General features: G+C 40.4%; 4 protein-coding genes and 1 pseudogene across 9 annotated transcripts in view; 1 reads left to right on the top strand and 4 right to left on the bottom strand.

Moving 5' to 3' along the window:
• Positions 1–14338: 14338 nt before the first annotated feature.
• On the top strand, positions 14339–28557 carry LOC115687276 (MAG2-interacting protein 2). Of its 4 annotated transcripts, none has more exons than XM_030612786.2 (12): positions 14339–14534; positions 14629–14671; positions 14857–15030; positions 15701–15902; positions 15974–16194; positions 16638–17592; positions 18793–19736; positions 22231–22307; positions 22972–23331; positions 23965–25201; positions 25312–25577; positions 25679–28557. In XM_030612786.2, the coding sequence occupies exons 1-12, from the start codon at positions 14451–14453 to the stop codon at positions 28286–28288; spliced, it is 7173 nt and encodes a 2390-aa protein (XP_030468646.2). In that variant the 5' UTR covers positions 14339–14450; the 3' UTR covers positions 28289–28557. The 4 variants fall into 4 exon arrangements, with proteins under 4 accessions (XP_030468646.2, XP_056175694.1, XP_056175696.1 ...); XM_056319719.1 differs by having other exon boundaries at positions 15962–16194; XM_056319721.1 differs by lacking the exons at positions 14339–14534; positions 14629–14671; positions 15701–15902 and having other exon boundaries at positions 14915–15030; positions 15962–16194.
• A 2346-nt stretch (positions 28558–30903) lies between these two features.
• On the bottom strand, positions 30904–32630 carry LOC115687277 (phospholipase A1-Igamma1, chloroplastic). The gene has a single exon (XM_030612790.2). It carries the CDS (start codon positions 32492–32494, stop codon positions 30944–30946), a length of 1551 nt encoding a protein of 516 aa, XP_030468650.2. The 5' UTR covers positions 32495–32630; the 3' UTR covers positions 30904–30943.
• Positions 32631–35811: 3181 nt separating this feature from the next.
• LOC115687228 (peroxiredoxin-2E-2, chloroplastic-like) lies at positions 35812–37361 on the bottom strand (annotated as a pseudogene).
• Positions 37362–40180: 2819 nt separating this feature from the next.
• LOC115687238 (CSC1-like protein ERD4) lies at positions 40181–45216 on the bottom strand. Of its 3 annotated transcripts, none has more exons than XM_030612728.2 (6): positions 44867–45216; positions 44273–44421; positions 43748–44023; positions 41476–42320; positions 40895–41150; positions 40181–40775 (listed from the first exon to the last, which is right to left on the bottom strand). In XM_030612728.2, the coding sequence occupies exons 1-6, from the start codon at positions 45138–45140 to the stop codon at positions 40398–40400; spliced, it is 2178 nt and encodes a 725-aa protein (XP_030468588.2). In that variant the 5' UTR covers positions 45141–45216; the 3' UTR covers positions 40181–40397. The 3 variants fall into 3 exon arrangements, with proteins under 3 accessions (XP_030468588.2, XP_056175772.1, XP_056175773.1); XM_056319797.1 differs by having other exon boundaries at positions 43748–43945; XM_056319798.1 differs by lacking the exon at positions 43748–44023 and having other exon boundaries at positions 44867–45215.
• Positions 45217–64806: 19590 nt separating this feature from the next.
• LOC115664714 (CSC1-like protein ERD4) overlaps positions 64807–69202 on the bottom strand; it is a 5672-nt gene continuing 1276 nt past the window's right edge. Inside the window, exons 2-6 of the mRNA XM_056319796.1 lie at positions 68461–68609; positions 68101–68376; positions 66084–66931; positions 65513–65768; positions 64807–65391 (exon numbers count right to left, since the gene is read on the bottom strand). Coding sequence (XP_056175771.1) covers positions 65014–65391; positions 65513–65768; positions 66084–66931; positions 68101–68376; positions 68461–68609 — 1907 coding nt within the window. The 3' untranslated portion in view covers positions 64807–65013. The remainder of the gene's footprint in view (positions 65392–65512; positions 65769–66083; positions 66932–68100; positions 68377–68460; positions 68610–69202) is intronic.

Below are 69202 nucleotides of genomic sequence, written 5' to 3'. Positions count from 1 at the left end.
TCTCACTCCTTTGGCTGGATCTTGTACCGCTTGTAAAAGTGTCGCGACCAAAAGCTGAACTCCATTTGTGTCTTATGTCATATAATCTCCGAAGCCAAGTGTTATTCGCAATACCCCACTCCTTTTCCATTTCCCTTCAAGTAAATTCAAATTCTTCCTCCGATGTACATCTATACATAAGTGCTAAAAAATATGTATCCTTAAAACCCGGCTTATGGTAAAGATGTAGTATGTTTTGGTTGGCATTTTTCTCGATGTGCCAAGTGCATAAACAGTGTTATGTATTTGAAAACACCGTTCTAATGGCTTTTGCCATGGCTTGGTCTTGATCAGTGAAGATGGTTTTTGGAGCTTTATTTCCCATAGATTTCAAAAAAGCCTCAAACAACCAAATAAATGATTATGCAGTCTCGTCCATCCAACAAAAATGCACAACCGAATAGAACATTCTTCCAATGGTGATTAATCCCGACAAATGGTGCACATATCATATTATATTTGTTGGTATGATATGTGGTATCAAACACTAGCACATCACCAAAACAGTCGTAATCAAATTTTGACATGCTATCTCTCCAAAATAAAATTGTCATTCAACCATCTTGATCTACCTAAACAGCGTATGAAAACATTGGATTTTGCATTTGTATGAAATGAAAATAATTTAGAACACTTTGACAATCTCCCCCACTTATACCATCGGCTCTTTTCGTCTATAAATAATTTTGACAATCACGTAGGTTGAAACCCAAGTTTTTGCTTCCTCCTACTTCATTTGCTAGAAACTTACATGCTATAGTCCCCCCAATGCAAGCTTTAATCATATCAACTAATACACCCTTACAAGTTTCAGAAATGATTCTTCTACATCTAATCAAATGCTTTTGATCATCCGAAATAAATGCATGTTTATGCTAAAAAATATACTCAATGATTTCATAGATACTATTGTCAACCTTAAATTTGATACGAGCAAGATAGCCACATCTAATTTCATACCTTTCATATTTCTTTTCTTGATCAGAAGAGCGAAGAGAATGCCCCTCACAATTACACACAAAAGTTCGTCGGGTTAATTCTCCTTTGCTATTTTTAAACATAGTACCCTTCCTCACCCCCAAACCCTTTGCCGATTGCATAGGCCACATACTTGTGGTATGCTTTGAGTTTATTTGAAAAAACCATTCCTACAGCAAACTCATAATCTTTTTTTATATCACGCATTACATGTGCAAGATGGGAAATTTCATGCTGCAACCGAACGAACAAAAAGTTATCAACGTAGTGCTTTTACATGCAAAATAACATTTCATCCGTTACTTAAGAAAGCAAAGGATATTTCACATAGTGCGCATGACAAAATTACCTCTGATTCAGCCATCCGATAAATTTGCACCCAAATTGAGACCAAATTGGGATTAAAATAACACCAAATCAGTCCCCACCAGCAAGCTTCAAAGATAATTCTAGCAGATTTAAGTTTAGTAATAACACTACTTAACGAGAAATAGATCTATATCAATTGTTACGGATGTCCATACTCATATTATCCTCACAAAACTTTAATGTGGAGTTCATTATCAGAAAAGATAGCCAAAACAGAGAAAATTCGATACCTTTCGAGGCGGACTATGTCAGCTTTGATGGAGTTCAGCCAGTCTTCGTGTCAATCTCACTCTATAAACTGGAGAATAAGCATACACTAAATAATAGACATTAGCCAGGCATCGAGCATCAGCAATGTAGGCACTAAAAATTTAAATCACAATGTAGTTCACATGAAACTCGATTTCAATCTCAACTTAGTTTTAGCACCTCATGGGAGCATCACAGCATCGAAATACTGATATGATGAACTATACAGAGGAGCTTAAATGGAGATTGGAGTGCTGTTCTTCCTGATTTTTTTTCGCTTTGAAAGTTTTGTCTCAAGGTACTTTAGCTTTCATTAATGGTTGACTTTCAACATATCTGTGTCCATTGTGGGCTAATCTCGCCTTCTTTTTTTATGCTCTTCATAACTTTAGATCTAGATTAGATTACCAAAATCATTTGTTAAGAAGAAAAAGATACGCACGAAAGTGCATGAACCATTCAAAAGTAATAGGACTTCCATCGAATTATATGAAGGTAGACATAGAGTTACATATGAGTACAGCAAGTCCGTTGCAAATGATAAGACATAGAGTTACGTTTGAGTACAACAAATTTAGTGACTCATATCCGCATGATATTCAACCCATCTGAATTATTCTCCAAGGTCTTGAATGATAAGACATTTTGTAGTTTTTGAACTTCAAGGATTGAAATCCTGAAACATTAATAGGATGAACTCTCATACTGGTATACGAATGTTGGCACTTTATCTCAAAATGCCAGAGCAAATGAAAAGAAACGTTAGGACAGAAGTAGTTTAACCCAAAATCAGAGGAGCATGACATGATCGATCAAAATTGACGGAGTTATTTGATGCATTGAACAAATGGAAGTTGCACTCTAGGATACGAGAGGCAACTCCTATCTCAGCAGTGAACTTGTCCTAATTGCTGAACTACTCTGTGGATAAAGCAAACTCATATTGGATCTGTAATGGAGTTCATTCCAACATACATAATCAACAGCTGAGTCCATGTTGGGATAATGCTTGGATTGTTATTGTTACTGTTGTATGAGTGTTCCGTGCACCACGAGCAGAGAGCGCGCGCCCTAGAGAGAGAGAGAGAGAGAGAGAGAGAGAGAGAGAGAGAGAGAGAGAGAGAGAGAGAGAGAGAGAGAGTCCCTTAATGGGACGTAAAGAAAGAGGATATGGCCCGAAAAATTACGTGTGTGAAACATCATCGTCTAACCTTGTATATATTGCCTTGAGAGAGCATGACAGCATGCCAGAAAGACATAGCAAGAGGATTGTATGGTAAAAAATAACCTGATGACAATCTACAAATGACGTGATGACATCCCTGAAGGATGCAATTGGAGGCTTAGACCTCTCTTCAGTAATTTGCACTTGCAAAATCAGAAAAGTTTTGAGATAACCAACAGCAAGCTGGGGAGCAAAAATTGAACTCATTCAAATATGTACCTCTCGAAGCTAGGGCGGAGCGGGGGCGTGGTACAACTTCGTCGGATGGCGGTGACAATTGTAAGGCGTCGAGGCGGACGCAGAGGCGTCGACTTGGGCTAGGCCAACAGTGTCGACATTGGCGTCGGCGTCGGCGTTGGCGTCCAGAAGTGCAAAGCAAGTCGAGGCGGAGGCGGAGGGCGTCGGCTAGGGCGTTGAGCTTCGTCGTCGATGTCGATGTCAGCTAGGGCTAGGGCCGTGGGCCTTCGTCGGAGGCGTCGAAGGCAGCGTTGAAGGCGTCGCATCGGAGGGAGCGCGAGTTCTTAGAGTGCAGAAGGCATTAGCGTTGAAGGCGTCGTGTTTAGGAGGAGAGAGAGGTTAGGAGCGCGAGCTCATAGAGTTGAGGCGTCGGCATTGGCGTCGGCGGCGTTGGTGTCGGAGGTATCGGCATCGGAGGAGGTGTCAGAGGAGTCGGAGGGAGCACAAGTTCTGAGCAGATCCGAGAGGAGATAGAGAGGTTGGGCACACGAGAGTGCCAAGAGATGAGAGAGAGGCGCTTTATTTTGAAAATTGGAGGTGTCTGACCGGGTGGGGCCCCTCGATACGTGTCGCACGGAGAGGCACTCGTTTTTTGCCACTGTGGAATCCGAGGGGCACCCAATATTTTCTCCTATCATAGATCGCTCTAGTTTCTCTCTTCCTCTGTCTCCTCAATCATTGTGCCTGATGGTCATTGCATATCTCGCAGTCATCCTCGGCGAAAGATGTCGTCATCGTTTCCAATAGCCGCCACTGCTCCATCGTGTGGCCTCCGTGTCCCTTAGCATTAGGGGTGATCTGTTCCCGATCCGGTCCCATAAAACCGGTCGATATAGAAATTGAACTGAAAAGGATGAAACTAAAAGAGTAAGAATTGTAAATAGGAGATGTAACTTTCGACGAAGAAATGGTCGCGATGCAGAGAATGAAGCTAACACAACCTCACAAAACAATGGCCAATCATATCAAGGATGGCAAATAACTAACTAGGCTTCTGAAAATTCTCAAACTCACCGGGAGCAAAAAAATGCAGGACATCAAGAACTGATGCAATTACAGCAACATGGATCTCTTGCTGATCCCCAACAAAATAACACCTTGGAGGAAGTCAATCACCCGCAATTGAAGCAGAAACAAGTGCAAGATGGTCATCAACTCGGGCAGGGAGAACAAGGCGTGAGGCGAGAAGGAAAGGCAAGAGGCGTGACGCTAGAGGGAAGGGAAAGGCGAGAGTTAAGAGGCGTGAGGCGAACGCGAGGGAAGGGAAAGGCTGAGGCAGGCAAGTGTGAGGGAAGGAAAAGGTGAGCGGATTAGGGTTTTCTAAGAAACTACATATATATACCCAGTCGATCGAGATTCCTACCCTGGAACCAAAGATCGGACCGACACTTCTTAGAACTGCCTAGAATTAGCCGATCCTGTCTAGTTCGGACCGGCTGATTCCCGGTTCGGTCGGTCCGTCTTGCATACCCCTACTTAGCATTGTTCCCCACTTCGGCTCTAGTCTATGCTGGCTCTCTCTCAGCCATCGAGATGGCAAAGCTCGACGCTATGTACCCTTGGAGCTCCTCCGTGGCCATATCTGGGGCTGTGATGGCAATTGAATACCTTCGTTGAGGTGGTGTGGCACCTAGGATTGGCCTGGAGGTGGTGATGACAAGTGGTGTTGACTGGACCTCATCATGCACCTAACGACCTACGGGCGCGATGTGTTGGGAGCATACAACAAAAGTCCAATACCTTCATCTGTGGAGATCGACTAGAGAGAGCCCAAGTCTGAGCCTGTCAGCATATCCGATTGGATTCACATTTACTTACAAACTTAAACTAATGAGCTGTGGGCCAATATGGATATATTAACTACTTTATATTACATCAATTTTCCGATGTATGACTTTTTTTAACATAACTCACACATGCATCTTAACAATTCCCCTTTATGTGTGAGCTCAGTGTGAAATTTGCTCCCCCTTAATTCATATATACTTCTGCATCAACATGTCTCAACTTGAATGTCCATTTTGTTGCCTTGTGAGGACCGCAACAATAACAACACTCTCATTCATCCCCAGTTTCTTTCTCCAGATCAAACAATTATGACCGTCATTGGGACTGCATTGCTACACCATAAGCCCACCTTCACCTTAGGCTTCTTTTGCAAGACCAAACCATGAAGGCTGCCAAAAAACGTGTTGGTCATGAGATTCCTTTTTTGATATATTCACAAAATACTGATATATGAGAGTGGACCACTAATTAACCATCGATTATAATACCATTTGTTGAGGGTGCAGTAGAATACGGATACCTTTATCTAGGGAGATCACTAAGAAGGAGCCCAAATCCAAGCTCGTCAACACACGCAGTTAGATCCACCTTCACCCAAAAACTTAAGCTAATGAGTTATGAGCCAATTTGGATTTATTAACTACTTCACACCATATCAATTCTTTAATGTGAGACTTATTTGAGACAATTGACACATGCATCTCAACACAACAACCCATGGGCTCAAATGATACTTTTGGGTTGTTTTGGGCAAAACTATCTAGTTGTAAAATCCAACTCAACTCTATTTGGCATGTGCAGCTCGTCCTAGCCTCAAAATTTTATACATAGGATGCGTCTAGAGTGACTTTTACTTTTTAGTTGGATGGAACCAATTTTGCTTATGTGCTTTAGTACTTTCAAGAACTGTAGTGCGCTACGCTAAGTCCAAGATTATGCGTTTGGAACAGTTCTTTTTATACATGTAGTATTGATGTGGATGAGCACTTCGGTATCCAATTTCCATCTGCTGTCTTCTTTATGGTGTTAAAGTATCTGACTTCGTTTGTCCACGAGACTTATATACGCCTTAAATACGTGTAGTCTCCTTAAACTAAATAGTTTAAGTTATTAAATTGAATTTACTGCATGGTATTATAGCTAAATTTTGCCCTAGATTCATTTCTGTCGCGCCGCGCTTTTTTTGGACTTTCGGGGTTTGCGCGCTAAGGAGGTATTTCCGTGTAAGGGTCTCTCCCAGACCATACCTCACGTGACAGCGGATGGTAATTTTCTATTTGGTCTAAGTTTTTGATTTTGGAGTCGCCACTAGTCATTATTGGTAGGTAGACTAGAAACCTAATCGGGGTATGAGAGAAATACCACGATTCTACGAACTAGAGATTCTGAGTACGGGGACTTGGTTACGTTAATGATCCCAAATCGAGATCCCTAACGCCCTTTCGGTACCTAAGAACGATACGATGTCTAACGTGTCATGCAAGTTTTCGAGGCTTACCCACTAATTCTATCCATTCTAATCGCGGGGAAAATCAATCAAGAATTAAATGCGCAATCAATGTCAATCAAATCAATCAATCCTAAATGGTCTCTAAAAATGAAAATCAATCAAGACATCCAAACCCTAATGAAGCCCTAGAAGCTTATTCATTTCATGATTTGCAATTTTTTAGGGTTTTAGGGTTTTTTAGGGGTTATAACCCCTGAATTTGAGATTTTCTAAAAATGCCACTTGGGTACTTCCAAAAATTCAAATTTCACTTTCTAAAGTTGGCCACAGTGTTTTTGAACAATTCTTGATTTTTTTTTACGGAAATTGAATTTTTGAGAATTTCATTAACTGAGAATTGATTTTCATGATTTTCTGAAATTTTTTTATGAATTTTCGAATTTTCGAATTTTTCAAATTTTTTAGATTTTTCTGAATTTTTATGAATTTTCTGAAAATTTTTCAATTTTTATGAATTTTCTAATTTTTAAATTTTTTTTATGAATTTTTCATTTTCCTGAAAATTTTTTATGATTTCCAAAATTTTTGAATTATTTATTTATTTTTCAATTTTATTTATATTTATTTTTCCGGCCGGATTAGTGAACCGGACTGGCCCGGTTCAACCCGGTTCGGCTTTGGCCGAACCGGGCGTCGCCGGTGGGCACAGCACCGAAACGGTGCCGTTTTTCCTCATCTTCATTGTGGCATTTTGTCAAGCACCTAGTGTGCATGAGTTTGCACTAGACATTTTCGAAGCTGCCGTTTCAGGCCTATCGCCGACGACCTTCCGGCTACTATTTTGCCGCTCCGATTGGTTCATTGCAAAGTCCACGTGTTCTATTCTTAATCTGACCTACTCAGGACACCGGCGGTCGTTCGTCGGCCGGCGAAAAATCTAGTAAAAAAAAACTAATTTGCAACCATTCTAGATTAACTCCTCAAAACTTCAATTTTTGACTCTACTCGCCCTAGCCGTCTAACTCGGTTCTGACTATCAACAAACATCAAACAAGGGCCTGGAATCATTGACTTGGATGTTTTAGGACCAAAATGAGGCTCCGGCAAGGGTCTTCGAGCTCCGGCGAGATGGTTTTGATAATGGCCGACTCGATTTATGTTCGTTTAACGCCCAAAATGCAATCATGTAACACAAAATGTGATGAGAAACTCTTTACAAGCATTAAAAAACTCAGATTCGCAAAGAAATTACATGATCAGCAAAGTTTTAGTTCAAAGTCATTTTCTGGAATTCTGGAAAAATAATGTTGAAGACTGAACTTTACCTGTTTCGAAAGTGAATCAATTGACTCTCCCGAGCTGATCTATGGCCGTGGGGATGTCCTACAACACCTGGACTATTGAACTATGGTCTCCACTTCGCCGGAGAGTCCCTGGATTGATCAACCGAAGCATTGTTTCAAGCCTTCACCGTAGGCTCAATTGTAGGTTTGCCGGTGAGGAAACTCACCGACAAGACCTATTTGCCAGCGCTTTCCTAGTCGGAAAAGGACCAATCGCTAGGCCTCAGGGAGTCTCAACTCACTCTCTCACTAGTTTTCTCTCTCCGCGTCTGTTTCTCTCTCTTCTTTCTCTCGGTAATTTTGTCGAATACGTTCCCTTCGCAATGTTCAGTTTTTCTTTGTTTTTGTTTATCAAAATCCCCACCCAAAGTTTGTTAAAACCGACTTAGAATCATTTAGGATCAATTCTCTGGTGCCAGCTGGATATTTTCCAACTGGCCAACTCGATTTTCACGTGCGAAATTGATCACACGAAATCGGCAAAGTCTCGAGCACGAACTGTTTTTTTCTGGGTTTATTGTGCATTTTGGGTGAGTCGGGCGAAGAAGACGGGTCGTCGGGTCAGGTCGGGTCGACCCGGCAGGCCCGATTTTGTTTAAAAATCCAAATTAAGCCCAATTTCAACCGAATTTTCAAAATTAAACTCCAAAATTGAATTCATCATCACATCCTAAACCCAAATATGTAATTTTCCCCAATTTTTGATAAAATCATGTCCAAGATTTTTAAATTTTTGAATTCGGGTTATTGGGGTTTTGTTCAATTCGATGTCTTAATGACCTGATTAGGCAAAATTGGTGCCAAAATTGAATTACCCACATCTGATTAATCCTAGAAACGATGGTCTCATGGTTCGATAATTTCATATTGGGCACGATTCCCAATTTTGACTCAAAATTTCTAAATTTCAATTGAATTTTGGGGTTTTCTGATTTCTTTGACAAATTGTGCAATTGGACTTAATTGCATTTTTTGTTCAATTTGGGTTTGATTTTGCCCAATTTTGGGAAAAACACAAACCCGATTGAAATTTTTCAAAATTTATGATGTATTAATGAAATTGGATTTAAAAGAAGATTAATGACTATTTTTATGGAATTTTCTGGTTCCATTTGCTATTTTTCTTGATTTTCTCACTTATTTTGACTAAAAGAAATTAAGGAAAAATGCAGGAAAATGCTAAAAAATTTATTTTTGATTTAGATGTAGGTTTTTGGGCTTGGCCAAGATTCTTAGTCCTAATTTTGAGATTTTTGAAAATATGAAAAAAAATGAGTTAAAAATCAGGTGTCAACAATTTCGCATCCTCATACGTCAACTCCATATGTCGTTTTCAATCATATTTGCACATGAGAGGAGTTAGGGCACGTCTGGCAATCATTTTGTTCCCGAAAGTTGATTCTGCTTAGAAATGATTCTTTTTTATTCCGTGCCCGGGAACAATTTCTAAACATTTGAAGGCATTTGATAACTGCCCAAAATTTTTATTACTGGAATAGAAAAAGAACGTAAATGCATTTGGTAACTGCACAAAATTTCTTTTTATTAATAATATTTTAATCATATTTTGAATTTTTTTAGTATTTTTTTCTTTTTTCCTTTTTTTTCTTCCCCTTCCCCTTCCTTGGCCATGGCCGGTCGCCGGCGCCAGCAATCGGCCACAGGCCAGGGCCGGCGAGGGCGGCTAGCAGCCTCGGCGAGGGCTGCCCTCGGCGGCCTGGGCGAGGGTCTGGCAAGGGCGACCCTCGCCCAGGTCGTGAGCCACCCTCACTGGATCTGGCGAGGGTGGTGGCATGGGTCGCCCTTACAAGTGAGGGCGAGGGCTAGACCCTCGCCACCTGGACGAGGGTCACCCATGCCACCTGGACGAGGGTCACCCATGCCAAATCCGACGAGGGCGGCCCTCGCCCTCACCGATCGCCGGACGAAGAAGAAGAAGAAGAAGAAAAAGAAAAAAAAAATTCTTGATTCTTGATTTTATTCCAAAATTGATTTTGGGAACAAGAAGCTACTTTTTTTTGCTTTTTGATTATGTTCCAAAACTGATTCTGAGAATAAAATTTGGCAAATTTGTGTCCGGGAATAAAAAATTTACCAAACGGATTTATGTTCCAAAACTGATTCCTGGAACAAAAAAACATAAATTGTTACTGTTTGGCAACTTGCCAAATACGCCCTTAAAATATCATACATTCCTTATCTACAAACCTTACATCTTCTATACATGCGGTCTACGTTTGCATGCGACAAGTGATGTTCAAACATCTCGCATCGTCTTTCTATGAGGGACTATATGAGTGTCTGTTTTACCCTAGTCCTTCCCCACATTCAATTAATTACAACTAAACCCTATCACGCACTGCTCTACTTTGTCTTGTCACTGTTTCAAATTATCTCCACTACTGCCCCACGGACCTTCTCCATGGCCATATCCAATGCTCAAAGCTATTTAACAATAAAATCCGACTCGGCCCTTGATGGCTTAGCCAACCCAAAAATTGTACTTGTAATTTACTCTTATGCGTGCGCCTATTTAACAAATTAGGCCTGACCTAAAGGCTTAGTCACCTCGCCTATCCATTCGTCACCTCTAGCGTCGCCGTGGTGCCATGATGAGTTGTAAGTCAGGGTTACGTTTGTGCTTAATGGGTGTGAGAAGGGGTAGGGGTGTTTTTAAAATAGAGTTAATACCACGAAAAACCCAAAACTGGTACACCCGTGACAATTTTACCCCAAACAAATTTGTTTACCACAAAAAAAATCTTAAATTGGTACATTTGTGACAAATTTACCCTCCATTAGTTTTTGTTAAATTAGATTAATACAAAAAAAAAATCACAAACCGATATACTTGTGATAAATTGAGAGTAAAAACCCAAACTGGTATATCCGTTAACTTGCTCATGTCATTTAATTCAGCAATTTAATAGTAAAATCTAAACAAAAACTAATGGAAGTAAAATTGTCGTAGGTGTATTAGTTTGAGTTTTTGGTAGTCAAAAAATTAGTTTTAGGTAAATTTGTTTGGAAGTAAAATCTAAACAAAAACTTGCTCATGTCATTTAATTCAGCAATTTAACAGTAAAATCTAAACAAAAACTAATGGAAGTAAAATTGTCGTAGGTGTATTAGTTTGAGTTTTTGGTAGTCAAAAAATTAGTTTTAGGTAAATTTGTCATAGGTGTACCAATTTGAGGTTTTTCGTGATATTAACCCTTTAAAATATATGTCAACTTTTTGCCCTAAATTCAAATAAAGTTTATGCCTGTGATAAGATGAATGATAAATCATTTTTACTATGTAATGAGCAAAATGGTAATTTGAAAAGATAAACAAAACCCTAATCTCATACCAAACTATTTCATACATTTAAATTTAATTTTAAACCCGGTCTTTATCATCCTGAAAAAAAAAATTGGCATTTATATGTTGAATTAACTCATATTATACTTTTTCTTGCATTACTAATTTCTTTTCCATTTTAACACCCACAAATGCGTATGGGCTTTTTTTGCTAATCTTGCCCTGTTGTCAGATTTTGTCAAAGAAGGCGGTCCATGGAATGTCCATTCCTTTTTCTTTATTTGGTTAATCTTTTCCAATTAGAGATCATGATTCCATTCCTACTTTGAACCAAATATTGGCTATTTATTGAATAATAGTAAATAGCTGCGAATCATAATGGGAAAGAAGTGATATATATATATATATATATATATATATATATATATATATATATAGATTAAGAATAATGATGTATGATCTATTCAACTCTCATGAAATAATCATTTTAGGTGTCAGATACGCTCTAATAATATTTCATGATAAAAGAAAGATACGGTACTTTGAGTGTTTCTATGAACAAATGTAATGGGAGTGACTACCCACTATAAAAAAAGAAACTACCCACAATCAAAGAAATCAACCACTCAATACACTTTTTTGTTTCAATAATCATAAAAATGCCGAAAATACTCTAGTAAAATTTGAAAGTGGGCACTAATTTTCAAAGTTCCATTATACTAATCTTAGAGGTTATAAATAGTAATATCATAATTATAAATTATGCTGAAATTATCAGTCCAATTATATTATGGAACATAAATTAATGTAATTTATAACTGTAAATATGTTGCGAGATACAATTAGTTGTTGTAAATGTGTAGACTCAATTGAATATGGATATCGTTTCGACATTAACATTAATAATGGATATTGAGTTACAATTATCTTACTAAATTAATAATGGAGTATGACTTTAAATAGATCAATTATAAAGGAGTATTTTAGTAAATTAATTTGGGACATTAGATAAAAAAATTTATTAAAATAATTATGTTTAATATCTATCTCCATTATTCCCGTATGATTTTCAATTAACTTATTTTACTATAATTAATGTATTATTTATGATGATTATGATTTTTATTTGTTAAGATTGCAATAAATCCTACATTAAATTGCTTCGAATGCTAGCCATATTCGTAAAGTTTTTCTCACTTCCATCGGGACATTTTACCAGAATAAAAGGACATTCTTCGTTCTGTTCCATTCTTTTACTTTTTGATTTAATTTTGTTTTTCCATATTGTTTCGTTCCGTCGTGGAAAACACGACAATTCCTTTCTTCTTTAAATAGGCAGCGACATAACTTTCGATCCCAAACATTGAATTTCCAAACATCATTTTCAATTTCGTATGAAGAAAAATCGTGAGTTAAACAAAAAAGGGATAATAGCATAAATAGTCCTTGAATTTTGATTCAATGTGCAATGTGATCTATAAACTTTTAAATTGTTCAATATGATCTCTAAACTTTTAGCCCAACGTGGTTCGTAAACTTTTAATTTATTCAATATGGTTCATGAACTTTTCATGCATGTTCAGTGTACTTAATCGAATTATATGAAAATGTTTAATATAGTCCTTTCATTAATTCAAGATCAGATAGGCTATGCAACTGGATCGCATCGCCCTAAAAATCGGCTCGACTCTAGGTTCCCGTTGGAATAGGTCTGATTCCCAGTTCCAAGTGAAGTATCACTTGAGAACTTGGCCAAATTTGGAACCAATTTCATAAAACCTAAAAATTCTAATTTTTCTCTAGGCATTTTTTTCTCTTCTCTCTCCGATCTCACTTAGAAACTTCGTGACTCTCTCTCTCTCTCTCTCTCTCTCTCTCTCTCTCTCTCTCTCTCTCTCCTCCTCACTCGCTCATGGCTCGCCCTCACTGTTTGAGCCTTACAACCCTCGCTCACTCCCGATTCGCCTTTGCTTGCTCGTCCTGGTTCATCTTTTACTTTGAATTGTTTTGTTATTCAAATTATTTTGCTATAAAAAAAATGAAACAAAAACAGGTTTTCAAGTAAACCCTAAAACCAGATCAGAAAAACAAGGTAGGTTCCACATTTCAAAGATTAGGAAACCGATTCTAATATGGTAAGTTTCATGTTCCTGAAACATACTCACAACATTAAACATTTTCATATAATTCAAAGACTAAATTGAATATATACAAAAAATTCAAGGATCACATTGAACAAATTAAAAGTTTAAGGATGATATGACATATCGAGCTAAAGTTCATGGACTATATTAAACAAATTAAAAGTTCAAAAACGATATTACATATCAAGCTAAAGTTCAAGGACCACATTGAATAAATTAAAAGTTTAAAAATCACATTGCATATTGGGTCAAAATTCAGAGATAATCCGTGTTGTTTTCCCAATAAGAACGAACCTTGGATAGCCCAAAAAAAGAGAAAAAGAAATTCATTCATATTAATAAAAAAAAGAAAGGGTTAATACCACAAAAAACCCCAAATTGGTACACCTGTGACAATTTTACCCAAAACTAATTTGTTGATCATGAAAAACCTCAAACTGGTACACATGTGACAAATTTACCCTAAACTAATTTTTTGATCACCAAAAACCCCAAACTGATACATTTGTGATAAATTTACCATCCGTTAGTTTCCGTTATATTTAATTAATACCACAAAAAATCACAAATTGGTACACATGTGACAAACGGAGGGTAAAACTCAAAAATAGTACATCTGTCAACTGTTGTGTGTCATTTAACAAAGCAGTTTGATAGTAAAATTTAACGGAAACTAACGTAAGGTAAATTTGTCACAGATATACCAGTTTGGGATTTTTTGCAGTCAAAAAATTAATTTGGGGTAAATTTGTCACAGGTGTACCAGTTTAGGGTTTTTCATGATATTAACCCAAAAAGAAAAGAAAAGAAAAGAAAATGTCTGAAGACCGGTCCGGCTCAGTTCAAACTCACCAAAGAGGAAGGTCTCGTAACTCGGAATCAGATCGCACGTTGCTCCTCGCTTTCCTTGGATGCATCATCGTCTTCTTCAAAATTCAAATTAAACAAATTAAATAAATTAAAAGTTCAAGGACGATATTACACATTGAGTTAAAGTTTATGGACCATATTAAATAATTTAAAATTTTAAAAATTATATTACATATGAAGTCGAAATTCAGAGATAATCCATGTCATTTTCCCAATAAGAACGAACCTTGGATGGCCCAAGAAAAGAGAAAAAGAAATTCATTCATATTAATACAAGAAGAAAAGAAAAGAAAAGAAAAGAAAAGGTCCGAAGACCGGTCGGGCTCAGTTCGAACTCACCAAAGAGGAAGCCGTGACTCGGGAATCAGATCGCAGTTGCTCCTCGCTTTCGCTTGGATGCATCATCGTCTTCTTCCTCGTTCTGCAGCCTGAGGTAACGAGGGAGACGTTCCACCATGGCCGAGGACGAAGCACCGGTGCTCTACGAGATCCGCCGTCACGCATCGGGGCCTTGCGTATCCAACTACCCTCCTCAGCAGGTCCCCATCCGATGCTTCTTTCATCCCCATATTTCACGAATTCACCGCCTCTTTTGGTTGCTGATCTTCTTCTTGCTTCGCTTCTGAATTCCAGGTGAACGAGGCCCCCGGTGGCAGCTTCCTCTCCTTAATTTCGGGTACGTCTCCGTTTTCTCATCCGAACGCCCGATTCGATCGTGTTCTTTACCTGTTGTGGGAGTGAGTGCTGGTCGTGCATCGAGAATTTTCGATGCATTGCTATGCTTTTTGGGTTATAAGAGGTTGGCTCTGTTGGGATTTTACGAGGGTCAATGACTGTTCCTGGTTTTATGTGTCTGTGAAGGGGTGAGTCGACTTAAACAGAAATGGGACGAGTACAGGGAGCCGAGGAAACCGAAGAGGCTGATTTCGATGTTCGTCTCGCCGAGTGGCGAGCACGTCGCAGTGGCTGTCGGAAATCGCATAACCATTCTGCGCAGGAAGGATGATTACCGGGAACCTTGTGGAATCTTTATCAGTAAGATGCCTCTTGGAATATAAGTTTCGGCTATGTTGGTAGAGTAAAGCAGCTGTTTAGTTTTTCTCCCCCGTTGACAAAGCATTTGTTGAGGGATTATGATGTTTAGGAGACATGATTTCTCTTGTGTCAAAGGGGTCCTGATTTGGAGGTGGGGTTACTCTGTCGTGTGAATTGACGACAATGAGATCGGATTTATAGAATGTAGTTTGGACAGAGCACATTTTTTGGACCAATGTTTGTTACTGCTGCACTTGCCGTGTCCCATCAGCCAAATGCTGTCAAATCGAGAAGAGGGAACAAACCACATATTATGAACTCAGCATTATGAAGCGGACATCCCCTAAGATTTGTTTATATCTTGATGAAGCTGGTTTACTGTTGGCAGTATATGATTTTTCTTTGCTGGGTTTGATTAGATTTTATTTGATAGGGCCAGTCTTTGAGTTCCTAATATATTTTTTCCGTGGCTATTTCAATATGGTTTTGTTGCTCAAGCCCCTGATCAGCAACTTCAGCAACATAAATATTAAACAGTCTTTGTCTTCCTACTAACGTTTTTGCTATAGCCAATTTAACATGATTTCTGAGTTGGTTTGAAGCTTGACCAGCACTTTAGCAATGTAATGAATGAAACACCTTTTTCCCTAACTTCTACTCCATGCATCAGATAGAAGCTTCTGTACCTTTACTGCTGGAGCCTGGTCAGATTATCATGATGTTCTTGGAGTTGCTGATGACTCTGAGACACTGTACTTTATCAAATCAAACGGTAATGAGATAGGGAGAATTATGAGAAGAAACCTGAGAGTGCCTCTACCAATAATTAGCTTGATTGCGCCTGACGATCACGATATGCGGAAATCTTCCTTGTAAGTACTTCCTTGTTGTTCAACAGCTCTGCTGAAGTTTGACATCTCAGGTTTAACAGATATTTATCCAGGTGCGGCTTTACGGTTGTTACATGTGATGGTTCCTTTCAGCATATTGAGATTTGTCAAGATTCAACTGCCTCCGTTTCTTCCACACAATACTCGAATAATAGTTCGACACTAAAGGGGCAATTGCAAGATATCATCTGTCTCGACTACCATCCTAAACTTTTTTTGCTTGCCGTGGTGGGTAGAGATGTTGGGGGCTTGTCTCTGTCCAAGGGTAGCTCTGGTATAATTTCTACGACCATTATTTGTTTTTGGTCAAATTCTACGACACTTGTTATTGTTCAATATCTTCTAGTCATACTTGGATATGTTTTTGCACATATTATTCACACCTTAAATCCAAAAGAAAAGGCTGTAACTTTTCCTACACATCTGTATCCAAGAAGGAAAGACATGATGGGAGTCTTAAACCCTGCAAACCCAACTCTTGTTGTTGACTTTTTCACTAGAATGGTTGATGGGTCTCAATAGAGGTATAGATCAACACTTACAAATCTCTAAAATGAGGTTTGGGTCCAAAATATAGCTTTCTCCTTGCTTAATGAAGTTGTGGAACTCTGAATCACGAAGCAGATTACCAGTCACTCCCAGACAGCTTGCTTTAGAGAGCAATCTGATTTTATTATGCTAAGTCTCTTTAGTAACTTGGAAACACTAAAATTGCAGGATGCTATTTGCTCTCTTTCTGGCGTAGAAATGCCATGTTGGATCTGGAACATCTATACTCTACTGAGTTTAAGGGTGTCTATTCATTGCCTAAAGGTTACCAATGTCACCAATCATATCCAAAGGTGTTGATTTCACCGCGAGGTACATTAGCTGCTGCTTTGGATGTGACAGGAGAGATGCACATTTTTAGGCTGGATACTCGAGGGCTTTCTTTGGTGAATAGCTCTCTAGCCGGTAGAAGTGAAGTACAGGAACTTCTCAGCGGTATACTGGATTTTACTTGGTGGTCCGATCGCGTTCTTACTCTTTCAAAAAGGGGTGGAGCAACCACTATGATCGATGTGACTAATGGTTTAAAAGTAATGGATAGTGATCCTGCATATAGTATCCCAGTCTTACAAAGAGTGCAGGAGGTCGAAGGACATTTATTTCTTATAGAGACGACACCATCTGAAAATTCAGCTATTAAGAAATATGGCTCGCACATCGTAGAGCAGATTACTGAATATAACTTTGATCAGTTTGATCTATCTAGGCTCCAATGGAGCCTGATATCATTTTCAGAGAAATCTATCCAGGAGATGTATAGAATCTTAATTTTCAATAAGAAGTATGAGGCTGCCATGGAGTTTGCACATCGTCATGGGTTGGATAGGGACGACGTTATGAAGTCACGGTGGTTGCACTCTGACCAAGGAAAGCATGCAATAAAAGATTTCTTGATTATGATCGCAGATCAGGACTTTGTACTCGCTCAATGTGTTGAGAAAGTTGGTTCAACAGAAGATGCTGCGAAGTCCTTGCTTGAGCATGGTCTGCGCCTTACCAACCAGTATGTTTTTTCAAAGTCAGAGGATGGAAATCGTGCCATCTGGGATCGCCGTATGGCTAGACTTCAGTTATTGCAATACATGGACAGGTTGGAGACATATATGGGGATTAACATGGGCAGGTAACATGTTCTTTAAAAGCCTAAAGTTGCTTCTTGTAAGAAGTAGGATTATGTGATCTATAACCTCCTTTTTTTTTCTTGAAGTATTCTGTATATTTTATGCTTCAATATTAACAATTCATGCGAAATGTGATTGTTAGAGTGACTTGAGCTTTCAAATGTTATGACGCCAGTATGCATTGCATGGTCAAGAGTATTGTTACTGTCAAAAGTGGAGCCCTATCTTATGGATGTATATTTTTCTGTCACTAGAATGGTCATCTTAGATCTTTGCCATTTTGGGAAATAAGTGTGTAGTCCTTTTGTCTAAGTATTCTTTAGCTGGAATTTCCTCTATATAAGAGCTGGAAATTTGAATGAGTATGTTTGATGTTGCATCTCATGTTATGGAGGATAACATCAACTTTTTCAGTTTCTAATGGTTCAAAATTTCAATTTTCTCCCACCAGAGAAAATGTGAACCTGGAGACACGTGATCCTCACACTTCAGGGGCTCATGTATTTGGCATTTATCAGTGCCTACTTTTTACAGAGTGATCTATTTGGAAACAGTAAATCTAGTGTGGTTATTGTAGATAGATGATGGAGGCCTAGCCAGGAATTTCTGCTTATCTTTTTACCCCCCTGTGAAGGCAGTATCTAGTTATTGTGTGTTTATGCCGGAAGATCCTGGATTTCTTTGGCTTGATTGTCTATGCAAATGGTTCGGGTCATATAGCACTGCTTCGTGGGCTGTTATATCTATTCCAGTTATATTGATTGCCAGAATAAGAAAAGATTCTTTAGACCTTAGATGTGTCAGCTTTAATTGAGATTTTGTACCTAGTTGCTCTTTACAAACCACACAGTCACATGCATGTGGGCCTGGCTTCTATCTTTTGTAGTTTATTTCATACTTTCCTTTGTCCTTTGAACTTTTGATTATTTAACTACATCAAATAACCAATGGCATGATAGGATTCATTTTGTTGATTAAGTGAGAATTGTCCAACATGTGGGATGCTCTCCTTCTTTGGTATGGTTGTGATACTAACTGAGAAGTTCCTCATTCACTAAAACTTTATTTTTGTGACCAGAATTTTGTATTGATGCCCATATCTGGTGGCCGCTATCATGTAGTTATCATCTTTATAACACAATATTATGTAGACCATTTTTGTGATGGTTTCTACTGACTTCCAATGACATAGTCTTCCACAGGTTTTCTATGCAGGAGTATTTTAAATTCCGCGACATGCCTCTGAATGACGCAGCTGTAAAACTAGCTGAAAGCGGGAAAATTGGTGCCCTCAACCTACTGTTCAAGCGTCATCCTTATTCTTTAATTCCTTTCATGTTGGAAATTCTAGCTGCAATTCCTGAAACAGTTCCGGTGCAGACATATAGGCAGCTTCTTCCAGGGAGTCGGCCTCCTGCTAATATTGTTTTGAGGGAAGAAGATTGGGTTGAATGTGAGAAGATGGTAAACTTCATTCAGAAATTGCCGATGGATGATGAGACTGCTATCAAGTTTAAAACTGAACCAATTGTCAAGCGATGCCTAGCATGTTGTTGGCTGCCAACTGATGAAATCTTAAGCTGGTATAAGAAGAGGGCTGTAGATATTGATAGTTTCAGCGGGCAGCTTGACAACTGCCTCTGCTTAGTTGATGTTGGTCGGAGCACAGGCATCAATGCATTGCAGCACTTCTATGAGAATATTTCATACTTAAACCAGCTCATGTACACAGATGGTGTTGATGGTGACTTGAATATTAGTCTGAGTCTTGTTGCATGGGAGGACTTGTCAGATTATGAGAAGTTCAAAATGATGCTCAGAGGAGTCAAGGTGGAAACTGTGATTGAGAGGTTACACAACAAAGCGATGTCCTTTATGCAAAATAGGTTACATGGAGCAGCTTTGTTTTCTGAAGATAAGGTTGAGTCATTTTTGGTTAGATGGCTAAGGGAGATAGCTTCAGAAAATAAGTTAGATCTTTGTTTGGTGGTCATTGATGAAGGATGCAGAGATTTTGGACATAATGGCTTTTTCAAGGATGAGGTTGAAGCTGTGGATAGCACTCTGCAATGCATATATCGATGCTCTAGTACTGATCAGTGGAGTAACATGGTTACCATATTGTCAAAGCTTCCACAGGTGCAAGGTGAGTTTTTGTCTTTTCATATAGATGATTTGTGAGAAACAAAAGGCTGATCATTCTAATGGCTAGGTGAGTTTTGTCTTTCCATAAAGGGTATTTGTAACATGCCAATAAATGAATGTTACTAAGTGGTAAATGAGCTAATGGAAAAAAAAAGGGCGCATATAATCTCCTTTCTGGTTCTTTGAGCTCGTTACCTTTTTGAGGGGGAAAAACAAGGTTGTGACTAGCAGCTGTGGAAACCACTTGAGATGCAGTACAATCTGTTGTAATGGGGCTTCTGTAGACTCGGACTCCCATGGAGTACGGTATCAAAAACTTAGAGGGATACAGTAGATTTAGACTGAATAATGATGTTGCAACAACATGAGCCAAATTATGTAAAGCTAAATGTAGCCAATTCGGTTTTAGAATATCGACTTTGTTCTGTTAGTAAATTAATTCACCAAACAGTGTAATGCATGTAACATCACCTGTTGTACTTACAATTTTCTGTTTATGGGATGATGTTTTCTGGATTTTTTTATTGGTTAGTGGAAACACAGAATAAGCAGATGTTATTATAATTACTAAACTGGTTTTGTTGCGGTTTGCAGTAGGCTAGTGGGATTATATTGTGGACTTTTATGAGCTAGATACTTAAGCTTAGAAGTTAGTGGCAAGCTTTGATTTAACTGCAGAGGCAAACTTACCCTGGGACTCGTTTAGAAAAGTTAGGAGTATATGTTCTTCATATTTGTGTGTTATTGAGTTCCGTATAATTTATTAATCAGCCTTTTTTTTCCACTCAAGCCAATGAGAGAGATTGTACATATTATGTATATCTTAAATGTTATTTTGCTTAGTTGGATATGTAAGACAAGATGTACAGAGCAAACCAAGCTTCTCCAGAGGGTTTAATCGTTCGTTGTGATGGACCAACAAAATATATTGACCAATAGGATTGATCTAGTTGTTTATAAAATTTACTTTTGTTTGTGGAAGTATTGCAAACCTTCCTATTATTCCATGCATTATTCTGCTTTTCCTTTGTTTTGACAAAAATCATATGAAACATAGAATAAGATTGGATAGAAGTTTTATTCATGGTAGTGGTAGATAACAAAAATATCCCTCTGTACGTGAATTTGATGAATACTTATACTAATGACTATGTATTTGTAAAATACCATGGGTCCTTTGGTACAAGGATTTTCGGGCATTTAGCTTGCAGATATCCCATAATTCTCTCTCTCTTTCTCTCTCATCCTTACCATCTTCCTGTGCTTGGTTGATGGGATCTGCAAGTTCTACAATCAAAGATTGGAATATCTCATTTGATCTAGCTAGTTGCTTTGCGCGTAAAGTGAAAGCCAGATCTTGAAGCTTGAATGCATCAGCACTAGAACTTAAGGTTAACGGAGCCCGTAGGAACCACGTGTTTTATGAACAAAAATGGCTCATTTAGGCCTTACAGCAGGACTTTTGCTGTCAACTAGAATAGCCTAGAAGACATGTATTAATATGGACCGTAGGCCAGGGCTAACGAAGGTACTTCTAGCGGATGGTAAGATCTTGGTCTTTGCCTACTGTTGGGACGTGCAATTGATGAGGTGAGCGGAGGCCTCTGCCCCACGGACCCACCGTGAAGTAAAGAAAGTATGTGTCAAAGTTTACTCAGATAGTCGACTTTCATATTGTATAGCTTTAGGGTTGATGATTATTACTCAGGGAATGCGCATAAATATGGTGGTAAAGCAGCTCATTCTTATAGCTATATTCTTGACATTGGACCAGGCTGTTGGTATATAGTACTGATGAATGTGCATTTTGAGTAGCCAAATTTGCTTGCAAAGGCACTAGAACCTTCTAGCTGATGGTAAAATCTTGATCTTTGCCTATTGTTGGGACATGCGATTGATGAGGTGAGCAAGGCCTCCGCCCCAAGGACCCATCCTGAAGTAAAGAAAGTATTTGTCAAATTTTATTCCGTTGACTTTCATATTGTATAGCTTTAGGGTTGATGACTAGAATTCAGTGCAGATTAATATGGTGGTAAGGTGGCTCATTCTTATAGCTATATTCTTGACATTGGACCAGGCTGTTGGTATATTTTACTGATGAATGTGCATTTTGAGTAGCCAAATTGCTTGCAAAGGTACTATAACTTTCTAGCTGATGGTACAATCTTGGTCTTTGCCTGTTGTTGGGACATGTGATTGACGCAGAGCAAAGCCTTCCACCCCGAGGACCCACTGTGAAGTAAAGAAAGTATTTGTCAAAATATTGTATAGCTTTAGGGTTGATGACTACTATTCATTTGAATGCGGATTAAATTGGTGGTAAAGTGGCTCATTCTTGTAACTATGGTCTTGACATTGGACTAGGTTGTTGGTATATTGTACTGATGAATGTGCATTGAGTAGCCGAATTTGCTTGCTTTTATTAATGTAGGGTAATAAGGTCATAGCAGGCCTTTTAACGTCTATAAAAAACTGATTTTAGGATAATGAAATAGGTAATGCTGATCTTGAGGGAAGACTCAAGCTGGCAGAAGCCCACATAGAAGCAGGGAGAATATTGGCATTTTACCAGGTCTGTCTACCTCAGTCTTTACCAATGCATTAGCCTTAGGGCTCTTTGGTTTTTATTAATCATTCAATTGTGCTGATATTATCTGGAAAGTTCTTTGGTAGGTAACTTGCATGGGTGGTAACTTCTAATTGTGTTTAGACGTTTGGGTTTACTCCATGCAGCATATGCATCTTTCCTCCTTGAGCTCATTATTAAATTGTTGATGAACATCTCAATTTTAACTGCCTGTATAGACTAATTTTGGGGCCATGTGTGTCTTCATCCCTAATTGGAGAAAATTTCTACCAATTAGTCTTATGATTGGTGGTTACAAATATGGACATCGCTCATATTTACATTCAACTGAGTTTGCATATGGATGATATTCATAACTTGTAACCCATCAATGAGAGGCATGGTTAGAGGAAAATATAGCCGAAATTATATTGGTTAGCATTGTGATTTTCTCATCAAAGAGGAAATCTTAGTAATGTAAATGCGTCATTCGAAAACTTTTAGGCCTATATGACCAAAATTGTTCATTTTCTCTATTTTATATGCAAGTCTAAACAAGTGTCCTCTTTCTTTTTAAGCATTAATTTTGTCATGATGATGGATAATGCTGATAGTGCATAACATTTGAAGCCTCATTAGCATATGTTGATGTTATTGTTATGTTTATCAGGTTCCAAAGCCGATAAGCTTTTTTCTGGAGGCACATTCAGATGAAAAAGTTGTGAAGCAGATATTCCGCCTCATACTGTCCAAATTTGTTCGCCGCCAAGCTGGCCAATCAGATAATGATTGGGCAAGTATGTGGCGTGATATGCAATCATTGCGAGAGAAGGCATTTACTTTTCTTGATGCCGAGTATATGTTGATTGAATTTTGCAAAGGACTGCTGAAGGCTGGCAAGTTCTCTCTTGCTAGAAATTACTTGAAGGGTACAAGCACAGTTGCTTTGGCGCCAGAAAAGGCCGAGAACCTCGTTATTCAAGCAGCCAGAGAGTATTTTTTCTCTGCATCCACTCTTGCTTCCACAGAAGTAAGCAAGTAGTTCGATTTATTATGAAAAGTCAGTGAGGCTATTTTGGTTGTGACTTGTCTGTTCTAGTTTTTCATTTACCGGTAATATTGGGAAAATGAAGGCAACTTTTCAAAGGGCCTGCCCCATTAATTACAGCCTACTGGTTTTTTCCTTGGTTAGCAACAAACGCTGTACCTTCGAATGAATTCAGGACCAAAAAAAAAAAAAAAAAAATTCGGGAGATTGGCATACGTCATAGGCAACGCAAGAATTTGGTGTGTATCGTATGCACTTGTGATTGTCTAACCTCCAGAAAAATTTGCCATTTCATTTATGCTATATGATTATGTTTCCACTTTTCATCTAGATGTGATGAATCTCGCAACAAGACAATGTCATGGATATACGTCCATGTCTCTATTTTTTTTTTATGTTCCTTGGGCGAACATATGCAAATGAGCCTCTTGTTTGCAAGTTTTTAGGACATCTTATAGCTCAGTGAGGAGTGCCTGTCAATTACATTTTTAATTTTGGACCCAGTATTTTAGAGTGAAATGGAGAGCTCATGCCATGTAGATGTTCTAAAGCAATTTTTGCTACATGTCTATATTCTATCCCATCTAAATTATTATTTTGTGAAACTTTTTTTAGATCTGGAAGGCCAAGGAATGTTTGAATCTGTTTCCTGGCAGCAGCGCAGTTAAAGCAGAGAATGATATAATCGTAGCACTTACAACCAAGCTTCCAAGGTTTGGTGTGACTCTTCTACCTGTGCAATTCAGGCAAATAAAAGATCCAATGGAGATTATTAAAATGGTGATAACAAGTCAGCCTGGAGCTTATTTAGATGTAGATGAAATAATTGAGGTTTCCAAGCTTCTTGGATTAAGGTCGAAGGATGATATATCAGCTGTTGAGGAAGCTGTTGCTAGAGAAGCTGCAGTTGCTGGTGATCTGCAATTGGCATTTGATCTATGCCTTGTTTTGGTTAAGAAAGGACATGGTTTCGTATGGGACCTATGTGCTGCTATAGCTAGAGGTCCTGGCCTTGAAAACATGGATGTTAATTCCCGAAAGTTGCTGTTAGGTTTTGCTCTAAGCAACTGCGATGAGGAGTCCATTAGCGAGCTGCTCCATGCATGGAAAGACCTAGATATGCAAGGCCAGTGTGAAACCTTGATGACGTTGACAGGGACTGGTCCTAATTTTTCAGTTAAAAGTGCCCTGGTGAACTCAGATCCAGTAGAGCAGACTGAAGAAGCTTCTAGTTTGACTGCTGGCGTAGTACCTATTAATGGAAGTACAACAGATAATCGAGTGGGTCATCTTAGTACTACCGAAGATATAATTCTTAGCATTGCTAGAGACTTGCCACTTGAGACTGGGAGTATGTGGGACTCTCTAATTCTGGAGAACGAGAGGATATCATCTTTTGCTGCTTCAGAACTTCCCTGGTTGATTCAATTAAGTAGGACAGTGGGATCCAGTAAAAAATTGAATTCTGGCTTAATTTTTGGAGAAAATTATGTAAATGTTAGAGCATATGCTGTGGTCACCATACTGTCATGGCTAGCAAAAATGGGTTTTGCTCCCAGAGATTATCTGATCGTGTCTCTGGCAAAGTCAGTCATAGAATCACAGGCCACTGAGTGGGAAGACATCTTGGGATGTTCGGTCCTGTTGAACCTTGTGGATGCCTTTAATGGTGTAGAAGTAATTGAGGAAGAGCTGAGAAGAAGGCGGAATTACCAAGAAATATGTAGCATTATGAATGTGGGGATGAAATATGGTTTATTGCACAACTCTGGAGTGGAGTGTGAGGATTTCAACCGGAGGAGGGAGCTGCTACTGAGGTTTTTCAAGGAGAAGCACATGCCAGTTAGCTCAGGTAATTAATTTTCTATCTTCATAAGATCAGTATACAGAAAATATGCGCATAATACTCTGTGTTGGCATTCCTTTTTTTTCACACCGATATAATTGTCGATTTCTTTGCAGATGAAATGGAAAAATTTGGAAATGTACAGTCAACATTCTGGAGGGAATGGAAACTGAAATTGGAAGAAAGAAAGCATGTGGCCGATCATTCTAGAGTGCTGGAACAAATTATTCCTGGTGTCGACACTGCACGGTTTTTGTCTGGTGATACTGACTACATTGAAAGTGTTGTTTTTTCCTTGATTGAAAGTGTGAAAATGGAGAGGAAGCACATCTTGAAGGACTTGTTGAAATTGGCAAACACATATAGCTTGAATCGGTCTGAGGTAGTCAGAGCTTATTCATATTATTAGAGATGTTTAAATGCATGTTTTTGTCAGTAACTGATATTTGTTTCTCAATTTTCTATTCTTTTTCCCCCCCGCAGGTGCTTTTAAGGTTCCTGAGTTCTGTCCTTGTTTCTGACATATGGACCAATGATGATATCACAGCTGAGATAGCTGAAGTTAGGGGAGAAATTGTTGGCTATGGTCAGAGAACTGTTGAAACTATTTCAATGATGGTCTATCCTGCTATTGACGGGCACAAAAAACACCGGCTTGCTTTCCTATATAGTCTAGTCTCGGACTGCTGCATGCAGTTGGATGAAAAGAAAGAGTCATTGCCACTGATGGACCCAGATCAAACAATCATAACTTCCTCTGGGTTGGCAAGGTTCTACAAGGTAATTGAGCAAGAATGCAGAAATATTTCTTTTGTGAAAGATCTGAACTTCAAAAACATTGTCGGATTAGACGGGTTGAATTTAGAGTGTTTCCGAGATGAAGTCTATCGGAATATTGATGAACATTGTGTGGAAGCCTTAGCTAACATGGTAAAAGCTCTTGTCAGTTTGTATGCTGGCATCCCACCTGAGGGACTTATATCATGGCAGGACGTTTACAAACAGTACATCCTCAGTTTGTTGATGCCATTGGTGGGTAATGAGAGAACTAATTTCACTGTCGAAAGGCCTGAAACATATCAGGGGTTTATTGGTCAGGTTGAGCACAAATATGAGATGTGCAGAAAGTATATAAAGCTCTTGACAGATTCGGATATTTATGAAATAATGAAGCGGTTCTTTATCGTCAGTGTACCTAATACTGCAATTCCTGGAAGTTTACTGGATAGCTCAGCTTGGCAAGAATGTCTAATCCTCCTCATGAACTTCTTTATCAGATTGACCGAAGATATACAGGAAGTTTCATGCCATGAGAGATCACGAGAGATTCTTAGGTTCAATCCAACATGTTTCATGAAGTGTCTTAAAAGTTTTACGAGGCTAGTGATTGAGGATAGTGTTTCCCCAAGTCAGGGATGGGGTACTATCGTTGGTTGCATCAACTCTGAGCTTATGGGGGGTGTTGCCGCCGAATCATCAATTTTTTGCCGAGCTATGATTTTTTCAGGTTGTGGGTTTGGAGTGGTTTCAGAAGTATTCTCTGAAGCAGCATCGCAGTGTTCATCCAGTTTGGAAGATGACAAAGAAATGCAAGGTCTTCCTGCTTTATATCTAACTATATTGGAACCAATTCTACGGGGCCTAGGTAGTGAAGTCCCTGACTATCAGAATTTGTGCAGTTTGTTATCGTCTTTGAGTAAGCTGGAAGGCGATATGGAGAACCAGAAAGGGGTCAGACGTGTGGTTTGGGAAAGAATGGCCAATTACTCAAATGATTTGCGGTTACCTGGCCATGGTCGAGTTTATGCTCTTGAACTTATGCAGTCAATCGTCGGTAGACCTATTAAGAGCGCCTTTACGGAGCAACAATTAAATGTTCTACCATGGGAAGGATGGGATGAGTTGCATGATACAGGTGAAAGGAGAGTAACTAGCCCAAGTCAAGGGGTTTCTGATTATTCTGATACTTCTAATAGGTTTACAAGCACTTTGGTTGCCCTTAGATCATCACAGATAATGGCACCCATCTGCCCCAGCTTAGAGATAACTCCGGACGACCTCTTGGACATTGGCACGGTGGTTTCTTGCTTCTCAAAATTATGCGGAGCTGCTGATACGGACTCCTATCTTAAAGCTCTAGTCACTGTTTTGGGAGAGTGGGAAGGGCTTTTTGTGGTTGGAAAAGATGACAAGAATTCTGCAGAAGTGACTGATGCAGGAAATGACTGGGACAATGACGATTGGAATGAAGGCTGGGAAAGCTTTCAGGAAGTAGAGCCACTCAACACAGAAAGCAAAGGAAGTTCTTCGTCTCTCCATCCCTTGCACGTTTGCTGGTCTGAGCTAATCCAAAGACATGTAGCTCTGTCCCTTTTTGGGGATGTTCTACGATTCTTGGATCTATCTCTGTCAAAACCAAATGGCATATTACTCGACGAAGATAATGCTCGGAGCTTGTGCAAGATGATGCTCGGAAGGGACTTTCTATGGGCTTTCAAGATGATGATGTTGCTTCCTTATGGAGATTTGCACTTGAATTGTCTGGATGCAGTTGAAGAAAAACTGAAACAAGAAGGCATGACAGACGAAATAGGCAAGGATCTTGACGTCCTGATTCTTGTGCTCTATTCAGGGTTCATCTCTAAGATAATTTCCGGATCCTTGTATGACAGTTCTTTCACTTATATATGCTATTTGGTCGGACACTTCTCGCGTCAGTGTCAAGAAGCATGTTTATTGAGGCTTGCACATAAAGAAACAAGCTCAAGTGAAGATGAGAGGCCATCCTTAATTGTTTTCGAAAGAATCCTCCTCCCCGCCTTCATATGTGAACTTGTAAAGGCAGATGAGAAGATGCTTGCCGGATTTGTTGTCACCAAATACATGCACACTAATGCATCTCTTAGTCTCATCAATATCGCAGAGGCTGGTCTTCAGAGATATCTTGAAGGTCAGCTGAACAAACTGCATCACGAAGACCTTGATCTTGAGACAACGATCCCCTGTCTAGTACTGAAACATGCTGTTTCGAGTTTGTTGGGTAGGTTGGTTGATCTGATCCCTTCTGCATTATCTTTGCTGTCTGCAAGATGATAGGAGACCATCTAGATGGCCTTTCATGTTTAGGGTTGTTGTAGAGTTTGAGAGTGAAGTTCTTTCTATATGCCTCTCCTCGACCCAAATTTTTGTACCTATTCTCGACCCCTTGGTTTTCTCTGTTACAAGGGGTTTCATAGAAAACAGATGCATGGGGTTATACATACTGAAAATGGTAAGATACTGTCTGACATGAAGTATGAGCACACCTGCACGATTCTCATCTTGGCCTAGCCATTGTCTAAATGAACGCGTGTTGAACGTCATCGTAGTCTCCAAACTCACTCGCTCAAGGGTACTTGAATTTGGATCCTTTCAGTTCTCCGCGAGAGCTTCAATAAGCTATTTTCTGGATACAGCTCTTGATATCTAACAAGATTAGCAATGCAAATGCCACTGCTGCGAGATTGTTTTGCTTTCTACCTTGTAGGGGCAAAATTACTCAGAATAGCCCTAGTTAAGCATCAAACCTTATCAAAGCTGGAAGTCTCCTCTTGGTGTCCACTGATCTAACTGCATCAATCCTTTCCTTTGTATGGGGGATGATTGTCAAAGCTACGATTTTCACATTTTACCACGAGAGTTTGATCCCATGGCGAGACAAGTCAATCTAGACCGGTCACAAGCTAACACATATAGAAGGTTCGTGACATAAATTTAGGTCTCGGTGAATACCACAAATTCTCATATTAATGAGGTATTGCGATTCACTATGTCCTTCTCATCGTCGATAAAGAAATCAAACACTATAACACTATATTTGGAACGGACGAACAAAATTCAAGATAATACTAGAAACTTCAGCCAAAAAGTAGTACTTATAGTGCCTATGAGAATAAAATACTTGTCTAGATTTGGGTCAGTTGATCGAGTTCATCACAATCATTGATCTTATGGATCTTATGAAGGACTATATAAGGGACTCAAATGATCAATAATCCAGTGGATCCAGATTTAGACGACTTTTTTTTTCACAAGGATAGCAAGTAGGGGACAACTAGCTTCAATTTACTGTAACTTTTGGACTTGATTGTAATTTTTTGGAGTTTAAAGTTTTGATTGCTCTTTCGCGATAAGATTTAGAATTTCAGGTTCACTTATCCAAACTTCTTATGGTTAATAATGTAATGTTTTATGATTATTCATGAAAATTTAAATTCTAGTAACATGCAAGTTATCTTTAAAATTTGTTAATTATCGAACTTATGTGCTATAAAACAATCTCAACAGATACTATGCCACTTCTTTTCCTTAAATCGAATGGAACGTCATGAATTTGTAAATGTGGTCCAGTACGACTCAATTAATTATGTGCCACCTGGCTTTATAATCGATCGAACGTAGCACTTAGTAAAATTTGGTCCAAAAAGCTACGGTTTACATTGATTGGCCAGCTAGGCACTCGTCATCCAGAATTATAGCTGGGCAAGCATGTTAAGATCGAAGAGGACGTTGCTGCGATCACAATGAGTTCAAAGCCAAGCAAGCATAAAGAGATCGAGAAAGCAAAGGCAGATCAAAAAGCTTCAACTTGGAAAGATTTTCCAGTCAAGCATGGGATAAAGAATCCTAGAAAAATGCAAGGCTCAGCAGCAAAAGTGGTTCTTCCTTCCAATTTCACTTTAATCAAATGCATTTCATATGTGGACAAGCAATTGTCCTTGTGGTTGTAGTATAACGAAACAATTACGACTCGACCTGCTCCTCGAAGGTCCGGCCCCCAAAATGAGTACTCCATTAATAACACAAGGTGCCGATCATTCTTGGAGTGTTTATTTATAAATCACTTAACAAGGCCTTACCCATTTGATGTTATATGCTCCCTCATCAGTGCTGGCTTATATCGTCAAGCGATACTCTCCCTAGTCGTCCCATACAAATTTGCCCCTCCTTTTAGAAGGCTGCCAAGAATCACACCTTATCTAAGGTCTCTCGCCCTACTAGTCACTTGCCGCTCTCAATGAAGCAGGTATAGGCCTAGTCCATCCATAGACATAAATTTCTTAGAGAGCATCCTACCCTTGTACCATCTCTAACAACTTGGCCCATTTCATGTAAGCCAAGCCTCAAAAGGAGTACTTTGCAACCACATAAAGTAGTGACCATTTGGGATCCGTATTTACTTTCGAATCAATCAACAAGGCATTTCCAATCCGACGTGGGACTTTAAGACACCACAAAAAACTGATATTTAGTATTGGTACACTAACTAATGTGATGCGACGGACTAAAAGTGAACATTTAGATAAGTGGTTCATTGCTAATGCTAGACCAAAGAATGTCATTTTATTTAGTATACCAATTTCTCATAATAGTATTAGCATACCTATGACTGTTAACTTTCCGGTGTGGCAGTGTGACCCCCCTCGAGAGTCATGACTCCTCAGTATTACTAAACCAGTTAGTTTTCAAGCCCGCGGCAAGACGATTGTTAATTAGTTCGAAATTGACTCTTCAATCTAGTTATTGATCTGATGATGCTTGATTCTGCCTTTAGCGCTAAGAGTCAGATGTTAGTATTTCCGAACTAGCATCTAAAAGAGACTGATTTCTTGATGATCCGATGATATGACAAGTACCATATACTAAAATACAATGAACAAACACAAAACTTCCTTCAAAAGAATCTCTCTATTTCATTTATAGACTGTGCTAGTGTACAAGTCCTTCATGGCCTTCTTGGGCCTCCTCAACAGTAAGGTTGTGCTTGTGTCCTCCTCCAATGGGAGAAGGTATGTCTTCAGGGGCTCTTCTAGGCTTGACCCATCTTCCATGCTCATTACAAACGAGACCCTTGTTGGCCAGTTGGTTCCAAGAGTGAGGCACTCTCAACTCATCCACCAGCATGTCACATGCCTTGTTCACTAAAGCCACATCCCTCTTGGCATCCACCCTAAAATTGGATCTTGTGCTCAGAAACCCATCCACCAGATGGAGATAAGTCTCCACCATGTGAAACCCTAGGAAGTTGAACCCATGCTTCAAGTAAGGTGATGATTGGACATCCAGCTTCAATTCAGCCCCAACATGAGTGTACACCCACTCCAATGCACCAGTTATGTGCTCATCAAACCTGTCCAATGTTTCATTGAAAACAAGGCCTGGCATTTTTGGGACTATGTCTTGCTTCACTACTACTCTTAGGGTTTTGACCCCCTTTTGGCGTAGCTCATCTCTAAATGCACCATTCCCAACTCTTGGTGCACCAAAGGATATGACACTAACGGGGAGGTTTGGGATGGTGGACGATGCTTCATGAGCATTGAGGAGAGCCAATGCACCTCCTAAGCTATGGCCAGTTATGGTGAGGCTCACTTCCTCTCCTCTGTCTCTATAGAGATTCACGAGCTTGCGTATCTCGCTCATCACTTGCTCCGATGCGCTCGACTTGTTGTACCTCGTGGACTCGCTCTTGGAGGTGTAGATGCTTAGGAAACCATGCTCTACCTTAGCATGATGATCATTTCCATGCCCAATTGGCTCTAACTCCCTTTGGAAGTCCTCGTACCACTCCGATGGAGCCACTGTGCCCCGCCATGCCACCAAGATATCCCGGCGCCCGATCCGGAGCGTCTCCTCATCATCGCTATATGCTACGTAGCCAATCCAATTGGAATCCTTGCTCCACTTGTCCGCCAGTCGGGACCTCTCTAGCCATCTTGGGATCTCCACGTGGGACATCGCGTAAATGTACTCGGTGACTTTGTAACCGTTTTGGTTCAAGCCCAACTCGCCAAAGAGCTTATGCTTATTGTACCTACAACTGCCGCAGTACTCCGAGAAGGAGTCGAAGTCGAACGCATCATACGTTGCCTGTGCGAACTCCCCATACTTGATTATCTCCCTCCGGAGCCCAGGGTGGAGGGGGTCGAGGAGGTTCTCCCAATCCGACGAACCCTGGATTTCGCGCCACTTATCGGATATCACCTCCTTAGGAGACTTTGTCGGGGCAGAGTATTTCTCCTTGATATCATGCGAGGTGACCCGCTTGGAGAAGCGGAGATCCTCAGTCCGCGGGGGCGCATCGACATGAAGATGGAGGAGATTCGATAGCGATTCGGAGAGACAAGTGGCTTGGCTCGATGAGCTTGTGTGTGGTGGATTGAGAACTACCTCCTTTTGGGCACGAGCGATGGATGGTGATCTCTTCTTGGTGGATTGAGTGATGGAAAGTGGGTTGTAAAGCATGGAAGAAGTTGCCATGCTTGGAAGGTGATGATGGAGATTGCCAAGCAAATTCTTCAAGAAATGCTTGGAAGTAGAGAGATTTTGAGTTCAGAGAGACAGACAGACAGAGAGAGAGATGGAGATTGGAGATATATGACTATGTTGTCTGGAAATTGGGGGTTTTAAATGTTTCAAAGTCTTGAGTTGAACGTACGCGAGTCTTTGTAGGGTTTTAGTAATTTTTTGAAAGCTTGTTGTGCCGGGTCAAGGTGACCAAGATCGAAGCTAGTTCAAACAAGAAATGGCAAATTTCCAGAAATGACCCTTTCAAGGTGAAGATACCTGTGCTTTCTTTCTTCCCATCCGTCTTTTGAAAATAAATTGCGGTCCCATCAAAAAGAAAACAGAGGAATAAAGGACTTGTAATACGTTAGTTCAAATTATGTGTTTAATTTGTGAACCAGATATGCATACGTCGTTAACGTAAGGTATCCCATGCCAAATAACTGATGGGGGAATGAATATCATGTTAGCTCATAACTTAATGGCTCGAACTTTTTTAAGGCAAATGAGTCCAATTAGACTGGCTAATTTAATTAATTATTGAGTTTGAACTGTAAAACTGCATTCTGATTCAGGATGATGTGAGCAAGATAAGTACAATTTAGGATGCGTTTGTTTTGCGAAAAATGAATTATTCAGAATGATCGCTTGTATCCGTTACAACAATGAATCAACGAAAAACATTTTCCTCGTCCGCAAAATTATTTAGACATTATATTATCATCCATAATGGTAATTAATATTTCTCGTTGACTAAGCAATATAAGCGATCATTTCTAGTGCTCAAACTAAATTGCCGGCTTTCTTTGGCTTGATCACTTGTGCAAAATTTGCTTGGCCCGGTGCACGAGTGATGATGAACTGCACACAGTTTTGCATGCAACACAAAATCTGCTGTCATTGTCTTAAAGAAAAGAAAAGAAGAAGGAAAAAAACCACAGTGTTTTCTCTAAAGAGTCAAAGTCAACTGACGAGGGGTATTCCCGGTACTTCGGATGGCGCCTGACTTCCTAACCCTCTTGAATGAGCGTGGGGGAGAACTTCGAACGTTTCCTCGTTGACTTTCAACGCGCCTACCTACCAAGTGTTCCCGCGACCACTCGCTAGTACCAAAACATATACATACATAGACCCAGTTATACTTGGTCCAAGCCCTCATTTTATATGTGAAATTCAATTTCTTAGAAGTCATGGGGCTGCGGAAGTATAGTCTTTCTCCATCGTTTACCAATTATATCTTAATTTTTCACACCAACTCACATCTTGACAACCCATGTGTAGAATAGAACCCCCTCCCCCCCTAAAAAAAAATACAAAACTATATCGCATTTCAGTAATAAGATTCGATTATAAGCGCGTCTCGCGACTGAAATATTACTTGCGAAAATCCTTTTTTTCATTTACGGCGCGCCTCGCGAAATTATTTCTTATTATTGTCATCGACATAGTAGCACCGTAGTTGCTACTATATGTCTTTTTTTTCTCTATACAGAAAGGACAGACAAAGTTGGGGGACAACCGTATATATACGTTGGTCCAGCTCTCTATAAATTGGGCAAAATTATTATTAATTTTTCTTTTGTGATAGATAAGAATTGCCCAGTCCAATCAACTTTTCGGGGCTGGCTAATCATGTGTATAAAAGCCCAAGCCGATAATGGATATTAAAAAAAAAATCATCATAGCTGCCGATGTAACCCCACCGCATAGCTTGAAGAACAAAAGCTAAGTAATAAAACAATGTCACAAAATTAATGCATGCCCCGGATCGAACCACACGGATCATATCAGTAAGTTAATTCATATGATTCTCACAGGTAGAGCTGACAATTCATGTTAACGTGTAGGGATGGATATGCAGGGCGGGGAATCTGTATCCTGCGAGGCACCGCCCCGAATCTAAGATTACGTTTGGTGGTCCGGATTTGAGTCCGGATATAATATTAAATTATCCTATTAGGTGTTTTGTGACGTTTGTCGGACCGGATAAATCCGGATAAAATGCCGGATAAGAAATCCGGCCTAGGGGGAGGGATAATCCCGGATTAGATATAAAATTTTAAAAATTAACTTAGCAATTCCCACGCAATAGGAAAACCCCACCTCAAGCGAGACTCACCGTCCTTGGCATTTCTCACCAGCGGCACCTCACCACTCCGGCAGCCGTCCACCATGATGGTCCATCACTCCGGCGTCCTCAAGGATTCTCGGTCTCCATTGTTCCACGATCTCTCTTGGTCGACTCTGAACTAAGTGTTCATCAAGTGTTTGATGGAGCGCCAAAGAAAGCTACTCCTCGCCTTCAGTTCAAAATTTTGCTTAATGGAAGAGGTCATGAATGTTGAAAGTCGTCAAGCTCCCAAGATGGGATTGCTTGTTGACGACAGTGGTTGAGAGAGTTTGAGTCATCACGTTGGAGCTATCGAAGATGGGATATTAAAAGATTTTCAATTCTATCTTAAGTTGCAGATTTTCAAAAAATTTCAAATCCTATCTTAGGTTGCACCAAACATTTGATGAGATATTTCTACAATCCATATGATATCCGGAGGATTTCAAATCCCCATTTATCATATATTATCCCAATCCGAATCTCGACGACCAAATGCACAAATTTCACCTTTAGAGAAAAGAGGAAGATGGTAGACTCGAGAGATAAGTTCTTTATTAGAATTCTCTATTTTAAAGCCTTTATCTTCACTGGAAGGTGTAGGATGGTTAAGTCTTAAGACTTGATGCAACCGTAACAGAAATCAGTATTTCATTCGCGGAAGCAGGATTTGCAGACGCGGTCGAAACCGACAGAGGAGATGCATGCCCGATCGGATGACTTCGTCCATCGGTAGAACATGCATTAGAACTGCTTAGGATTTGGTCCAAAGCTGTGCAGTGGCATATTGTTACCAGCACAATGATGATTAGGGATGTCAATGGGTCGGGTCGGATCGGGCTTTCTTGATACCCAACCCGATCCGAAACCTACAGGGTCATGCTTGACCCGCCTAGACCCACCCAAGACCCTGTTCACCGTACACCCCAAGGCCAGACCCTGTTCACCGTACACCCCAAGGCCCGGGCCGGGCCGGGTCGGGTCGGGTCGGGCCGGGCTTCATTTTTTTTTTTTTTTTTTCGTGCAGATAGTAACATCAAAAGGCAGAAGACAATTCTCCCACGAAATCCAAACGGCCAAACCAGATGAATGTGTTGCTGAACTGTGAAAAACTACCTGCAAAGTGAAAACCATTTTAATTTTGCCAACTTCCTTCATTGCTCGATTTCTCTTAATGGTAACTGCAATGTACATTCTCAATTCTCCCACGAAATCCAAACGGCCAAACCAGATGAATGTGTTGCTGAACTGTGAAAAACTACCTGCAAAGTGAAAACCAGGAAGCTAAGCAGAATACAGCCATTCTCTTGTCCACGACGCCAACATGTAGTTGAGAAAGAATTTAACAAGACCAAACTCAAAACTCTCGACAGTTGTTACTAATTTTTTCAACCTCGTCATCGCTAAAATGACTACCTTATCACTCTTGGTGCGAGGTAAAAGCATACATAAACTGAACACCTTCAGCAACTTAAAATTTCACAGCCAGAACACCATCAATCGTAGTACGAAGTTCCCCTCAAGAATCCCCACGCTTTCTCACCCCTCCCATTCAACGCCGTCAACTTCTCGTGAACGAGGACAAATTTACAAAGCAAAACCGAAAACATATTGCGGGGACTCAGAGAGCAAAAGGACTTACCAACTCAACGAAACTATAGGATAAAGAAGAAGGCAACCATGCGAACGGAGTTCCTGAACATCCACGGCATGTTGATCCGCTTCCTTTCAATCTGCACCGACACAGAAACAGAACGGCAAGCCTCTTTAAAAAAAAAAAGAAAAAAAAACCCATCAAACGGGGAGACCCCAATTGCAATCCCAGCAACAGGCACCACCCAACGACCCATTCAACACCCACCATCTCCCCCACACACAGCTCGAATTCACGCGCTTCAAGGACAACCAAAACGAAACGGACAAACCCCAGCTCCAGTTCCAGTTCCAGTTCCTAACGGGCAGGCACGGACCCACAGAACCCTCGCCAAAATGAACAGGGGCGGGGGCGAGATCTGACGCCAGAGCGACACGACAAACCAGAGAAGAAGCGGCCCCCGGGGGAAAATGCAGGTTGAGCACCTTCACGACGCCGTCCTCCGCGAGCAGCGCGTACCGCCGCGACCGCACCCCAAGCCCCACCGGCTGGTCGCTCAGGTCGAGCTCGCACCCGATCGCCCTCGTGAAGTCCCCGTTCCCGTCCGACAGCAGCATGACGTCGTCGCCGATGCCCAGGTTCTCCTTCCACGCCCGCATCACGAAGGCGTCGTTCACGGAGATGCAGGCGATGTTGCCCACGCCCTTGGCCTTCAGCTCCCCGGCCTTCTCCACGAACCCCGGCAGGTGCTTCTGCGAGCAGGTCGGGGTGAAGGCCCCCGGGACGGCGAAGAGGATCGACTTCTTCCCGGCGGTGAGGGCGGAGACGGTGGTGGTCTGGAGCTCGCCGGCGGGGTCGAAGTAGGAGAGGGTGGCGTCGGGGAGCCTGTCGCCCACGGAGATGGCGGCGCGGGTGGCGGCGGTGGAGAGGCGGAGGGGCTTGCCGGGGGACCGGCGGCAGGGGACGGCGAGGGGGGAGGAGCGGCGGCGTAGCGCCAGAGAGGGGAGAGAGAAGGGAAGAGAGACTGAGAGAGGGAGATGGGTCGGCCCAGAGTGTCAATGGGCCGACCCTAAAATATCCCAACCCTAATGAAACCCCAAATTTTAGGGCCATATTTGAATAAAATTAAGGCCCGATCCAAAATACCCCAAATTTTAGGGTCAGACCGGGCCGGCGCGGGTTTGATTGACACCCCTAATGATGATCATGGACATACACTATTTCCTAATCGGTATTGGGAAATTCATCCTGTTGAAGGACAGTGCAGAACCCAATTGAACTAGAGGAAAATTGGAGCGGGAAGGCATATTATAAGTAGGAAATTGCTAATAGAGCCATTAAAATTGAGTTCTTTAAGGCTGTCATGGAGCGTGTCATAGGTAATTGGGAAAGCTATTTTTTGCTCGGTGATCCTCAGGGGATATTTGAGTTTTGAAGATGAAGATGGCCAAAAGACACGGGAGAGAGTGGCGGATCTACTCATGAAGTTTTGGGATACAAAAGAATTTCTGTCTCGGGAGCAGAAATTGTGTGTCGTTATCAAATGTTACGTTCTGCTCATAAACTCATAAAGGGAATAGAAATATGAATTCTGACCAGAAATTATTCCTAAGAACATAATAGTTATCATTCGCGCCCTTAGTCTATTGAAAGAAGAGTTATTCCAAAAGTTTGGAGGAATTGACTCCGTGACAAGGTGAATTTGAGAACTACTTCCTCAAAGTAAAAGAAAAAGGAAATAGTGTATGTCCCAACTCGCCATTACCTCTAAACCCATTCTCTTCACCAAGTAAAAGAGGGTAGCAACAGGGGACGATCCCCTAATTTTCTAGTGCAATGAACAATAAATGATATAGCCAAAACTTATGTGTCAACAGCAATGTATTTAACGTTCTATTTAAAATTCCCCACCACATGTAAGCTGATCTCTTACACGTGCACAAGTCGCGTCGCCTGTCAAGAGATGAGCACGATATGTAAGTCACTTGTTGAATCCACAACAAGTAGTAAATGAGTTTGAAAGGGAAAATCAAGATCTAAACTTCTTGTCAGTGCTCTCATACTATGTTAGAAAATTCCCATTAAAACCTTAAGATTGCGTTTGGTGGATCGGAATATAACTTCAAATAAAATAGTTTTATATCTTATTCGGTGTTTGGGAGAATACTAAATTCGGATATGCCCGGATATGATCAGGATAAAGGGTGGAATAAAGCGGGATAAGATATCTAATATGGAAAAATTAAGAAGAAAAATAGAGAAAACGAGAAAAACCCTATTGATTCGCTTCGCTGCTCACCGGCGACGGCGTTCACGCCACATTTGCACCTCTTAGTCGATCTCTCCTCTTGCCATCGGCTCACTATCGCCGCCTTTAACCCCAATTGCCATTGCCTTAGACCATTGCTTCTAGCTTTATCATACGCAGCCATCCAAAGCGTCGACTTCCTCCAACAAGTTCTAGTTTCATTTTTGCATGGCAGAAGGCCACATTCTAATCTGTGAAAATTTTCAACGCGTGTCATCGAGAGTTTCGATGAACACTACTCTTATTTTCAATCATCCTCTACTTTTGCTTCGATCTGAATAAAAGGATGGCGGTGATGGGTTAAATTGATGAGCTCACCAAGGAGGGTTCGTCCTTACGGCCCAATTTAATTTGGTGGTGATGAGTCATCGAAACGGGGTTGTTTACCGGAATCTAGCTCTGTTGGCTGGGACTTTCCGAGTCTACATCCGTCCCTGTTTAGTTCCCTGTTCTACGTTGTCAACAACTTCCTAAGGTAACAAAGCTGTAGTTTTATATTTTTTCCTTGGATTTTCAATTTTGGGTGATAGTCCGTTTAACTCTGTTTCGAAGAAGAATTTCATAGGGGAGATAAAGGATTTTAGTTCAGCTATGGATGACTCAAGTACTGATTATAGAGTATTGATCCAAAAGGCGACTTACAAAGAAGGAAGATTAAACAACCAAAACAAGGAAACAGAGAACTGCAACAGCGCACATCAGATGTAGAATCATTAACCTCCCGCCATTGCTGGAGGATGAAGATGATGATGGTCTTTGGAGTCTCATTTTCCTTCATCACTAACATGAGAGAGAGAGAGGGAGCGAGCGAGAGAGATGAGTCGAGTGAGACTATCCATGTATTTCAAACTCTCATCTTGATGATACTTATCCGAATCCATGTTATATCCAGACATTATCAAACACTGCATAGGATATTTCAAATCACATCCTATCGTATCCTATCCCGTAAAAATGTCCGGACGACCAAACGTAACCTAAATGACTTGGTGGAGGGAGATTGCATGTATTTAAGCGATGTGGTATTCTACTTAACATTTGATGTCTTTGAAAAACACTATTTATAGTTTATGGTGATTATGTTTCCTCACCCAATCAATACGGCTAAAACATACACAAAGTGACATTAAAATTTATGGTATTGGTGCTTAACATTTTTAAAAAATTATCACATTCAAATGATCGATTTAAATTGCTGTGGCAAAAAAGTGAGTGTTGTACGAAAATTATGACATTTGCGGTGTCTCCCTCATCATTTCATCTCTCAAGTCTCCTTTCCTAAACTAGAAAAACATGTTAAAAGGGCACCTGTTAGGGAGCATTAAGTATTTTCGACCAAAAAAAAAAAGGAGCATTAAGTATGATTAGAAATGTAAATCTTTGAGAAATAGAGTAGGCTGTTTTCATGTGATGTCCGAGATGTCAATTCTCTAAGTATCTAGCTAAATTGTTTTTTTTTTCTATTTTCCCCCTTAATTAGTGTTGTGAAATTAGTTGTTAACATAAGTCATTTTAGTTAAACTATATGGTGTAATTTCTACTAGCGTCTTCTTTGCGTTGTAGCCCCACATCAAGAGTTTACCACTTGAACACTTACCGCCCATGATTAAATGTGATTAGTTAAAGTAATTAAGCAGAAAGAGAAGATTTGACCAAAAAGCACACTCTTATATTTTCCTGAACAAATAACACTTTCACAAAAGATGCACAAAATTACACTAAAAACTACACACGTGAAACAGAAACAGAAACACTTCCTATCACATGCTGAACAAATCTAGTGTAACTTCCTACAAGTTTGCCTGCTTTGATAGACACAAGAAAGAAAACATTCCAGTGGGAAGGAAATATACTGATATTTACATCAAGCGAACGACCCCGCCCTCGAAACTTGAGACAGAGCATCCTCGAACTGGTCGTCTTCGACCTTCTCAGAGCACAAGCTGGGAGGGACGTACGTCCGGAAGATGCGCTCCATGTGCGGCATCTCCTTCAGCTCGTGCAAGGCGACTTCCAGTGCCGGGTCGCGGAAGAAGCGATAGAACTTCTTGTTACACACGTAGGCAAAGATAAGGGTCAAGATGATCAGCAGAACCAGGAAAGACGCATAGTAGAATTTCTTCACCCCAAAATAGGCAAACATAGTCAGCTGGTATAGGAGAAGAGCAGCTAGGATTCGCATATGCATGTGCGGCCACATTCTTCCATAACTCTCATAGGATGGAACGTAAACCTTGAGTGCCTGTCGATCAAAACAATCATATGAAAGTTAAGGAATGCTCTAGAATAGGCAAAGAAGTGCAAAAGTTTGACTCAAAACTAAGTACAACGTGGAGTTAGCCCCCAAAACTTGTACTCAACCTGATTTCGAAGAATAAGCCATCCTAAGCCAAAGTATACAACACCAAAAGGGATGATCAGAGGAGCAATGACAGAATAGCAGAGGGTAATCGTGATGATCAGCATGTCACCGGGAACTCTAGTCGCGTATCCAAGATCTCCGGGATACCATGCTTCTTTGATTTCAGCTTCAGTCTTGCAGAGGTACTTCTTCTTCAAGTGAAAAATAATAAGAGGAACAATCTGAGAAAGCTCGAGACCGTAGGCAACAAAGGTCCTGATGGCCATTTCCCCAAATTCAGACATTAGCACCATCACTATGCCAAGAAGGAAGAGGAAAAAGTCCATGCAAGAACTATGATGTAAAACGTAACCATACCATTGATAAAATGATGGCCACATGAAACCGGAATCCATTTAAAGGAACATAGAAATTACAAATTATGAGAATAACAAACTGCCCTAATAAGTAGAGAAGCAAATCCAACTCTATTTGTTTTTCTTTTTCTTTTTGTTCCCTTTCGCATCAAGAAAGAATCAAAATCTGTCACTCAGCAAGTTAGAAGTTAATAGAGGACTGAGGAGGAACAAAAATATCTTACCTCAGAGCAACATAAGTGAGGAAAAATGTTGCATTTACAGGAAGACTGGCCGCCAGTACTGTGAGGAGAGAGTTGGGATTTTTCTCAATAGTCTTGAATGTAGCAAACAAGGTTCCACCCACAGTAACGCCAATAAACACATTCAAGACCGTGAAGTAGAAGTATTTTCCAGAGGCAGCACGTTCTATATGGCTCTGGGAAGGAATCCCCTCTAGCTTTGACAGAAACAACAGCAACTTGGGCAACAAAGCCAGAAATACGATGAGCGCAATCTGAGGGAGATAAGCTTCCAACACAGTTCTGATCGCTGCATTATTCACAATCGGCTTTAAAAATGGAAGATATATCTTCAGATTTTCCAGAGTCATAAAGGCGGAAACAAACGTGATGGGAATCGTGCAGAAGAAAATGGTCAGAGCCACTATAACATAGATAATGTACTGCCGTATTTGTCGCTCGAATAACTTAATCGTAAGATTAGTCCATATGACTTGATGAGGTCTGGGTGCATCCATCACATTCCATGTGTCAAGCTTTGTGGCATGCAGGCTCTGTGCTGCAGAGGCTGCGGTCACCCTGCTAGTAAAGAAGACCAGAGCCGCTGCTTGCTGCTTATCTCTCAAGGTGGCTTTCTGTTCAGCTTCAAGCTTTGGAGTCAGTTCACTGATCTTCTCACTGTAGTACTCTATACTGTCCAACTTTTTCCCAATAAGACCTAGGAAGCTGGTTTTCTTTGTGGGCCTTGTTCCTTCTGGTTTGCCCGTTGTCTTCGATTCTGCATATATTGTTTCAGTGCGTACAAGCTTTTTCTTGCACCCTTCCAACTCTTTGTAGATTTTGTTAACCTACATGATAACATAAAATAAGGAAAGGTCTCTCAATGGATGGAAATCAAAAGAAAAAAGAGCAAGTTCTTCTACTATGACTACATTCTCTGTCACGATATATAACCAAAATTTTCATTCGAGGAACTTCAAGTTTACAACATATCTTTATCCCTCCGAGTATTTCTGGGCATGCATGAGATAATGCCTCTATGAACAATACGGGGTTGCTGTGGTGGCACAGTAAAGAAGTTCATAAACCATGAATGCTTTTTGTTTTAGGTGAACAGGGGAGTAAACTACAGCATACTGAATACTGCATTCAAAACAGCTCTCTTCGTACTAAAAAACACACATATTCTCCTCTAATAAATCCAGTCTGGGAGGGGGCCTAGAATTAAAACTCAAAACTATGGGCCTGATCAAAAGTATTGTTGGCTAACCAGTCGGCACAACTGTTCCCTTCCCGGGCCGTATGCTGGATTTGCAGAGTCCATTGCCAAGAGAGCAACTGTATAGTGGTAAGGGTCAACCATGATTGTTTTCGATACATATATAATGAAGTCATTACCTCAACTATTTGTGTTAAGTGGGCCTGTCTGTCTATGACGATCTCTTATTTTGGTTCATTAATAGCAGTGCAGCTACTTCTGCCGTATGACTAACCACATAATGCACTTCCTTGTTTTGTGACTCCGTATCACACTACTCACTTGAAACTGACCGACAAACTTGTATCTCCCTTTTACTTGGGTCTTTCCTTGAGAATTGATAGAATTTTTAAATATTAAACTACATCTTTTCTAACAGCTTAAACTTTTAGAACAGTTGACAGTAGTCCCACAACACGTGGTATTAGAGCTGGGGGTTCTATGTTCGAATCTTTGCAGGCCCCTATTTGCCTCCCCAATGAAATATTTCCACGCTTAGTATTAGACAAAAAAGAATAGACTAAGCGTGAGGGGGATCGATACAATGTTTACATATTAAACCACGCTTTCATCTAACAGCTTAAACTTTTAGAACAGTTAGCAGTGGTCCCACAAAATCTCACAAGAACCTCTACATAACAACACGGTTCATTACTTCATCCAGCCCCACAATAATTCATAATGCTCCACAAATAAATCAATTATGAAAATGGTCCAGAGCCAGATCAGCAGTTCCTAACCAGTACCATCATAAATAACATAAGCTACGCAGCCACTGTAGTGGAGAAATCATTGAAGGACCAACCATCAAGAACCACGCCGTTTTTTATGATATCCTTTCACCTCTGTGCATCCTAGGCATCAACCAGATATTTAAAATAGTTGCAGTATCTACTCATATACATGTAGATATAGTTATAAAATGTACAAAGTTTGCAGAACTTATAGCAACACTTAGCATAGCAACAACTGAGGAACAAATTGTATATTCCAAAAAGAAACATTATAAAAGCATACCTCTTTATTATTAGTCACTATCAACGACCTGTAAAATGTATCGGGATAAATAGACTTGAAATATGAATCAACTTGTTCCTTTCTAGTTTGACCTTCTGGGGCAGGAGGTATGTCTCTCACAAGGACAACAAATTGCTCTGCTCTCACTTCGGGAGACATTAAAGCAGCTGCTCTCAACGCAGCAATGTGTTTGTATGCCTTCCATAACAGGTAGTATGCAACGATTGAGACCCAGTAAGTAGCTATCAGGAATGCCCACAACCTAAAGCTTTTCTCCTGTACATACAGAAGGATGCGACTTAGAAATTTAGCACTGATTTTCTCTACACAACAACATTTTCCACCAATTCCTACTCCACCAAGTACAATCTGACGAGAAATTAATAAGAGTGGAAACCCCATTTCCAAAAACTACTTCAATCAATGTCCTAGAATTATGGTTAAAATAAGAAATGCTACATTTCTCTCTTAACCTTGACAAGACAAGAAAAAGGAAAATCCTTGTACAAGAGTTCTAAAACTTACTGGCACATATCCCATTGAAAACTTGTCAAGATCACTGAATGTCCCATTGCTGGTTGTGTTTAAAGATTTGTTTGGAGTATCGTCAGTGGCAGCAACAGGTAGAAGAACCGGTAGCAGCACAATGCCGGATAAAGCTAATATTCCCAACACTGTCACAGAGTAAAAGGAGGAAAAGTCTTCAGAGTTTGTCACTTCCACGGATGGAGGAGTGTTTTAAATATACAAGCACAAGTGTTCATATCGATAACAACACAGGAAAAACTAAAGCGAATGCTTTCACAAGTATGGATTCTCAAACATGCAAAACATAGTTCTAACCATCCAGGGGAGCTTGATACCAATACGTATGCCATAAATCAAGTGACTGTAGAGAATACGCAATCGAGAAGCAAAAGAAAACAGAAAAGAATGGCAAATTTAGACTTCCTTCGAAGTCCCACCTCATTGTATCGAGATTTTCAATCTGTAATTATTAATAGCTGACGACAGATATAATCAGATTGCCTGCTTGTATATGGAACTTTTGTGTAACTGAGAATGCCATCACATTACATGCGCCCACACAAAGCAAGAAAGAAACAGAAAGGCACGGACCGGTGCTGAGGAAGACGAAGTAGACGGCGGTGTCGACGCCGGACATTTTGATAACGTCCTGCTCGGAGGAGGAGAGGGCCTCGCGGATCCAGACGAAGGGGCTGCAGGAGGCGTAGGAGCCGCCGTCGGAGGGGTCCATGCCCTTGAGGAGGCGGTTGGAGTAGTAGATCACCTTGTTCCCGGGCCTGCCGGAGAGCCACGTGAAGAGGGCCATCAGGACGACGAAGATCACGAAGGACGTGATCAGCGACGTCAGGAACGAGCTGAAATCCATCTGGGTCTGTCTGCTATTGCTTCCTCTTCCTCGTCAGTAAGCCCTCTCATAGTGTGTCAGTGTCAGGGAGAGACACAGACAGAGACAGAGATACAGAGAGATATTTATTGTGGAATGCGTAATGGGTTAAGAGGAAAAGTCATTAAATTAAATCACGCGTTCACTTAATAACTTATACTTTCAGAATAGTCGCCGGACGTTCCATAAAACTCCACGTCGTGTCAAAGCAGGAGGTTATAAGTTTAAATATTTCCAAACTTTTATTTGCCTCCTTAATTGCATATTTCCACTATTGATATGAGGTAAAAAAATCAGACTAAATATGAGTAATAGTGTTAGAATAATTAAATATTAAATTACGATTTTATTTAAAATTTTTAAATTAGTTAGCAGTAATATTCACAAAATCTCATAATTATGGTGGTGGCGGAGTTATAACTCAAAGATGCCGATGGAAGAGAGAGAAAGCTGATTGTTGTGGAGGGGCTGAGGGGCGATGAGCTGGTTGTGGGACGCCTTGCTCTTGCTTGCTCTCCGTGTGTGAGTTCTCTTTCTCCCATTTTTTTTGGATTCGTCGTGGATTAAGTAAACATCATTCTTTAGTACAGAGAGAGATGAGGAAGAGACACGAGGAATCCTAGTTTCCAAAAGTCTTCGTTGCTTTCCAACTGGACGCATCCATGCCTTCTCCTACTCAGTGAGTCCAAACGTTAACAGTCACAAGGGGATGTGTAATAATCGTCGAACGTACTAAAAAGGGTTAATACCATAAAAAATTCTAAATTAATATATTTATGATAAATTTACCACAAACTAAAACCTCAATTTAGTACGCCTATAACAATTTTATCATCCGTTAGTTTTCGTTAAATTTTACCATCAAATTACTGAGATGGATGACACGCGGCAGTTGACGAATGTACCAGTTTGGATTTTACCCCTCTGTTTGTCACCGATTTACCGGTTTGTGAATTTTCATGATATTAATCCAATTTTTTTTGTTAGAGATATTAATCCAATTTAATAAAGGGTAAATAATGTGTACCGGTTTTGGATTTTTGGCGATCAAAATATTAATTTTGGTAAATTTATCACAGGTGTACCAATTTAGAATCTTTGGCGGTCAAAAAATTAATTTGAGATAAATTTATCACAGATATATCAGTTTGGGATTTTTCGTGGTATCAACCCTATTACGGAAAGGAAAGCTCTAGAGCATCTAGCTCCTTATCGTGGCTCTTCTGTTGCTCTTCAACTACGTATCCTCTCACGAAAGGAATGTTTAGCTGTTCCCGGTGAAAGCAGTGAGCTAAGCTATACTCTCTTGGGAGAAACAAAACCACAAAACACTTAGCATTCGTCATAGCCATTGCAATTTGCATCGGCGGGAGAACCTTCGGAACTTCCACCGCTTTTCATGGAAAAAACCATCATTGAATATCACATTGTGTCATGAAAAGCTTACACATGCAAGTGCACATTGTTTTGCTTTTAGGGTCTCCACGAGAAATCATAGAATTAGTGATATTTCTTTGTGCCGGTTTTTTATTCTCGTCACTAATCCTAAGAGATCGGAGATCATAACCATCGCCACTAATAGGTAAAAAGTTTTGTGGCGAGCTTTTTAGCAATTTTAAGTAACGATATGTTCTTTCTTTGCTGATCACGCTACTAATAATATGAGAACGGGCCCAAAACAAAAAGGAACGCGAAATTGGAACAAAGCTGCTCTCTCTCTCTCTCTCTCTCTCTCTCTCTCTCTCTCTCTCTCTCTCTCTCTCTCTCTCTCTCTCTCTCTCTCTCTCTCTCTCTCTCTCTCTCTCTCTCTCTCTCTCTCTCTCGCTAATAATTGATGGTGCGCAAGCCTGAGCGCGCATCATAGATTGGGACTTTCTACTATCCATGTTTGAATTGTTCGCGAAGCCCCCGCTGTAACGTTTTCCTAATGTGGGTTACATTAATTGATATTGTTATTACCTGCTTACGGGTCTGGTCTAATAAGTTTGGATATAAGGTTTCTTAATTGGTAAAATATGGGCCCGACTTGTGTGGGCCGAGTTCGGCCCTGCCCGTTATGAGAGGGCCTGGCTGGAAACTCTATAAATAGAGCTGCAGGTCCCTCCTCTGCACCTAACTCTCTCCAATCTCTCTCAAACGGTCTCAAACTCACCTAAGGCTTCCGTGAGTTGGCTGAGGCGGTCTCATAGCGCCGAGACTTCGGGGGTGACAGGGGAGAAGACCTACGGCACTGGTTCATCATCATTTCCGCATCCAGGCCGATGGAATCCAAATCAGGTGCACAAATTCTATCCATCCTTTTACCGTACCGTTAATATCTCGCTATGGTGATCCTAGAGCGCTTGGCCGAGCCATACGGGCCGGCCAACATGTGGTATTAGAGCCGCCATAGTCGAGAAACGAGTCGGTACTGTTCGTATGTGATTTTGATTTTTTGATCCGTTGAATGTTAGAATAAATCACATAGATGGATAGATCGTCGCGAGACGAGAAAAATGAGTGGTCGCCGGCCACCAGGGGCCGCCGGAAACGACCGCACGCGCCGCCACGCGCAGGGGCGTCGGAGAGCCCCGGCGGTACACGCGCAGCCACGCGCGGGTGTTCCCAGGCGCGTGCAACGCACGCGCTAGGGTTTCCGCAAGCCGGGTCGATCCGGCTGACCCGACCCGACTCCGGACCCGACCCAGATCCAACCCGTTGACCCGACCCGGGGATTGACCCGACCCGGACCCGACTCGTTGACCGAACCAGTCAACCGGTCGGACCGATAAGCGGTCAGACCGGTCGGCGGTCAGACCGATCGAACTGGTAAGCAGTCAGACGGGTCGGCGGTCAGACCGGTCGGACCGGCCTTTTTGGCCGGCTTAGGCGCCGGCGCGTGAGGCCCATGCGCCGTACCTTCAGGAGGCGCGTGAGGGTGCGTCCGAGCTCCGATTGGGGCGTGCAAGGTACCGGCGTGCTCGTATAAAGATTCTCTACACTTTGGTATATTTATTTTACATGTTTGATACTTTTAAGGATGTGAAAATACATACGGAACCCTATATACGCGTATTTTTAGGGTATATTTTCGTATTTTCTTGTATTTCTCTATGGTTTAAGAGGTACATATTAAATCTTACATATATATGATGACATAAGGACGTGTAGATCATGTTTCATTGATAGAATGTATAAGGTTCGACATATATCAATGTATAAAGCAATGTAATTAGCATGATATGTAATTTTAGAGATATTGCCCATGTATTCCAGTCTAGAATTACATCTATATAGTATATGTGAGACATAAAGTTTATATCCTTAGTATGAGAGAGTTTCAATGATTCAATTTGGTAGTAACCGCCAAAGTGGCACACTTGATTGAGTTTGAGAAATATCAGTCTCGTATTGTTAGGATGTCTCCTGTTCTAATGTGTTATTATACTCCCAAAGGAGGTGATTATGTATTGGTTCATGGAGGGATGCATATACAGCATGCGTGAGAAATGACTGATCCTAGTGGTTTATACGCTCAAAGGTGGTGAATTCATAAAAGATTGGAATATATTCTCATGGCAGTTGTAATGTAGAGGGTATACAATTGCATATCATGTATTCTGCCCAAAGGTGATTATATGATGATGTGTGTAACTCTCAGGAAAGTACTCACATGATGCTAATTATAGATATTGCTTGTTTTTAACAGTCGCCTTCTCACTGAACGGCAACTCCATAAGTATTAAGGTTCTTACTGGTTCAAACTTTAAGAAATGGAAAGAGGATTTTCTGTTTGGTATGGAGCTGGCAGATATTCATATTGCTCTTACTGAGGATAAGCCAGCAGATGTCACTGCTGATAGTACGGATATGGAAAAGGCACAGAGTGCCGCTTGGGCAAAGAGCAATAGGATTTATTTGTTACTGATGAAGCGATCCATTAAGGACCACTTGAAGACTAGTTTACCAGCTGACTGCACTGCTACAGAAATGATGGAAACCTTGTAAGCAAGGAACCGTGACTCGTCTAATGCTGAGGCTGGGACATACATGCAGTTACTCAATAATATGAGGTATGATGGTTCAAGTGGGGTTAGGGATTACGTCCTTAGGATGGTAGACCTCCATACAAAACTAAAAGTTCATGAGATTATTCTTTCTGATGCCTTCATTGTGCATCAAGCCCTGAACACCCTTTCTACTGAGTTTGGAATTATAAAGACCAACTATAATTCCCAAGATGAAAAGTGGTCAGTCAATGACCTGATAGTTAGGGTTGTGGCAGAAGAAGAGAAACTAAAGAAAGATAAAGGGAATCTTGCTTTCTATGCCTCTAGTTCCAGTAGTAGGAAGAGTAGTAAGTTCAAGAATCTTACTCAGAAAGGAACTCCTGAAACCACCAGTCATTTAGACCATCTGGGTCCTGAGAAAACACCCTTGAAGAAGAATGGTGTTCACTGCTACTTTTGTAGGAGGAAGGGTCACATGAAGAAAGACTGCAACAGATATAAAGCTTGGTTGTCCAAGCGTGAGCAGTCAGGTATTAATTCTTTGGCACTTGTTTGTGAATCCAACCTATTAGAAGTTCCATCCAGTTCTTGGTGGCTAGATAGCAGTGCAACTAATCATGTTGCATATACCATACAGGGATTCACAAACAGAAGGAAGCCAAATCAGGATGAATTAAAGCTCACTATAGGAAACAACAAGAGAGTCGACGTCGAGTTCGTGGGAGATGTCATATTAATTTTGGATTCTGGTTTTAATATGATGTTAAGAAACACCTTTTATGTGCCTTCCTTCAGACGGAACTTAGTTTTCGTATCAAGTTTGGATGTTTGTGTCTATTCTTTTGAAATTAAGAATAATGTTTCAATGTTCTTTGATTCAAATAAGGTTGGGTGCTGCAACATATCGAATGGATTGTATAGATTGTGTTTATCTCCCAATGATATATACGTCGCTTATACAGCTGAAAGGGTTGTTTCCAAAAGACCTCTACCTAAGGAACAGTCTTATGCATTGTGGCATAAACGACTTGGTCACATTTCTAAGGAAAGAGTGGAAAGATTGATAAAGACAAACATCCTGCCTACTCTTGAAAGTGACCTAGATACTTGTGTAGACTGTTGTAGGGGTAAGATGACCAAGATAAAGAAGAAAACCGCAGTCCGTAGTTTTGACCTGTTGGAAGTCATTCACACTAACATCAATGGACCATATACAGCAACATTGTGTAGAAATTTCTATTTCATCACATTTACGGACGACTATTCCCGATATGGTTATCTGTTCTTGATTAAGGAGAAGTCTGAGTCTCTTGACAAGTTCAAGATTTTTCGGACTGAAGTCAAGAAACAACTGGGAAAAGTCATAAAAGTTGTCAGGTCTGACCGAGGTGATGAGTATTATGGCAGGCATGGCGATGCTGGATAGCTGAAATGGCCATTTGCCAAATACTTGGGAGATTCTGGAATAGTGGCTCAATTTACTATGCCCGGGAGTCCTGAACAAAACGGTGTGGCCGAAAGACGGAATCGCACCCTTATGGACATGATGAGGAGCATGATTAGCAGGACGAACTTACCTGATTTTCTATGGGGTGAAGCCTTGAGAACAGCTCTCTACATTCTAAATCGTGTTCCTACCAAGGTTGTTCCACAGACTCCTTTTGAATTATGGACTGGACGTAAACCTAGTCTAAATCATCTTAAAGTTTGGGGGTGTCCTGCGGAAGTAAAGTTATACAATTCAACATTGAGCAAGTTGGAATCCAGAACCTCTCGATGTTACTTCGTATCTTACCCAGATCATTCGAAGGGGTATCGATTTTACAGTCCCCATGGAGGCACAAGAATTGTTGAATCACAGACAGCGAAATTTCTGGAATTTGATGTAGCCAAAAAGGGTAATTGCTCACAGACCATTAAGGATAATAATATGGTAGGTACTACAGTGTCAATTTCTCTACCTGTACAGACGATAATGGAGACCCCTACACCACAGACTGAGCCTGTTGTGGTCCAGGATCCTGTTATTAAAACAGCTCTTGATGAAGTACTTCGAACCCCTCAGGTGCAGGATGAGGAAGTAGTAGCTCCACTCAGGAGATCTATCAGGCAGAGACGATTGACTATACCACCGGATTATATGGTCTATTTGGGAGAGCATGACTACGATATAGGCTGCGTGGTTGATCCAGTAACTCATTCAGATGCAATTTCTTGTCCTCAATCAGATATGTGGGTGGATGCAATGAAAGACGAGATTCAGTCTATGAGATATAATGGTGTTTGGGAGCTTGTTGAATTACCTAAAGGTTTCAAGCCCATTGGTTGCAAATGGGCATACAAGACTAAAAGAGACTCCAAAGGAAAGATTGAGAAATTCAAAGCCAGACTGGTAGCCAAGGGTTTCACTCAAAGAGAAGGAGTAGACTATGAGGCAACTTTTTCACCAGTATCTTCTAAGGATTCTTTCAGAGTGATCATGGCATTGGTAGCTCATTTTGATATGGAATTACACCAAATGGATGTTAAGACTGCCTTTTTAAATGGAGACCTTGATGAGGAAGTCTATATGGTGCAACCCGAAGGTTTTGCAGCTGATGATTCAAGTGAGCTTGTGTGTACATTGAAGAAATCTATTTATGGCCTTAAGCAAGCTTCTAGACAATGGTATTTGAAGTTTCATAGTGTTGTCACTTCATTAGGTTTTGTTGAGAACAAGTTGGATCAGTGTATATACAGCAAGGTCAGTGGGAGGAAATTTATTTTTCTCATACTCTATGTAGATGACATCTTGCTTTCGAGTAGTGATATTGGATTACTACATGAGACGAAGCGAATGTTGTCGAAGGATTTTGACATGAAGGACCTTGATAAGGCGTCTTTTGTCCTAGGCATTGAGATCCATAGGGATCGTTTTCGCCGAGTATTGGATTTGTCTCAGAGAACATATATTAATCGTATTCTGAAAAGATTCAGTATGCAGGACTGCAAGCCAGGAATTGCTCATGTCATAAAGGGTGATAAACTGAGTCTGTCACAGTGTTCTCATACGGATATTGAGAAAACCCAAATGAAGGATGTACCTTATGCTAGTGCACTTGGAAGTATCATGTATGCTCAAGTTTGCACTAGGCCAGACATTGCTTTTGCAACAGGACTTCTAGGCAGATATCAGTCAAATCCAGGACACGATCATTGGGTTGCTGCCAAGAAGGTTTTGAGGTACTTAAAGAGGACAAAAGACTATATGCTGATCTACAGACATGTTCAAGACCTTCAGCTGGTAGGGTATTCGGATTCAGATTTTGCTGGCTGTCAGGATGAAAGGAAGTCGACAACGGGTTACATCTTTAAGTTAGCAGGAGGTGCAGTATCATGGAAAAGTGAGAAACAGAAATCAATGACATCCTCTACCATGCAAGCGGAGTTTGTAGCATGCTTTTCGGCCGCTACTCAGGCAATTTGGCTCCGAAACCTCATTAGGGAGTTGACCGTATTTGATTTTGTGGATCGGCACATACAGTTGTATTGTGACAATAACTCTGCAGTGTTGTTTGTTAACAACAACAGAGGTCTCAAGGGGTCTAAGCATATAGAGGTCAAGTACTTGACCATAAAGGAAAAAGTCAGGGATGGCGACATTTCAGTAGAGCACATTTCCACAGATGATATGGTAGCAGATTCACTAACTAAAGGCCTTCGCCCTTGTATTTTTTAACGACATGTCGTTAGCATGGGTTTAGGAGTATCATGGGATACTGTTGTTTAGTGGGAGCTGTTAATTTTAATTTATGCTCTAATAAGGTGTTTTTGAATGCATTATTGTCATGTTAAATATACATATACGGTGAAAATCTTAAGGTACTGTGTAAACCTTGAGTAAAGGCTATGGGCATTCAGTTATTGGCCTTAAGGATATGTCTTATTACACATAAAGTAATGTTAACAATAAGGATAAGACATATGTAAGTTCATTGAAACCATAAAGATATTCTCTAGTGACACATCAAGTTGTTTGTGACACTTAAAGAAAGAGAATGAGGACTGATAAAGGGGATGACACATGAGGTATCACTCTTTATGAGGTGTCATCCGTTTGCCACACAACCATATCGAATCCATATTAGTAAAGTCTAAGACACTTGTGACCATGGAAGGCTCTGCGTGATTACATGCAGTTACCGCCATGATTCGGTGTTTGAAACTTTATGGGATCGGATTGACTATTAAGAATTATCCATAGACCAAATAAAGGTGCGCATAAAGTACGATTTCAATTAATATAGCCCAAGTGGGAGAATGTAACGTTTTTCTAATGTGGGTTACATTAATTGAGATTGTTATTACCCGCTTACGGGTCTGGTCTAATAAGTTTGGATATAAGGTTTCTTAATTGGTCAGATATGGGCCCGGCTTGTGTGGGCCGAGTTCGGCCCGGCCCGTTATAAGAGGGCCTGGCTGGAAACTCTATAAGTAGAGCTGCAGGTCCCTCCTCTGCACCTAACTCTCTCCAATCTCTCTCAAACGCTCTCAAACTCACCTAAGGCTTCCGTGAGTTGGTTAAGGCGGTCTCATAGCGCCGGGACTTCGGGGGTGACAGGGGAGAAGACCTACGGCACCGGTTCATCGTCATTTCCGCATCCAGGTCGATGGAATCCAAATCAGGTGCACAAATTCTATCCATCCTTTTACCGTACCGTTAATATCTCGCTATGGTGATCCTAGGGCGCTCGGCCGAGCCATACGGGCCAGCCAACACCCGCCTCATAGCATGCATTCTCCAGCAGACGGCCGCACCGCCGCCTCTTAGTCGCCGGCCACGGCGAACAGTCAACAAAAGATGGGACTATTCCAATCGCAGACGAGTGTAGTGAGGCAAGGAGTGGTAGACCCAGTGGCCACCTCGAGCCGAAGTTTGTTGATTATACCCAGTTATACTTGGTCCAAACCCTCATTTTATATTTGAAATTCAATTTCTTACAAATTATGGGGCTGCGGAAGTATATTCTTTCTCCATCATTTACCAATAATATCTTAATTTTTCACCAACTCACATCTTGACAACCCATGTGTAGAATATAGCCCCCCAAAAAAAAAACTATATCGCATTTCAGAAATACGATTCGACCACAAGCGCGTCTCGTGACTGAAATATTACTTGCGAAAATCCTCTTTTTCATTTACGGCGCGCCTCGCGAAATTATTTCTTATTATTGTCATCGACATAGTAGCATCGTATTTGTTAGTATATGTCTTTATTTTCTCTATATAGAACGAACAGACAAAGTTGGGGGACAACCGTATATATACATTGGTCCAGCTCTCTATAAATTGAGCAAAATTATTATTAATTTTTATTTTGTGATAAATAAGAATTGCCCAGTCCAATCAACTTTTCGGGTTGGCTAATCGTGTGTCTAAGCCCAAGCCGCTAATGGGTATTATAAAAAAAATCATCATAGCGGCCGATGTAACCCCACCACAATGCTTGAAGAACAAAAGCTAAGTAATAAAATAATGTCACAAAATTAATGCATGCCCCTTAATTCATATGATTCTCACAGGTAGAGCTGACAATTCATGTTAACGTGCAGGGATGGATATGCAAGGCGGGGAATCTCTATCCTGCGGGACACCACCCCAAATCTAAGACAACGTTTGGTGATCCGGATTTAAGTCCGGATATAATATTAAATTATCCTATTAGGTGTTTTGTGACATTTGCCGAACTGGATAAATCCGAATAAAATGCCGGATAAGAGATCCGGCCTAAGGGGAGGGATAATCCCGGATTAGATACAAAATTTTAAAAATTAACTTAGCAATTCCCACGCAACAGGAAAACCCCACCTCAAGCGAGACTCATTGTCCTTGGCATTTCTCGCCGGCGGCACCTCACCACTCCGGCAGCCGTCCACCGTGATGGTCCATTACTCCGGCGTCCTCGAGGATTCTCGGTCTCCATTATTCCACGATCTCTCTTGGTCGACTCTGAACTAAGAGAGATACTCCTCGCCTTCAGTTCAAAATTTTGCTTAATGGAAGAGGTCATGAATGTTGAAAGTCGTCAAGCTCCCAAGATTGGACTGCTTGTTGACGACAGTAGTTGAGAGGGTTTGAGTCATCACATACACGACGAGCTGTCGAAGATGGGATATTAAAAGATTTTCAACAAAAAGGATTTTAAAAGATTTTCAATTCTATCTTAGGTTGAAAATTTTCAAAAAATTTCAAATCCTATTTTAAATTGCACCAAACATTTGATGAGATATTTCTATGATCCACATGATATCTAGAGGATTTCAAATCCCCATTTATCATATACTATCCCAATCCGAATCTGGACGACCAAACGCACAAATTTCACCTTTCGAGAAAAGATGAAGATGGTGGACTCGAGAGATAAGTTCTTTATTAGAATTCTCTATTTTAAAGCCTTTATCTTCATTGGAAGGTGTAGGATGGTTAAGTCTTAACCGTAACAGAAATCAGTATTTAATTTGCGAAAGCAGGATTTGCAGACGCGGTCGAAATCGACAGAGGAGATGCATGCCCGATCGGATGACTTCATCCATGCTTAGGATATGGGCCAAAGTTGTGCAGTGGCATATCATTACCAGCACGATGATGATCATGGACATACACTACTTCCTAATCAGTATTGGGAAATTCATCCTGTTGAAGGACAGTGCACGGAAGAACCCAATAGAACTAGAGGAGGAAACATAAAATTGGAGCGAGAAAGCATATTATAAGAAGGAAATTGCCAATGGAGCCATTAAATTGAGTTCTTTAAGGCTGTCTTGGAGCGTGTCATAGTAATAGAGAAAGCTATTTTTTGCTGGGTGATCCTCAGGGGATATTTGAGTTTTGAAGATGAAGATGCCGAAGAGACACGGGAGAGAGTGGTGGATCTACTCATGAAGTTTTGGGATGAGGGGGAAAAAGAGCTTTGCACAAAAGAATTTCTGTTCCGAGAACAGAAATTTTGTGTCGTTATCAAATGCTACTTCTTGTTTAGAAACTGGTCCAAGAAATAAAAAAAATAGAAATCCGGCCAGGTCAGAAATTGTTCTTGAAAATAGAATGGTTATCATTCGCGCACTTAATCTAATCTATTGAAGGAAGAGTTATTCCAAAAGTTTGGAGGAATTGACTCTGAGACGAGGTGAATTTGAGGACTACTTCCTCAAAGTAAAATATAATCTTGGATTTATCAACGGGCTATAGATATTCTAACAAATATCAGAAGTTGGAAACTCTTCAACGAAATAGGAAAGAAATGCAATCTCTAAAGCTATGAAGACCATGTTCTCGATTAGTGTCCGAATCTGTTAGGGGAGTTTCTAATCTAGGTATTGAAAATTATATATAAGTGAAAAGATTGTTTTTGATCATTTTTGTGATCGTGATTATTATTTTGACCTTAATTTGGAGGTAACCCAATTGGGATGACTCAAAACGTTTTAACTGATGAACACTACGAGTGTTTTTGACGCGTCGTTTTTTGTCTCTCCTTGCTCCTCAGGAAATCAAAATGTTGTTACGTTCTTGAAATTTAGATTGGTATCCTTTTTTTTGTTGTAATTAAACCTCAAGTACAACAAAAACCGATTTTTTTTAAAAATATTCTATTTACTTTTAATCGCCCTTATATTTTGCAAAACACAAAAAAAAAAAAATCACAACCAAACAAAAATTAAGAAAAGGGGTAGAATTGAAATTCTGGATGGTTTTGAAAGAAAACTGGTTTTTAAAAAAAATCCTATTTACTTCTGGTCATCCTTATATTTTGTAAAAATACAAACAAAAGAAAAACTCGCAATCAAACAAAAATTAAGAAAAGGGGTAGAATTGAAATTTTGGATGGTTTTGAATAGAATTCCTCTTAAACATCTCATTACATAAATTACAAGCAATGAAATGCTTAATCAATCTTAGAACTAGATGGCTTAGCTATGATTAATTAGGATTTAGGAGTCCCATCTAGATTCAATCTATAGTTAAAAATGCTTTTGACGGCGAAAGAGAATATATAATTAAATACAAATCCAGAGATTACATTGCAATAATGTTATCAAAATGGAATGCAAAAAGCAAATGTAAAAGTGATAAATAATAGATATCTTGATGATTAGATGCTCTTCATTTAGAGTATAAATTAACTAAAAATGTTTCCCTTAAACTATATTAGATTTGCCTGTGAGTAATATTGATGATTGATGCAAAATATCCTGTTCAAGTTCATTTTCTAAAGAAAACTTCTAATTGTGATTAACATTAGACGGAGCCCGCGCTTGCCACGTGTAGTCGGCCAAGTGAATTTCACTGGACCGAGGAAAATGAATGTTCTTTCTTCCTCGTCCTTTCTTGTTTGTACCATTTAAATGGCACATCGATCTGTTAAGAGAGGAAGGGGAGAGTTTTTTTTTTCCTTTTTTTTTATATTAATGAAGCATCTAGAACTCTTTGAACACGAAAACCGATCCTTGTCGGATGTGGCAGTCCCGTCCCACACATACGCCTGGATAATGATCGGAGACACGTAGGTCGGTGCTGTTGGGGTGGTCCCAAAAGAGAACGTACATGTGGTGATTCGAACTCAAATCTTGAACGAGAAAAACGAATGCGCTTATCGCTCGAACGATCTTAAGATTAGGAAGGAGAGAAGGTTAGTTCGGAATGGTGCCGTTCTCTCCGTTGCATAGCTTGATGCTACCCTTGGTCAACCGACACGTTGGGATTCACCTTTTGGAAGTGTTAATGATTGCTTCCTATGAGTTGTGGTAAAACTCTAAAGTGCTTCCTAAGCCAAGATAAGTGAGTGATATAATTAGATCTAGTGAACTTTTGTTAAGTGTGAATGATTTTTAGTGTCCTAAGATCAAGGTTTTTTCTTTTGTTAATCACTTTAAATTGTTCATGTATGAAGTTCAAGCACGTCCCGTGAATTGTTTCATTTACTTCATAAATTTGGTGAAAGTTTATGTCCCTTGACCAATATTATTGATAAGGGTTTTTTTGTATTTTGAAGAGAAGGTCATTGGTTTTCTGTGATTGCATCCCATTCATTTGCCAAATTATTCATTGGCTATCGAGTAAGTTCGAATTGGTTCTTATGCAGACTAAGAAAAAGTTGTACGTGGGTGTTGTCTTCCGAGGACAGGACTTCGCTTATAGCGGACCGAGTCCCGATCGCGTATTCATTTGCGAAATCACTCTTTTGAAGACCGTATCATTAATATGCCTTGTCCAATCGTACTTCTCTACTTCTTCTTTTTTTTATTTCCACGAGTTATGTTCGTTTTCCCTCAAATAAACGCATCTTATTTTTCCGTTATTTTGAAAAGAAAAGAAAAAAAAAGGAGTGATAGATCATCGTTTAACATATAGGTACTATTTCAAACAACAGCTGTAGAAAAGAAATATTTAATTCCTTGACCAAGGCATTTAGAAGGGGATTCAAAAAAAATGATAATAATTCAAATATTCAATTTTTATTTTCCCCCAACAAAAACTAAAAGCATATACTTTAGCTATTCTATTCGTGGTGACCGAGTGTAGTCAACGGAATGTGCCTTGCTATATTTTAGGTTTATAGTCTTGCCAATTATGCAAAATTTCGGGTGCAAAAAGAAAAATTATGCAAAATTTGACTTTTGGGAGACAGTTCAGCTGATTGACAAACACAAATTTCGGATCTGTGATTTTTTGTTATTTTTTTTAATTGATTTCTTATATTAACTTGTCGTTCGAAATTCATCGCCTATTCATCATTTCGAAAAACTCCCTTTTCTTAACGTCTAACGTAAAAAAATAATAGATGGATCCAGATCCGAGATACTTTCCTTTTTTTTGACAAATTAGATAATTTTTGCCTCTCGTGTAAACAGAGACGTGACCATTATAATAGAAAAAGATACAACAAGTGTCATAACTTTCGTAAAGGCGGTCACTTTCGTGTCATAACATTTCAATTGATCACATGCATGTCATGACTTTAACATAACGTTCACTTTAGTGCCATAATTTTATAATCGATAACCTGAGCGCCGGAAAATTTGTCATGGCATTAAAATTTATGGCATTGGTGGCGAACATTTTTTAAAAGTTATCACACTCAAATGATCGATTGAAATTGTTATGGAATCAAAATGACCACCGTACACAAAAGATATGACACTCGTGGCGCGGGAAAAGTGCCATAAAAGTCCTAAACCTTTTGCATTAGTGCCAATTTAGTCCTAAACCTTTTTTTGGTGCCAATTCAGTCCTAAACCTTTTGCATTGGTGCCAATTTAGTCCTAAACCTTTTTTTGGTGCCAATTCAGTCCTAAACCTTTTTGTTTTTGTGCCAATTTAGTCATTCCGGCCAATTTTGACCGGAATTTGCCGACGTGGACGCCTGCCGGCCGGCGACCGGTCACCGGCGCCGACGTGGCGCTGACGTGGACAAATTAAATAATATTTTAATATTTTTTTGAATTTTTATTTTTCTTTTTTTTCTACTTTTTTTTCTACTTTTTTTTTGGTTTCTCCTTCCTGCGGCCGGTCGCCGGCGGCCTCCGACCCGCCACGCAAGGGTCGAGCCGCCCGAGCCGCAGGCTTGACCTCACCGGCCACCCTGCACATGGCGAGGCGGCCACCGGGCCCGGCGAGGCCGCCTCCGTCGCCATGGTCTGGGCCGAGGTCGCCCTCCCGAGGGGCCGCGACCATGCGAGGTCGAGATCGCCCTCGGCCTCTCGCCGGTCAGCGGAGCCGGCTCGCCGATCAGGCTCGGAAGGAGAAACCCAAAAAAAAAAGAAAAAAAAAAAAAAAAGGAAAAAATAAAAATTCAAAAAATTATTAAAATATTATTTAATTTGTCCACGTCAGCGCCACGTCGGCGCCGGTCGCCGGCCGGCAGGTAGGGGTGTCAGAACCGAACCGGAAAATCGAACCGAGATACGAACCGAATCGAAAATTTCGTGCATTTCGGTTCGGTTTCGGTTTCGATTCGGATCATCAAAATTAACCAAATTTTTTTTCGGTTCGGTTTATTTCGGTTCGGTTCGGATCGGTTCGGATCGAACCAGGCGAAATAAACACTTCGGTTTTTACCCTTTGCTTGAGGACTATCTCGCTCGCGCTGCATCTGGTGCTTTCTCTCTCATAGGGTCAGAACGACTGAACGAGGACGACATCTCGCAAGCGCTGCACCTCCTCTGCGTCCCCGGCCTCGGCGAATCATCGCGCTCCGGCTCCGCCTTCTCCTTCTCCTTCTCCTGCTCGTCACAGGGCTCTTGCCCGAGGCGACGACTCAAAGCTTTTAGGGCTTTCTCTCTCGGCGCCGACTCCTGCGTCGCTCAAAGCAAGAAGCCTCCAACAATTTGTCCAAGATTCGGCCCCTACAGGTCACCTCTCTCCCTCTCTCTCTCTGCTTCTCGATTTTCCTGCTGATTGTTTTCCCTATGATGGGTGCAATTGCTCTTCCCTTTTTCGCTTTTGAATTCCGTTTGCCGCTGGTTGTCTTTGCATGATGATCGATGGGATCAGCGTGGATTTCTGTTTCTTGGCAAAGTGGGGGCCGTTCTTCTGTATGCATTTTCTCACTGTGAAAATGCAAAGCGTGAGGTGGGTGGATTCCGTAGCTTGCGCCGTCGTGCTTGTTTCTGTCATAACGGAGAGATGTTTGATCTCCGAATCGTGGGTTTCTGCATCCTCATGGATCTGAAGTTGATGAACAGGGCCACTGTCTTGCGTGTTCTTGATCTTCCTGTACGTCGACCAGGGGTTTCTAGAATGGATAATGTCGTGCCCGCATTTGCTGTTTATGTTGATCAAGTGCATTGGTTTTGCAAAATGTTGCCATTTCTAGATTGTATTGGTGTAAGCGAGAAGTTTTTCAATCACCCGCTTTGGGTTCTCGTCGATAGCTTCTTGGCATCTTGGTTTGTCGGAGCTTTTGTCACTCTGGCAGATGTTCAGTAAGCATTTTTGTGAGATGATTTAGGAGTTACATGTTTTGGTTGCCCAATTTAGCTATGCTCATAAACAATGTTTGACGCGATTTACCTATGTGAGTGTATTAGTATCCATCTGTCTTGCCAGTGAAAAAGATTTGGCTTTAGGCTGTTACGTTTGCGATCACCCAACTTCTCTGAGTGAAGTAATTGCTCTTGAAGGGTGGCGATGTATGGTTGATCATAGATGTTTTTTATTAGATTTATTGCTTTATTATAATCGTGGCTTTCATACTTCATTTCCTCTGAGATTGCAAATGATTCAATAGACGTCTCTTGGTTCCAATAATGTTGGATAATGAACCAACAAGCGTGTAGAAGCTTGTAGTTGTTTGGTAAGATAAATGGTCTCTTTGTTAACCTGTACCAGGGCATCGAGAAGAAAACTGTGAAGTTGCAAGGAAGCGAGAAGGCGGTTGTTGCACGCCATGAAGCTGGTCATGTAGTGGTAGGCACTTCTTTGTAGCAAATCGCTTCTGGACAGCCACGGGTTGAGGTATATTCTAGCTATGACTTAGCTAGTCCTGGTCTTTTTGTCAAGGCCTTTGCTTGTCATGAAAATTGCATGGTTATATGTGGTACCTAAGAATTTGATTGTACTGCATATGCAGTGGGTTTTCTTTCTTAATATTGTTCAGTATTTTCAAGCGAAGTTTTTAGGGAAAATTTAAAATGACGGTTTTCGAAATGGAGTTATAATTCCTAGCTTATTTTTAATGGAATTGCAGTATTTGCCTTACCCAATATTTTGAGATCATGTTTTGCTGGTCACTAATGGGTTATATAGGCTGTATGTTTCTGTTTTTGCCCTTCGCCTTATCTTTTTTCTTTTCTTTATGGTACTTTAATGGCCACCCCTTCTATTAAGTATTTGCTTGTGATACAAAGTTTGTTAACTTGACACAGCCACTTGAATTATAATAATTTCAGGTTTTAATTGTCATAGATTGGTAGATGTCTACTTGAGGGTTTAAAAGATATAGATGATTCCATTGTTAGAATACGCTCAGCCGTGCGTTATGTGAGGTCTTCTCCTGCGAGGTTGCAACGGTTTAAGGAGTGCATTGAGCTAGAAAACATCGAGTCCAAGAGTCTTGTATGTTTGGATGTGGAGACTCATTGGAACTCAACATACCTGATGTTGGAAGCAGCTTTGAAGTTTCAAAAGGCTTTTATCTTACTAGATATTCGGGATAGCAAGTTTGTTGAAGAGCTTTCCAAGGTGAGGGGGTTGCCTACTAATGATGATTGGGAATATGCCTGTCAATTTCTTCCTTTCTTAAAGTTGTTCTATGATACGACTTTAAAAGTATCGGGCTGTTCTTATGTCACTAGTAATGATATGTACTCAAGATTGGCTACGATCCACACCACTTTCACTTTCGATTGAGGAGGACTTAGAAGAACTCGAAAATTTTGAGTCAGATGAGAAAAAATTATCGTGGAATATTTTATATCCTTTAATATTGCAATAGATACTTCAATTCTCATTTTTATTGTGAATTTAATGTAGAGTTGTCAAGCGGAGCTGAACTCGATATTGGTTTCCCTTGATGATTGATGAACAAAAGAGAAGTAGTCATCTCCTTGATGTGTAAAGAAAGCAAGTGAGTACTGAAGATTCTGTATTCTTTTTTGCAGCTAGTCCATTATTCGATTATTTTTAAAAAAGGAAGGCTCAAAAACTGCACATTTATAATTCATCAACTGAAAAACCAAATCTACAGTGGGGTTGCAGAAAATATTGTCTCTCCTGGAGTCAAATGATGCCAATCTACGGATTCATGCTGTGAAGGTGGTGGCCAACCTTGCTGCTGAAGATGGATTTCCATCTTTCTCTTGAAACTTCTTATTAGATGTGAATTGAATGTCATCCCTTTCTCTGGGAGCATGTTTGTGTCTTCTTAAGTAAATTTCTCAATCAATATGGCTGGGATGGATATGTGGTGTTTGTTTGTTTAGGTTGGTGTTGCTTTTGTGTAGTTCAAGTTTCAGTTCATTGTCTATGAGTGCTGCGGCTACTCTAACAGTTTGGTACTGATCTTTACTTAGTTAAATCTATCCATTCATGTGGTTTTTTTCGGTTTTATAATCAAAGAGCACGTGCTGCTCCTACGTAATTTCACTTACCAAAATCTTGCTAAGGTCTTTTCGAGGACAACAATCTGTTGCTCTGTTTCCTCTCTGAGTACTATCCCTCTTATGTTGGAGAAGAAATTTATTGGAATTTCACCTTTTTGAGTAGTTGGAACAGATGTCAAATGTCGCCCTCTCAGATGCTTAGAGTGCATGCACTCCTGTCAAATTCTCATAAATTCAATTACCGACTGTTTATCAAGAACTTGAGTCGTTTTAAAATGGCTTCTTGGGAAAGGAGATATAGGCTACTTTGGCAATCGGATGGCATATAAAGACAGTAAATTCATAGTCTAAATAGGAGGCTAACAGTGAATATTGATAGGGAGAAAACCATCTAAAATTATCATAAATACATTTTATTATCAAGAACTAGTAATTAAATGTTAAACATCTTTTAATGTGAAATTATCATGCCAATTCATGCATATTATCAAAATTTTCCTGGTTTCTTTCTTCTTCTTCTTCTTCTTAAATTAGCTATGCATAGATCAAACTAAGTATACATAATCTACCGAAGCCATTATCTTTTTCTACAACGTGATGAAATTTCTAGAGCTTTCTTAATTTTTTATCATAAAAAATTATCATAAAATTATCATAAATACATATTATTATCAAAAAATTATCATAAAAAAATTATCATGAAATTTTTTACATAAAAACAGAAAACCGAGCCATGAATAAAAAAGCAAAAAAAAAAAAAAAAAAAGAAGAAGAAACTGAAAACCAAAACCGAACCAAATCGGCTTATCGGTTCGGTTCCAATTCGGTTCGGTTCCTATTTGGTTCGGTTCAAGGAGGCACCCTTAACGGTTCAGTTCGGTTCGATTTTTCAAGAAAACCGAACCGAACCGAACCGTTTACACCCCTACCGGCAGGCGTCCACGTCGGCAAATTCCGGTCAAAATTGGCCGAAAGGACTAAATTGGCATAAAAACAAAAGGTTTAGGACTGAATTGGCACCAAAAAAAGGTTTAGAACTAAATTGGCACCAATGCAAAAGGTTTAGGACTGAATTGGCACCAAAAAAAGGTTTAGGACTAAATTGGCACTAATGCAAAAGGTTTAGGACTTTTATGGCACTTTTCCCCTCGTGGCGCCATTCCCTGTTATATCATGTCACAGCCTCCTTTCCTGCACTAAAGGGAGAAATTACAATTTACAATGCCACTCTCCGCATTATAGTAGAAAAACATGTTAAAAGGGCACCCGTTAAGGAGCATTAAGTACGATTTAGAAATGTAAAATCTTTGAAATTTAGAGTAGGCTGTTTTCATGTGATGTCCGAGATGTCAATTCTCTAAGTATCTAGCTAAATTGTTTTTTTTTCCCTATTTTCCCCCTTAATTAGTGTTGGGAAATTAGTTGTTAACAAAAGTCATTTTAGTTAAATTAAATGACGTAATTTCTACGAGGGTCTTCTTTGCATCGTAGCCACACATCAAGAGTTTAAGCAGAAAGAGAAGATTTGAACACTTACCACCCCATGATTAAAAGTAATTCAGCAGAAAGAGAAGATTTGACCAAAAAGCACTCTTATATTTTCCTGAACATATAACACTTTCACAATAGATGCACAAAATTACACTAAAAACTACACAGGTGAAACAGAAACAGAAACACTTCCTATCACACACTGAACAAATCTGGTGTAACTTCCTACAAGTTTGCCTGCTTTGATAGACACAAGAAAGAAAGTGGGAGGGAAATATACTGATATTTACATCAAGCAAACGACCCTGCCCTCGAAACTTGAGACAGAGCATCCTCGAACTGGTCGTCTTCAACCTTCTCCGAGCACAAGCTGGGAAGGACGTACGTTCGGAAGATGCGCTCCATGTGCGGCGTCTCCTTCAGCTGATGCGAGGCGACTCCCAGCGCTGGGTTGCTGAAGAAGCGATAGAACTTCTGGTTGCACACGTAGGCAAAGATAAGGGTCGAGATGATCAGCGGAACCAGGAAAGGCGCATAGTAGAATTTCTTCGCCCCAAAGAAGGCAAGCATAGTCAGCTGGTATAGGAGAAGAGCAGCTAGGATTCGCTTATGCATGTGCGGCCACATTCTTCCGTAACTCTCATAGGATGGAACATAAACCTTGAGTGCCTGTCGACCAAAACAATCATATGAATGATTTAAGGAATGCTCTAGAAGAGGCAAAGATGTGCAAAAGCTTTACTCAAAACTAAGTACAACGTGGAGTTAGCCCAGAAAACTTGTACTCAACCTGATTTCGAAGAATAAGCCATCCTAATCCGAAGTATACAACACCAAATGGGATGATCAGAGGAGCAATGATAGAATAGCAGAGGGTAATCGTGAGGATCAGCATGTCACCGGGAACTCTAGTCGCATATCCAAGATCTCCGGGATACCATGCTTCTTTGATTTCAGCTTCAGTCTTGCAGAGGTATTTCTTCTTCAAGTGAAAAATAATCAGAGGAACAATCCGAGAAAGCTCGAGACCGTAGCCAACAAAGAACCTGACAGCCATTAACCAAATTCAGGCATTAGCACCATCACTATACCATAAAGCAGAGGAAAAAGTCCATGCAGGAACTATGAAGTGAAAGGTAACCATACTAATTAAATGATGGCCATATGAAACTGGAATCTATTTTAAGGAACATAGAAAGTATAATTATGAGAATAACAAACTGCCCTAATGAGTAGGGAAGCAAATCCAATTGTTTTTTTTTTTTTCTTTTTGTTCCCTTTCGCATCAAGAAAGAATCAGAATCCGTCACTCAACAAGTTAGAAGTTAATAGAGGACTGAGGAGGAACAAAAATATCTTACTTCAGAGCAACAAAAGTGAGGAAAAATGTTGCATTTCCAGGAAGACTGGCCGCCAGTACTGTGAGGAGAGAGTTGGGTTTTTTCTCAATAGTCTTGAATGTATCGAACAAGGTTCCACCCACAGTAACACCAATAAACACATTCAAGACCGTGAAGTAGAAGTATTTTCCAGAGGCAGCACGTTCTATATGGCTCTGGGAAGGAATCCCCTCTAGCTTTGACAGAAACAACAGCAACTTGGGCAACAAAGCCAGAAACACGATGAGCGCAATCTGAGGGAGATAAGCTTCCAACACAGTTCTGATTGCTGCAATCTTCACAATCGGCTTTATAAATGGGAGATATTTCTTCAGATTTTGCAGAGTCGTAAAGGCGGAAACAAACGTGATGGGAATCATGAAGAACAAAATGGTCAGAGCCACTATAATGTAGATAATGTACTGCCGTATTTGTCGCTCGAAAAACTTAATCGTAAGATTAGTCCATATGACTTGGCGGGGTTCGGGTGCATCCATCACATTCCAGGTGTCAAGCATTGTGGCGTGCAGGCTCTGTGCTGCAGAGGCCGCGGTCACCCTGCTAGTAAAGAAGACCAGAGCCGCTGCTTGCTGCTTATCTCTCAAGGTGGCTTTCTGCTCAGCTTCAAGCTTTGGAGTCAGTTCGCTGATCTTCTCTCTGTAGTATTCTATACTGTCCACCTTCGTCCCAGTAAGACCTAGGAAGCCGCCGGTTTTGTTTGTGGGTCTTGTTCCTTCTGGTTTGCCCGTTGTCTTCGATTCTGCATACATTGTTTCAGCGCGTACAAGCTTTTTCTTGCACCCCTCCAACTCTTCGTAGATTTTGTTAGCCTACATGATAACATATAACAAGGAAAGGTCTCTCAATGGATGGAAATCAAAAGAAAAAAGAACAAGTATTTCCACTATGACTCCATTCTCTGTCACAATATATAACCAAAATTTTCATGCGAAGAACTCCAAGTATACAACATCTCTTTATCCCTCCGAGTATTTCTGGGCATGCATTTAATAATGCCTCTATGAACAATATGGGGTTGCTGCGGTGGCACAGTTAAGAAGTTCATAAACCATGATTGCTTTTTTTTAGGTGAACAGGGGAGTAAACTACAGCACGACAGCTCTCTTGGCACTAAAAAACACCTATTTTGTCCTTTAATAAATCCAGTCCGGGAGGGGGCCTAGAATTTAAAACTCAAAACTATGGGCCTGATCAAAAGCATTGTTGGCTAACCAGTCGACACAACTGTTTCCTTCCCAGGCCGTATGCTGGATTTGCACAGTCCATTGCCAAGAGAGCAACTGTATAGTGGTAAGGGTCAACCATGATTGTTTTCGATACGTATATAATGAAGTCATTACCTCAACTATTTGTGTCAAGTGGGGCCTGTCTGTCCTGTCTGTCTATGACGGTCGTATTTTGGTTCATTAATAGCAGTGTCATCTACTTCTACCACATGACAAACCACATAAATGCACTTCCTTGTTTTGTGACTTCATATCACACTACCACTGAAAACTGCCCGACGAACTGGTATGTCACTTTTACTTGGGTCTTTCCTTGAGAACCTCTACATATCAAAGGGCTTCATTACTCATCCATCCCCACAATAGTACATAATTACTCATCCAGCCATACAATAATTCATAATCCTCCTCAAATAGAATCAATTATGAAAATGGTCCAAATCCAGGTCAGCCTCCTAACCAGTACCATAATAAATAGCACAAGCTGCACGGCCACTGTAGTGGAGAAATCATTAAAAGACTAACCATCAGGAACCACACAATTTTATTTACGATGTGCTTTCACTTCTGTGTATTCTAATTATCAACCGGATACTCAAAATAGTTGCAATATATACTCACATAAACGTAGATATTAGTCATAAAAAGGACAAAGTTTGCAGTACTTAGAGCAAGGCTTAGAGCAAGACTTAGCATAGCAACAACTGAGGAACAAATTGAATATTCTAAAAAGAAACGTTATAAAACCATACCTCTTCATTATTAGTCACTATCATCGACCTGTAAAATGTATCGGGATAAATAGACTTGAAATATGAGTCCACTTGTTCCTTCCTAGATTGACCTTCTGGGGCGGGAGGTATGTCTCTCACAAGGACAGCAAATTGCTCTGCTCTCACTTCGGGAGACATTAAAGCAGCTGCTCTCAAAGCAGAAACGTGTTTGTATGCCTTCCATAACAGGTAGTATGCAACGATTGAGAGCCAGTAAGTAGCTATCAGGAATGCCCACAACCTTGAACTTTTCTCCTGTACATACAAAAAGGATCTGACTTAGAGATTCAGTACTAATTTTCTCTATAAAATTCCTTGTACGAGAGTCCTAAAACTTACTTCCACATTTCCCATTGACAATTTGTCAAGATCACTGAATGTCCCATTGCTGACTGTGCCCGAAGATGTGTGTGAAGGTTTGTCAGTGGCAGCAACAGGTAGAAGAACCGGTAGTAGCACAATGCCAGATAAAACTAATATTCCCAACACTGACACAGAGTAAAAGGAGAAAAAGTCTTCAGAATTTGTCACTTCCACAGACGGCGGAGTGTTTCAAATATACAAGCACAAGTGTTAATTGATAACAACACAAGAAAAACTAAAGCAAAAGCTTCCATAAGTTTGGATTCTCAAACATCCACAACAGAGTTCTAACCATCCAGGGGAGCCTGATACCAATACAGATGCCATAAATCGAGCGATTGTAGAGAATACGCAAACGAGAAGCAAAAGAAAACAGAAAAATGGCAAGTTCAGGCTTCCTTCTAAGTCCCACCCTCATTTGTATCGAGATTTTTAATCGCCCGTAATTATTGATAGCTGACGACAGATATAAATAGATTGCCTGCTAGCATGTGGAACTTTTGTGTAACTGGGAATGCCAATGAATATATGACCATTTCTTTCCAAATTAGTAGGATTACACAGGTAAAATTCTTGGGAAATGCACAGAAGATGCTACTTCTCTTTCTTTACCTCCCCCCAGGTCACAAAGCCTAACCTTTTTTTCTTTTTTCTTTTTTGGGGTCAGAAACCCATTTGATAGGTTATAAACATATGAATGCTCATGGAAATCCGATTA

Source organism: Syzygium oleosum, unplaced genomic scaffold (genome assembly GCF_021117445.2).
Source record: "Syzygium oleosum isolate NSW1041296 unplaced genomic scaffold, Sole_v2.1 Sole_v2.18, whole genome shotgun sequence".
NCBI lineage: Eukaryota > Viridiplantae > Streptophyta > Magnoliopsida > Myrtales > Myrtaceae > Syzygium > Syzygium oleosum.
This window is presented reverse-complemented; position numbering and strand designations above follow the sequence as displayed.

Excerpts from the sequence above, each read along its gene's own strand:
- LOC115687238 (XM_030612728.2), bottom strand. The coding sequence starts at position 45,140 with ATGGATTTCAGCTCGTTCCTGACGTCGCTGATCACGTCCTTCGTGATC. Across the intron at positions 44,422-44,866 it reads CTTCGTCTTCCTCAGCACCG|TGTTGGGAATATTAGCTTTA; the intron begins GTCCGTGCCTTT and ends ACTCTGTGACAG. Across the intron at positions 44,024-44,272 it reads TTTCAATGGGATATGTGCCA|GAGAAAAGCTTTAGGTTGTG; the intron begins GTAAGTTTTAGA and ends CTGTATGTACAG.
- LOC115687277 (XM_030612790.2), bottom strand. The coding sequence starts at position 32,494 with ATGGCAACTTCTTCCATGCTTTACAACCCACTTTCCATCACTCAATCC.
- LOC115687276 (XM_056319719.1), top strand. The coding sequence starts at position 14,451 with ATGGCCGAGGACGAAGCACCGGTGCTCTACGAGATCCGCCGTCACGCA. Across the intron at positions 15,031-15,700 it reads ACCTTGTGGAATCTTTATCA|ATAGAAGCTTCTGTACCTTT; the intron begins GTAAGATGCCTC and ends TCCATGCATCAG. Across the intron at positions 16,195-16,637 it reads TCTGTCCAAGGGTAGCTCTG|GATGCTATTTGCTCTCTTTC; the intron begins GTATAATTTCTA and ends CTAAAATTGCAG.